Source organism: Quercus suber, unplaced genomic scaffold (assembly GCF_002906115.3).
Source record: "Quercus suber isolate HL8 unplaced genomic scaffold, Cork oak 2.0 scaffold_269, whole genome shotgun sequence".
In the NCBI taxonomy this organism is placed as follows: Eukaryota; Viridiplantae; Streptophyta; class Magnoliopsida; order Fagales; family Fagaceae; genus Quercus; species Quercus suber.
In genome coordinates this window covers 61,685-126,414 of record NW_027069725.1, presented here as the reverse complement: position 1 = coordinate 126,414, position 64,730 = coordinate 61,685, and the positions used below count along the sequence as shown (strand labels likewise).

General features: G+C 32.9%; 5 protein-coding genes and 1 long non-coding RNA gene across 14 annotated transcripts in view; 2 read left to right on the top strand and 4 right to left on the bottom strand.

Annotated features, from left to right (window-relative positions):
- Positions 1-4,820: 4,820 nt before the first annotated feature.
- On the bottom strand, positions 4,821-27,608 carry LOC112024308 (amino acid transporter AVT1I). Of its 6 annotated transcripts, none has more exons than XM_024056947.2 (4): positions 27,201-27,608; positions 25,998-26,125; positions 5,967-6,574; positions 4,821-5,559 (listed from the first exon to the last, which is right to left on the bottom strand). In XM_024056947.2, exons 3-4 carry the CDS (start codon positions 6,468-6,470, stop codon positions 5,044-5,046), a joined length of 1,020 nt encoding a protein of 339 aa, XP_023912715.1. In that variant the 5' UTR covers positions 6,471-6,574; positions 25,998-26,125; positions 27,201-27,608; the 3' UTR covers positions 4,821-5,043. The 6 variants fall into 6 exon arrangements, with proteins under 6 accessions (XP_023912715.1, XP_023912713.2, XP_023912712.2 ...); XM_024056945.2 differs by lacking the exon at positions 25,998-26,125 and adding an exon at positions 12,608-12,792; XM_024056944.2 differs by lacking the exon at positions 25,998-26,125.
- A 17,873-nt stretch (positions 27,609-45,481) lies between these two features.
- On the top strand, positions 45,482-46,261 carry LOC112016756 (uncharacterized). Its single transcript, XM_065781526.1, has one exon. The coding sequence runs from the start codon at positions 45,482-45,484 to the stop codon at positions 46,259-46,261; it is 780 nt and encodes a 259-aa protein (XP_065637598.1).
- Positions 46,262-48,410: 2,149 nt separating this feature from the next.
- LOC112016758 (replication protein A 70 kDa DNA-binding subunit D-like) lies at positions 48,411-49,237 on the top strand. Its single transcript, XM_065781525.1, has 4 exons — positions 48,411-48,520; positions 48,616-48,736; positions 48,812-48,964; positions 49,067-49,237. Exons 1-4 carry the CDS (start codon positions 48,411-48,413, stop codon positions 49,235-49,237), a joined length of 555 nt encoding a protein of 184 aa, XP_065637597.1.
- Positions 49,238-54,658: 5,421 nt separating this feature from the next.
- LOC112003797 (large ribosomal subunit protein bL12c) lies at positions 54,659-55,983 on the bottom strand. Its single transcript, XM_065781523.1, has 2 exons — positions 55,784-55,983; positions 54,659-55,004 (listed from the first exon to the last, which is right to left on the bottom strand). The coding sequence occupies exons 1-2, from the start codon at positions 55,981-55,983 to the stop codon at positions 54,659-54,661; spliced, it is 546 nt and encodes a 181-aa protein (XP_065637595.1).
- Positions 55,984-58,407: 2,424 nt separating this feature from the next.
- On the bottom strand, positions 58,408-60,800 carry LOC111988760 (uncharacterized). Of its 4 annotated transcripts, XR_010632191.1 has the most exons (4): positions 60,480-60,692; positions 59,749-59,835; positions 59,004-59,082; positions 58,408-58,636 (listed from the first exon to the last, which is right to left on the bottom strand). It is a non-coding gene; the product is annotated as an uncharacterized LOC111988760 (long non-coding RNA). The 4 variants fall into 4 exon arrangements; XR_010632190.1 differs by lacking the exon at positions 59,004-59,082 and having other exon boundaries at positions 58,412-58,636; positions 60,480-60,686; XR_010632193.1 differs by lacking the exon at positions 58,408-58,636 and having other exon boundaries at positions 59,006-59,664; positions 60,480-60,687.
- Positions 60,801-63,099: 2,299 nt separating this feature from the next.
- The window catches only part of LOC111988132 (ubiquitin C-terminal hydrolase 12), a 3,307-nt gene continuing 1,676 nt past the window's right edge, over positions 63,100-64,730 (bottom strand). The window contains exons 4-6 of the mRNA XM_024019903.2: positions 63,899-64,187; positions 63,532-63,692; positions 63,100-63,417 (exon numbers count right to left, since the gene is read on the bottom strand). Coding sequence (XP_023875671.1) covers positions 63,269-63,417; positions 63,532-63,692; positions 63,899-64,187 — 599 coding nt within the window. The 3' untranslated portion in view covers positions 63,100-63,268. The remainder of the gene's footprint in view (positions 63,418-63,531; positions 63,693-63,898; positions 64,188-64,730) is intronic.

Sequence of the window (64,730 nt, the reverse complement as noted above, 5' to 3'; positions counted from 1 at the left end):
GGGGGGGGGGGGGGGGGGGGGGGGGGGGGGGGGGGGGGGGTGTTGTGTAGGTGAGTGGATGTTTGGCTTCAAGTTTTAGTTGGCCTAAGGTGAATGGATACCTTAAAGGTGAAAATACTTTTTTATTTTTGAAGTGGTCCATATTCTTCTAACTATTATTATTATACATTCTGATTTCATAATTTCTTTTGATATAACTAAAATTTTTAAGTTTTAGATTTATAATTTAAAATTTTCATTTTCTTAAGGAGATTATCATGATAATCAAAACTTATCGTATATTTACAATTAGGGGTGTTTGTGGTGCGGTATAATTTTGTGCCATTTTTAGCACCGCACTTTGCGATGTAGTTTAGCCAGAACCATAACCGCACCGCACCTCATTTTTGTGGTCACATATGCATTGCAGTGTGGTGTATAGTTTAGCCAAAACTATAACCACACAAAACCTCATTCTTGTGGTCACATTAGTGTGGTGTATAAAAGGCGGTTTGAATAGGTTGAAGCCGGTATATTTTTAAAATTTTGGGCATTTCCTGCTCAGCCCAAAACAGATTTTTCCCTTTGTTTTGGGCTAAGTTTTAAATTACTGAGTTAGTTTTTCTTTATTTTGGCTGGCTTTCCTAATCAACACTTTCTAGGTTGGTTTGGGCTAGCCCAAAGCTTTGTTTTCAAGAACTATAATACACTTGGTATAAAACAAAAATTGAACATATATTACTATCTTAGCCCATAATACATCTACTATATAAATATTCAACATATATCACCATACAATTCAACATATATCAATAATATCACTATCTCAGATTCTCAAGTATACATCAAACATTTAGAGAACATCACATTATTCCATTATAGTGGTTGTTATCATATTTATTTAAAACCCATGGTAAATATTATTTTCAAGAAAATATTGGAGGTCATTATTTAAAAAGCCCCAAAGAAAATATCATTTACAAAGTAATCTTTAGCAAAAATTATGAGAAACTATACAAGTTGTCATTTAAAGCCCATGGAAATTAATATCCAAAATCTATCATAAATATTTATTAAAGCTCATGGATTCATTTTATTTCTACTAACAACTAAAGCCCATGAGGAGTAAAAAACTCATGGCAAAGCATGTCTTTAATGCCCATTTTGTAGGCCCAAGAATCTCATGGAGTAGGGAACAAGCCCAAGTAAAGAAAGGGCCATGTGGCCCAGCTAAAAGTGCTGAAATGGAGCAAAGTTCCAGCCCCAAAAGGTCCTAGAAAGAGGTTTAAAAGTGGGCAACCAGCCCTTGTTTATCCCTAACCAAAGTACAGCTATAAACCCTTATAAGAGAACCAAGTCTTTGAGGATGAACTAGGGGCTGTCCCATCAGTTTTCTGTTACCCTCTACCTGACGTGAACAGTACCCGAGGGCTATCATATTAGCTGAAGTCTAAAGGATGATAGAACTCCATCATCTTCCTTAAGAGTGTACCTCCAGCAAAAGGGGAGCTGAAACCAAATTATCCAAACCTCTACAAATTGATACTATAAATGTTAAAAATGTTCAAGACACGATTCATGTGCCAAGCCCATGATTCCTAAAGGGGAAAAATTGGGAACATGTGGTTTGGAGGGCATAAAAGGATATCCAGTGGAACCCCTTAAAGTAGACTTAGAGCTTGGCACTTGGCTTGGGGTGTTGAATCTTACTTCTTGGGGGTCCAAATCTCAATTGCAGCATTAGGGTTTGTTTTTGATAACACGCCTTAGTCACATTGATTAAGCTCGGCTCCAAAAATCTTGGCATTAAATGCAAAGCACTCTAGAATCCCATCATTACCCAAAGAAGCAAGGTAGCCTCTAAAGTAAATCTCCTAATCTAGCAAAAATCTCAGGAAGATTAGTCTTGATCCATCACCTCTGATTAGTCTTACGTTTTTGGATTCTTGTTAATTAATGCTTCTCTAAAGCCCCATTATAAAAACATAAATACCTCAGCCCACTAGAGGACATCTACCACCCTCTGAGACTCTGGATTCATTTGCCATTTTTGTTGGTGGTTTAGCTCTCCTTAAGCTCACCACCCATCATCTTTAGCCTACACTCATCTAATCCTAGATATTCTTCTCCCCCCTTCACACAATCACAACTCAAAAAATGTCCTCCAATTAGTTACAAACAGCCCATTACTCATAAAAAGCTTCAATCTCAGTATTAATCCTATCCCACTCACTCAAAACAACCCACATTCACTTCGCTCATGCATTATAAACACATACTCACCAAAATCTTAATTTAATACTCGCTGCACTGAGTTGAGATCTCTCTCTCCCTTCACACCATGCAAATTAATCCTTCTTTACTTCTTCCTATGGAACCTTTAATTTTTTCTTTTTATTTTACTATTGAAGGATATGATGTATTTATAACGATCGAACTCTTCCCTCACAATGATGTAATAATGGCTGAAAGTACCATGAATTCCTCTTGATCGAGACATACAAGGACATCTAGGAGTTAACATATTTCTAAACTCATCTAATTATTGATTGCTGGACTGTGTAATTTCACCACTGCCATTGGACAATTTATCTTTTTGAACTTAAATGCAATTTCACCCTTACCGCTGGAGAATTTATTTCCTTTGAACTATCGAAACAGGACCACTAATATACTAACTAAGTATCGTAAAATGGTTTTCTTTGGGCTTCTGTTGCTATTTTGTTAGGTGCAATCTCTATTTTTTGCTTGGATAGGCTTGTCATTACACCGAAAGCCTTTAGGCACCATCTCTAGAGCCCATAGTCGAGTTTCAGTTTAGCTTCCCAACATTTTATTTAGAGGTATCAATTTTCCCCTCAACAGTATCGAATATATCATTTTGTTTTATTAAAAATATATATATATATATATATATCTATATCTAGTTTATTTTAGATTTAGAGTTTTAACTTTAAATGCATGGCTGCAACTTATATTGTTAAAAGCCTAAAACACTTTGGTTGTAACTTGTAAGGTGATAGTGTCATTTTGCTATAGTGCATTAGGCATGAAATTCAGTTTCTCCACCTCTTAGCCAATTATATATATATATATATATATATTGCAACTACATAGTACATACCAAACAATGGAAAAGTTAGAAATTTTTTTCAAGCAGTTCAATATAAAAATGTCAAAAAGAATTTAAAGTCTAAAGAATAGCATATGATTGTAATATCAAAAAGAACTTAATTTCAACACAAAGTGATGGTGCAAACACAATAATAATGGAAACAACACAAAAAGAAACTGAATAATACGCTGAATATTATTAATTTGAAGAGATGAACACAACACTATTTGGATTGAGGCGTGACACTTGCTCTTTTTAAGAAGATTCAAGCCCTTGGTTAGCTAATCTTTGTAATTGGTGCAGACCTTCTCTGACTTGTCTCCCTTAGGATTCAACAGCCCAACAAATGTTGTATGACTAGAATAGCTTCTGCACAAAGTATTCAAACCCAAAGCTTCACCAAAAGAATACCTTTCTTTGGCCTGAAATCTCTCAAGTATTTAGAAATATTATTGAATTCATTCTCTCACACAATACTCTTTGCTTTTAACTATTTCTCTTCATTCACTCTTGATAGGAAATTAGTCCATAGCATAGCCATATATATACTCTTCCAACCCTTCACATAACCTACATGTTATTTATTAATTTAGAAAACTTCTCTTAATTTATTTAATATAACTTACATACAAATAACTCTTTCTTTAACAAATTTTATTATAACTCATATCTTTATTCATCTTCAATTATTTTAAGTTTCAACATATTTAATTTAAAATGTACTAACACAAAGTATGTTTGCAAAATAATTTAACCTATGCTATTTTCTCATAGACCACAACGTATATGCTTTCTTTATTTCAGGATGTAGCAAACACCATCCTTGAAGTGCTCATTTTAGTCGTATTAAAATTTTTAGAAATTAATAATCTACTTTTATTTTGCATATAAACTAATATGATGGGTTTGGCAAAATAAAGGGGTAAAGAGAAAAGTGGTGCATGTTACTAATTAATTCGTATCAGCATTCAGCATATTATGATACAATTTCATAGTCTTGGAGGGAGGGATGGGTTGGAGAGAGAGAGAGAGAGAGAGATTACTCAGCTTTGGGAGACCAAAGAAAGTTCATTTAATACTCGGGTTGTTCTTTTCATATATAATCCAATAAAACACCATGCTTTTCTTTCATTCTTTTTTGTTAGTTTTGTTTGTTGCTTTGGTTTTTGGCATTTGTCAATACATGTCTCATGTGCATCAATGCATGTAAAGTCTTCTCAAAAGGTTTTAAAAATATTTTGAATACAGAATCCCTAAGCATAAGCTGGCGCCCATTAGCAACAGATCAAATGGGTTCATTTATATACTCTCCTTTTCGGTTTTTTTTTTTTTTTTTTAATTATTACTTCTCCCTTATCTAGTTAAAAGATATCCTTTGCTGACCTGCGTTTGATATAGCTTTTTGTTTATGAAATAGTTGTATGTGAAAAAGTAAAGCTTTAAAAAGCTTTTATATTTCTTTCTTATACTCTTGCACCAAAATCTTTGGTAGATATTATTAATCAGGCTGAATTAAAATTTTTATAAAAAGAAAAAAAAAAAATTGTCTTCATTCCATGTATGATATGCTGACCCTGTACCACAATAGAAGTTTTGAAGTGCCAAGGATATTTGCTAATACAAACATAGTGATAGCATTTTTTAATTTAAAAATTGCATTGGCTATACAAACAGATTGAGCATGTTTCCACACTTTATTTCCCATGGGAGAAATAAAGAAACACTATCAATTCAAAAATATTTCATTCACCAACGGAAATCATATTTCCATGCAAAATAGCTACAATTTCTAAAAATTAGTGTACAGGTCCAATTCCTTATATCTATGAACTTTAGTCCAGAACAGATAACGGCAACTTCTTCTAATAAATCACGTATTCCCTTCTCTAAGTACTCAGTAGTTTATTACAATGCCAAAACTCTACTAGCAACAAAGAGAAATCCTCTTCTTACAGATGATGTATTATTTCCAAGAGAGATATGTAAGTACCACTTATTGTGATGGCAACACCCGTTAGTATTATGCCCCATATAATCACCATTTCACAACCAAATCTTTTATAAGTGTCTGAAATTTTCAAGTAGCATAAGCATGGCAGTATAATGGAAGCTGAGACACTTAAAAATGCTCCAACCAATGACATGAGATACGCGAAAAAGGGAACAGCCAAGGCTACAATAACAGTGCTGATTACAAGGCATGTGCTGATTAAGAGGCTAAGCACCCTTTTATTGTATTGATATGGAAACCAACTTCTGGTAGCATTCACAAGAGGTGTAACCATCAATGCATATTTGGCTATAGGATTGACCAAAGTGGTGTATATTGCCACTCTTGAGCTAAGTTTTCCAATGGGAAGGTTTAAAGTTATCTGTGATTGAATATTTGACCCAAACATTAAGTAACCAAAAACTGCCATTGATGCATAACTAATGGTGCATAATATAAAGCACACAAGGAGGACCTGCAACAAATATAGCAAAGTAGAAGTGAGTAACATAAACAGCTAAAGGCATCTTGCTTCTCATATTTTCCATTGCAAAGTAAAAGTGAGCAATATAAACGGCTAAAGCATCTTCTATCATATTTACACCCTTTTCTTAACAAATTTCTTAACTTTTTTCACAAATGTTGTGGTTGAAAATCGTGGTTAGTGTACGGTAAAAGTGATATCAATGAAAGTTCCATGTAAAAGTTATGTTCTACCGATCACAATCTACCACCGTAATAAGTTCTAAAACAAAACTATGAAATTTGTTCTGTTAGCAGTAGTGTTAATTTCAAAAGTTATGTTCCACAATAAATCATATGATGTATGTCAAAATGAAATCTACTTTGCTATGAAAACTCAAAAAAGTTGTTTATACTTACATTGCTAAATTGACGTTTGTTATTCATTGAAGTGTATAACGTCGGGAAGACTGGATGTGCACAATAACAGAAGGCAAATAAGCTAACAGCCGTAGGGATTCCATTCCAATTAAAAACTGTCCCCTTCTGATCAAAGCCAATTCCATCAAATGCACCAGTCCATAAGATTGAGCCAAGGATAATAACAGAAGCTAAAACCCCACTAGCCGAGATATAGGAAAGAAGGCTAAGATTATCCAACCAAACAGAAGGCAAAATTACAACAGCCACAACTATCACAAAGATTTGTTTTCCTCCGATTGCTATCCCGGCAATTTCAACTCCGGTGTTGGGAAACAAGTAGTATAAGTTATCCCCCTCAAGAATCAAGAATCCTGTTGCAACCATATAGAGCTCTACGTACATGAAAACGGATACCAATATTCTTCCAATGTTACCAAATGCACGGTAGCCTATATCAGGATAAGTTATTATATCAGAATCTGTATCCATACATCTTTGCATCAACAAGCCTGAATAAAAGGCTGCACTCGCGATAACAAAGAGAAGTATCAAGCTTAACCATCCTCCGTCTGATAGTGCATACGGAACTGACAATATCCCAACTCCTGAAAAAACCAGATAAAGAAAGAATTAGACATAGAATTCCTTGCTTGAACTAGCAGTGTAAATCTATATAAAGAAAAATGGTTTCAGTGATTCACAAAGAAAAATGGTTTAAGTGATTCACAAAAAAATAAACAAAAGCATTTCATAAACGAGTAACTCCAAGATTTTTGGTTGTTAATTAAGAAATTCATGATATGAGAATTTTAATAAATTCACCATATCTAGCTCAGAACAAAGAAATGTAGCGAAAGGCTTAGAAAATAGGCATATTCTATTTCTGGGGTCTTAACTCTTAACTAGTTGGATTCAAACATGTTATTGAAAAAAATAATAATAATAAAACATAATTGTTTACCGAAGACAAACAATACAAACTTTCTAATTATGGAAACAACAATGAAATTTCGCTGCTATGAAAAAACAAAGGTAGAAAGTAGAACCTGACAAGGCATTGAGTCCATTAAAACACGTTTTGAAGAAAGAAACGCTGGTTGTATTCAAATGATGACAGTTTGATTCCACTTCCTCTAGCTTGGGAGCTAGCCCATTTTGCGTCTCATCATGAATGAGAGGCTCACAGAGCTTGGCATCCATCGGTGGGGAGAGAGAGAGAGAGAGAGAGAGAGAGAGAGAGATCGGAGAGATGTACTTACTGGAATGTTGAATAGTTCAACACTTGGAAAAGCTAAGAAATTAAGAACCCAAGGTACCGAAATTTATGGAACTACAATGTTGCAATACGAGAGGGTATAAATAGGCAAGCCTAGGCTTTAAAACATGTGTCATCCCCAACTCTCAAGAACTCTAAAACACATTCTATATTGTCATCTTCTATCACGTGTCAATTTCGTATACTTAATTTTAATTTTAATTTTTAATTAAAATTTCATATTCTCAATAGGAGAAATAGTGAGACAATCCTTGTTTTTCTTCCTCCACGAGTAGGACATGTGCACAGTTAGCATTGTTTTGTACTAACCATGAGAGGCCCTTGTCTTTTAAGCTTGATATTCATATGTATTTTATTAATGGCATGTTTGGATGTTTAAAAAAGGAGGGGAGTAGAGTAGAGGGAGGGAGAGTAATGCAATTATTTTATTTGGAAGTTTTTTAAAGAATGAGGGGGAGGGATTTGGAGGAGTTCGGAGGGGTTTGGACTCCCTCTAGCCCCCAAATTTTAATTTTTCCAAATTGGAGAGATTTGGAAGGGGAGTAGAGTATATAAACTATTGACCAAGTAAATTATCTAATTTACCCTTATTATATTAACAAAATTACACAAGGGAAATGGCTAATTACTCCCTTCCTCCTTACTAATTTTAAAAACATCCAAATAAGGTAGAGGTAAATCATTCTCCTCTACTCTCCTCCCTACTACTTCCCTTCCCTCTACTCCCCTCTACTCTCCTCCCTCTCTAAACTTCCAAACAAGCTATAAAGAGTAAAAGAAAGAAAGTATGTTTTGTTTTTATTATTTAGAAGGGGAAAAAAAAAGTACTTTCTGACAAGTTCTAATTGAGTTTTTTTTTTTTCTTTTTTTAAATGTTCTTTGTAAACGACGAATTTATATTAATTCATAATAGGAGAATTGGCAGAGTATATGCCAATATTTTTTTTGATAATGCAGAGCATATGCCAATAGCATCAAAATACAACAGCAATTATTATAATTCATCATGTGTGAAAACATTTAATAGCACACACATTGGGTAGAAAATTATTATTTACCATGTGATCATGTGCCTCTGTGTTTAAAAACTCACCGTTTCAGTTTAGGCACATTTGAAAATTCCAGGTTTATCGGGGGAGGGGGGTTTGTACATGAATGGTCGAAGCTCACATGTTCATCAAACATATGGGGGATTTTTTGCCCAAATACCCAACATATTAATGATATTTAAATATTTATACAGTAAATATATAGTTAAAAATTTACAAAAGGTTTACAGTGTGATATCACGTCAAACAATAATAACAAGGGCAAAACTTATCTAAGTTTTTTTTTTTTTTTATTTAAAAATTTAACTAAAAATATAATACTTAGGTACAATACTTAAGTATTATTCTTTAAGTTTTGTACCTAAAATTCAATCATATGACAATATTTAACTAAAAATACATTTTCCTCTCATAATAAAAAAGCCGCCTAGCTAGATTTTAGAAATAAATAAATAAACCTAAAGAATAGTATATCATTACACTAACTAAGTTTTATCCAAATAAAAAATACCCTTTAAAATTGTTGTTTAAAAATTGACCAATCCTGTCATCAATCTCATCCTTTCTTTCGCGGACCAGAAAAAGTGAAAGAGGCTTCCTGTGGGGATATATGTACGTCAAACTCTATCAGGAAATTTTGATGATTAGCTTTTGGACTGTTTTATCTTCTAGTGTGTTGTCTTGGCATAAGTAATGAGTTGTCACAGGCATTACAATGAAAATCAAGATATTGTGAATGCTATGAAGTTGGTTGACATTTCAAAGCAACGTTTACAGGTCATGAGAGATGATGGGTGGAACACTTTGCTAGAGGAGGTTTCTGCATTTTGTGCAAAAAATAATATTGATGTTCCTGATATGGATGATTTATATCAACCTCGGCCACGACGAAAAGCTCAAAACATGAAAAATTCACATCATTATCAAGTGGAGCTTTTTATACTGTTATAGATATGCAACTTCAGGAACTTAATAGTCGTTTTGAAAATTCTGAATTATTAATTTGTGTTGCGTGTTTGAACCCAGATAACTTATTTTCAGCATTCAACAGGAGAAATTGATTCGGCTTGCTCAGTTTTATCCAAGTGATTTTTCAACAGTTCAAGTTTCTTTCTTGGATAACCAACTTGAGACATACATCCATGACATGCGGTCAACTGAAGAGTTTTTAGCACTTAAAGGAATTGGACAGCTTGCTGAAAAGATGGTAGAAATGAAAAAGAATGTTTCATATCCATTGGTTTACTCATTAGTGACTTTGGCATTGATCTTACCAGTTGCAACAACTACTGTTGAAAGAGCTTTTTCAGCAATGAACATAATTAAAATCGATTACGCAATCGAATAGGAGATCAGTGGATGAGTGATTGCCTAGTCACATATATTGAGAAAGATATATTCAAGACTATTGACTGTGAAGAAATCATGCAGCGGTTTCAAAATATGAAAAATCGTCGAGGGCAATTGAGTAAAACAAGCTAGGTGTGAAAAATAAATTAAAGCTTACATTTTATGTTAGATTCTGTATGATAATTACATTATCATATAGTTGTTTACTTATTTTGTTATTAATATTGATTAATTTTTTAGATTAATTTTTACTTCCAATCTTGTCTTTTAATCTTGCCCCCCCTGGCCTAAATTCCTGGCTCCGCCACTGGTCCGAAGGGGTGGTCTGCCATCTAGGGCAACGTTCCAGGAAATTCTATTGATACAGATAAGCATCACAAAAGCGCAGGAATAGAGGGAAGTCCTAAAATATCTAAAGAGCTACNTTGCTCGTCGTTGAGTATCAAGTGGTAAGAATTGCTGGGTACTGAAATCAAGTCTTATAAACTCGATTTCAATTTAAAAGAATCGACTCTACAAGGCTTGATTTTCATGCCTATGTGGACAAATTTCCACATTAGTTGCAGCATGATGCTGAAATCAAGTTTAATGTACTCGATTTAGCGTTCCAAAATCGAGTCTAACAAACTCGAGATGCTAGTTTCCTAAATAGTTTGAAAACAATGCTAACTAAAGAATTGTTGAAAAATGATGTTATTTTGAAAAAAAAAAATCCGTCTTCTCCCAAACAAAAACTACCTACTACAATACCATCAGCTACTATCAAAAAGTCCAAGCCATCACCACCCATCAGCAAACCCAATTGACCAACCAAACCACCACTACCAACATCAGAAAATCCAATCCACCACCCACCATCAGAAAATCCAAGCCACCACCCAAGCCGCCACCACCACCCCATCAGAAAACCCAATCCACCGCCACCACCACCACCAAAAAAACCAAGCCACCACCCACCATCCACCACCATAAATCGAAACCTAGCCACCCACCAGCCACCATTGCAAACCCCAACCCAAAATCAAACTGATAACCACCACAAAATCCCATCTTTCAAACCCAAACCCAAACCAACCAATAACCAAGCACGCAATAGGAAAGAGAGAGATTTTCGGCCATAGCAAAAGAAAATAAAAAAAAAATAAAAAAGAAGAAGAAGAAGAAGAAAGGGAAGAGAGAAACCGCTGCTGCCCATCGCCGATCTAGACCATCGAATCGTCACTGTTGCTAATTTCAATCACCACCATAACTGTTGCCGATTTCAACCCCACCACCACCATTGTTGTTGAGTTTTTGAGTTAGATGAGGGAAAAAAAAAAAAAAAAAAGCGGCTGCAAAATGAAGAAAAAGAGAGAAGAAAAGTTTTTTTTTTTTTTTTTTTTTAAATAAGTTTATAACTACAATAAGCTACCAAAGATGACAGCTTACTATAACTTAGTTGTTATTTTGTTTAAGTATAGCAGCTTTACTGTGGACCTAATTTTACAGTTTTAGATGTTAAAATGATATTATAGCAATTATACCTCTCTTGTTGTGAATGCTTTAGTACTATTTCAAATCGCTATCTTGCATATATATCTACTTCTGAATATGGGAATTTTAGATGACATGGTGTGAAATGCATGGATGTCTTTTTCAATTGAAGTTTGAGAAACGAGTATCTAATGTTTCAAAACTAAAACGTGCATGATGAGCTCAAAAAATAGAAACCCATGATAAATGAGGTAAAATAATGATTAGAAATTCATTCTTTTGGGAGAGGGCTTTTCTGCCACGAATTATAACTGGTTCTCTCATCAGATCGATGAGCCAATTCAAGATGTTGATTCAGATAGAACATCTTTGAACCTTAATATGCCAACCTGCCTTAAAGCTTGAAGCCAGTTGGAAATTTTGAGAAGAAATTACATCATGTGCGTAGTACAAGGCTACCACCTACCAGCACCACACAATATTGGCTGGTCCCAATAACTGTGGGACCAAATTCACGATAATTATGTTTGGGGTGCAAAACCACACTTCGGCTGATTCAATAACTCATAATAGGGACCAGACTAATGTACAGGATAAAGTCAGTTTATAAATCCTCAATCTCACTTCTAATGTACAGAATCGTAGTTTATTACATGCTTTTTTTTTTTTTTTTCCTTTTAAAGTATTCAAAGGCCAAAATGTCCAAAAAAAAAAATATATATATATATATACACATATATTTCAGATACATACATATAAAGCAAGAATATTCAGTTTTACTAGTCTAGATAAAATTTAGTCTTATGTGTAAAACCCATTAAAGTTACTTATAAGTGGCAATGATCAGGGCTATAAATGAACTGACTTGTTTATGAATAGCTCTAATTTTACTAAAAAAAAGTTTTGTTTATATTCATTTATATAGCACACAAAATAAGTTCAAGCTAAGTTTAGGTTCGATTATTAAACAAAGAATACTCATTCACAAATAAACTCTTGAGTATGGGACTTGATTTGAATATATATATATATATATATATAGCAAGCACCCTAATAGTACATTATACGTGTTAACGTAATTATGCTAATACCAATATACTTTTCGAAATGAAGAGCACCCTCCAGCATTTTCAAAAAATGGACATTGCCTTAATATACTCCTAAGCCATTGATAACATGCATGTCCAATTTGGAAAGGGGTCTGTTCTAATTCCATCAAGATTCAAGAGCATGGACTCCATGGGGCACAAATATGTGAGACTCTAGATTCCATAATATTAAATTTAAACCTTGTTGAGTTCCAAGAAACCATTCTTATTCAACAAAATCCAAAACCAGTTATACACTGATAGCCTATAACATGTGGAAACAAATTTACTTACGATAAGCCAAATGAAGGAGGCCAATGGATTAATATATTTTTAAATTCCAGATATAAAAAATAAATAAAAATACCCAAAACAAGAAACAAGAAGAAAAAGAGAAATAACCTGACAATGCATTGATTCCAATGAAACAAGTCCCCACAAAAGACGTGGTGTTGGACTTGGAAGTGTTTTGAACATCAATATTATGCGACTTTACATCTGGTTGCTCATGGTGATTCTCATTATGCATGAGAGGTACAATGAGGGAAGCCCCATTTTGCTGTTTAGCCTCCATTGCCGAGTCAGACCTAAATTGATGGTGATAATTACTAGCTAGCACCTGAGGATGAAAGTTATACGACAGGGAATACTCTTATAGAGGGAACTTTATCACTCCAAGGTGGGGTTTATTTATTTATTATTATTATTAGTATTACTATTCATAGATATGCAAAGTTTTTATTATATGTAGGGTAACTGTTAAATTTTCTAGGTGACTTTGGTTTGTTTAGTTATGAGTTGGAGCTGCTTTCCTCTTTTTCAAAAAGCAAAAACAAATCGAAATAAGATGGAGATTTGCATGAGTTCAACTTCGGGCTAGAAAACTTTGGCTTTAAAGTGTATGTGTCAAAAACATGAATGTATTGACTTTGCAAAATCCCTTTTGAAGAAACCTAACTTAACTTATTGTGACATAATCAACTCATGACTAAATTAATCACTTACGCAATAATATTTAACAAATCTAACAAAATAAATCAAATAATTATATATACATAATGTTCACATTCGAGTGTGTGGTCTAAATTTTGTAAAGGGGAAACAAACTCATAAACGTGTTATTTTATTGAGATTAATCCTATAAACATGTTACATGCCTCTCTCTCATCATTACATTTTCACATTGGCATGATGACAAAACATCATCCTCACCTTGAGCCTTATGCCTTAATGGCATTTTTCCTTCTCTCTCATAGATATGGGTTTGAATTAAACAATCAAATCGATTCCAATTGAAACAAATGACATATTTCATATAAATTATGAAATTGGTACATTAAACCCCATTACTGCACCATGTTAGCTTAAATTATAATGTGCTTCAATCATTTTGGCATATTTGTTTAGTATTTAGATTTTGGGCGGAATATGTGATTAGGGATGGCAATTTAGATCCGACCCGCGGATACCTGGCCCAGCTCGACCCTAATGGGCTGAATTTTACTCGGCCCAATAAAGAATAGGGTCGGGTATGGGTTTTTTTTTTAAAAAAAAAAAAACCCCGAAGCGAGTCTGAGTTAGATCCGAATTTTATAATAAAAAGAAAAAACCCAAAACTCGACTCGGTTATGACCCGATTACCATAAAATTACTAAAACCCCCCTTATATATATATATAGTTGTAAACCCTAATCACTAACCCAGTACCCATCCGCCTCTCCCTAACCTTCAATCTCTCTGTCACTCATGCCCTCACCCTAACCCTCAATCTCTTTGTCACTCACGCAGGCACAGCCACGCACTTAGCACATTTTGGCATATTTGTTTAGTATTAGATTTTGGGCAGATCGTGTGATTAGGGATGGCAATTTAGACCCGACTCGTAGATACCCGGCCCGACCTGACCCTAATGGGCTGAATTTTACCCGACCCAATAAAGAATAGGGTCGGGTATTAGTTTTTTTTAAAAATAAAACATGGAGCGGGTCCGGGTCGGGTCCGGATTATATATATATATATATATAAAACCCAGAAACTCGACTCGGTTATGACCTGGTTACCATGAAATTACTAAAAACCCCCTATATATATATATATGTAGTTGTAAGCCCTAATCACTAACCCAGTACCCATCTGCCTCTCCCTAACCTTCAATCTCTCTATCACTCATGCCTTCACCCTAACCCTCAATCTCTTTGTCACTCACGCAAGTGCAGCCATGCACTCAACAACGCACAAGAGCACGCAGCCACGCCTCAGCCTCACTCTGAGTCACTCCTCAGCCTCACTCTAAGCCATGCCTCAACCTCACTCTAACTGTCACTCACACTCAAGCTCACATAGTCACTCACTCACTCTCAAGCACTTTCCTCTTGAATTGGTTTTAGGTCGTGATTTGCTTGTTACCTAAATACTCTTCCCTCTATCTCTAGATCTAAAACCCAAGGCCAAAGACCTCAAGCTCTCTCTCTGATCTCCAACTCAGGGCTAAGACTCTCTTCTCTCTCCATTTCTATTTTTATCTTCTTCTTTATATTTATTTTTTGTTTGATCTGAAATCTCCTTCGTTGGTTTGGTTATTTATGGGTTTGAGGATTGAAAAATGGGAATTTTTTTTTAATTTTTTTATTTATTTGGGTGTGGCTGTGGAGATTTGAAAAGAAGGGATTTTTGGGATTGGTTGTTTGGCCGTGGGTTTGATGTTGAGTTTGGGGCTTATTTCAAAAAGGCTTCCTTTCTAGTTGGGCTTAATGGGGCCTTCGGGTCCAGGCTCCAGAAAAAAAAAAATCTATTTGGTAAACAGGTTGAGTACGGGCCGGGGGTCAGGTCTGGGTATGCAAAAACTCGGCCTGAACTCGACCCGTTTCCATTCCTATAGGTGATCTCTCTCTCTCTCTCTCTCTCTCTCTCTCTCTCTCTCTCTCTCTCAAATGTTACAAACTTCTCTCATTTCTTCTTTTTTACCCTTCCATCACTTTCTTCTTTTCTTTTCTTCTTATTAATTCTCTATTAAAAACTGGCCATGAAAATTAATCTTTTTTGTTAAAACAAAACCTTATAGTACCTTTTAGAGAACTGAAAAATTGAAAGGTGGATGATTTTGAAGTTAGATCATGGTTAAACCAAAGGTTGGACTGTGATATGCAATAATTAATTAAATATCAACTAAATTGGGCTAACTACAATAACATGACCCAAAAAAAAAAAAAATCACACAATGAACAGTTTTAAGTATATTTAATTAATAATAAATTTAGAAAATTTTGCGCTTATTCTTTATCCCTTAATATATCCAATCCTTTAAAATAATAAATTAATTTAGTATATCAAGAACTGGATGTAGCCTGGAGGTTGGTTGCCACGTCAAAGTTGGGACAATATCTAATAGTATTTTATAAGCTTTCTTTTAACGAGATGAAAAAATTAATAATTTTTATTATTTGATTTTGAATAGATATACCTATTTTTTATTATAATATATATATATATATAAATTGTAAGGGGACGGGCTTTGGTCCTTCTATCCAAATGATGAATGGATTAAGGCCTAAATAGCCCAATACAATAAATTTGTAGACAGTGAGTTAAAAAACTAGGCTTCAACGAAATGACAACGACCTTAATGGGCTAAAGCGGAGAGAACGAGGAAAAATAATAAATAGTCAAATGTAGTGCACAGAAATTCTTCCTCAGCAATGTCCGAGGAGAGTAGTTCTTCAATATATCTCTCTTCGATTTAATTACAGTTGCTGTTCTTAATGCTATGGTGTTTTCTCTCCAGATTTTTGTCCCCTTTCTCCCCGGAGGGTCTCTTACATTATATAGCCTCTTTTAGATGATATTGGCCCTCCATTTGTTGATCGTACAGTACACCACTTGAGTGCTTGTCTTATCAGACACCTTCCCAAACCCCTTGTAAGTTGTAGCGACTAAGGCAGCACTGTTCAGAAGTCTTTTCCACATAAATGCAGCCAGGAGATTTGGTGGGATGCATTAAATATAAGGGCAGCCCCCAACCCTTTAGTCATCTCAGGGCTAGCCACTCTTCGAAACTTTTTCTCAGCAGTAGGACCTCCTTTGGCAATGTGCCACTGATGTGGCCTTACTATCCGAGCGTGTGGCCTCCTCGACCATGGATATGACACAGGGTGTAGGTGCCTTATTTAAATTCTTGTACTCCACAATAGCCCCTCAAAACTTCGAGTGTTTTTTTTTCTCTCTCTCTTATCTGAGGAGAAAAATGGAGTTTTGACTTTGGAATAATAACTCCACACATTTCTTTGATTTCCACTTGTGAAAGTGTCACTTCGCATGTCCCGTAACCATTCTAGTGCTTCGGAGTCCGCAATGTCCCATTAAATGCTCCAGGCGGCATTTTGTTCCCCATATCCTACGATGAGATGGAGATCCTATGGCTGGCATCTCTCCTCAAAATTTAGGCGGGATAACTTCCACCCAATTTCGCCTCTATATAAGGCGCTTGGAGGAATCATTTTCCCCACTTTACAAATCTTCAAGCTCTCCAGACTTACAAACTCGCAAACCTTCAGGACTTCTAATTTTCTGAGTCTTCCAGATTTTTCAAAAAATCCTTTAAACCTTTAAGAAGTTCAGGAAGCAACCCTCATGTTCATTCTCGTAAGTTTTTTTCTCTTTTAGGTTCTTTTCTCCTCGGCCAATCTCCTCGGCCTTTTGTTCTTTGTTTTCTTTCCTTGAAAATTTCTTTCACTTCACCCTAGTCTGCTTAAATGGGTAGGTTCGCTTATCTCATAGACTCCCCCGCCGGTATAGAGGGATTTAGGGCCAAGTATCACATTCCCCAAGGAGTTTTCCTGCGATATTATGCCCCAGACCAGTTGCTTACCCATAGAAACAAAGGGGAGGTTGTCATTCCCACGATCACCTTCATAGAAGGGGGAATGACGCTTCCCATGGGTTAGGGGGACCAAAGATTACCTAATCACCCATAGGTTGTGCCCTTACCAGTATGCGTCCAACCTCTTTAGGATTCTATGTAGTGTAGACGCTCTCAATGAGCAAATGGGGCTAAACCTCACCTGGTACGACGTCATTTGGATGTACGAGTGCCACCAGCTCGCGGACTCAGGGTATTACCTTAAGTCTAGATCCTCAGTAGTCAGACTTATCTCATGCCTCACCAAATCCAACAAGGGCATGAAGGATGACTTTTTAATAGTCTTAGGGGAATAGCACAACAATCTTCCTTGCCCAGTCCAGGAGGGAGAGCCAAGTGGGATACCCTAGATTTAGTTTTTTTTTTTTTTTTTTTTTTTTTTTTTTTTTTTTTTTTTTTTTTTTTTGCATTATATGGCATATTGCTTTGCAATTTCATCACTTTCTTCTTTCTCTTTTAGTATTCTATTTGTTTTTGATGCATGGCTCGTTATCCTGCCGCGGTTTTGCTTCTCAAATGTTTTTGCAGATAAAAAACACATAGCTCCCAACTCAATCTTGTTAACGTCGCGGGCCTTAACAAGATTTGAGGTCGGAAGTGTTTGTGAGCGAAGATAGGTAACTGCGAGCTTTCCACCTCATCCTCGACTTCGAGCCCTTGTCGAACAATTTCCAAAACCTGGGCCACGTGATAATAGCAAGCGATCCTCAACTAGCCCTGATTGACGTCTCAGTGCTTGGTTTTCTAGCCCTAAAAGATCTTCCCACCAGTTGAGCTACCCCTCCACCGATCCCCGCAAGGTAACGGCTCCAAGGGAGAAACAGCCTCCTCACACCTGTCACTTGAGATTGAGATAGACCAATTTCACCTTGAGGAAGAAGGAGAGGCGCGAGGAGAGCCTATGGAGATCTCAGACTTAGAAGGTGAGCTTGGCAGGTCCTCCATCGTTTACTCCCCAGACTCATAGTTACCAGGTGGATAGCAGTTCTGAGGAGGAAGAAAAGATGGCCCTGAACTAGAGGAAAGGCCTAAAAGAGCTCCTTACGAGGAGGAATAATGGTTCGTCATCTAAGGATGCCCCAAGGTCCCAGCCCCTTCCTGCTCTTCCCCCTCCCTCTCCTCCTACACTCAACTTGCTCCCCTGCCCAACTTGAAGAAAAGAGGAAGGAGAAGAATGGAGTCGAAAGAGGGGAGGTGGTCCCCTAAAAGGAGCCCAAGTAGTAAAGGATGGCCAAGACAAAAGGTGGGCCTTCTCAGTGGAGAGTAAGGAGGTTGAGCATTGGGTCGACGTGTGCCATCCGGCCTGGAACCCTCGGTTGGAGTTGGATGGCACAATAGTACCCTGGAGCTCCTCCATCAGGGAATTCCAAGAGGTCACGCCCCTTCCCGCATTGCCATGGACAGCAATGAGTCCAAAAGCCAAGGAACTCTATTGCAAGTCATGAAACAAGCCTAAACGCCCTGTTGAGTTCCTTAAAAGAGCTGATAGAACCTTCCTTAGGTTGTCGAACCATTCTCATCACCATGGGACCTAAACTGGATGGGAACACTTTGCACATCAAGGCCTCATTTTTGGAGTGGATGGTCATTTTTGGTGAAATGGGTGACGTGCTCCACAGGGTCTATTCTACCATTATATATGGTGAACGTTGGCTGAATGAAGCACCGAGGAAGCTTTCTTTTAATTCTACGTGTAAACGGTGATTTAGAGATCTGGTTAAGAGCTCTGCTCATAGCATCATTGCCCAAACCTTTGCAGGGTGGACCTTACTCCTCTGTTTGTAATGACAGTGCTCATCATGCGAAAAAGACTTGTTGGGAGGAGTTTTGGACCTGGGCCTCTAACTACTATCACCTCATCATCAGAAGAAGGGTAGAATCTGAGGGAGTCTCTTCTTTGTCGCTCACAGCATAAATGCAACTAGGAGATTTGGTAGGATGCATTAAATGTGGGGGTAGCCACCACCCCTTCAGTCATGTCAAGGCTAGCCCCTCTCCGAAGCTTTTTCTCAACAGTAGGACCCCCTCTAGCAATGTGCCACTGATGTGGCCTTACTGTCCAAGCATGTGGCCTTCTCGGCCTGGTAATGGACTCTTAAGCCATAGATATGACATATGACGCAAGTACCTTATTTAAATTCTTGTGCCCCACGTCAATAATGATAATTTCAAATGGTATGTTGAAATATGTAATATACTAGTATCTAGTATTGAAATATTTTTTCTATATATAGATAAATTAAAGGGATACCCAGTTGTGAGTTCATTAGTCTCAGATGCAACGTAAACTTAGAGGTCCCATTAGTTCAACGCACCATCAATCCATGAGATTTTTAAAATATCTCCTTAATATGTAAATAAGTACTAAACTACTAATATGGTAAGTATGACCAAAGGATATAACATGCTCAGTAAATATTACTCCATTAAGAGTCAAACACCATGACTTCTTTGCAGGCCTGTAACTTTTGATGGCTCTTGTATCAGGATGGAAAAGTAAACAAACAAAACACCATCTCAATAATTATTGAGAATCCATGACTTTACATTTTTTTTTTTTTGTTCACGTTTTTCTCTTATGAAGTTATGATCAATAACTCGCGTTTTGTTTTGATCATAATTAATTTCGTGCCATTTTAGGAATCGGTCTTATAGGAAAAACCGCAGTCAATTTTTATTTTAGGTAGACAGTTCGGCCCAAAAAGCAAACTTTTTGACCAGAAGGCAGTATTATATGAATGTGGTTAGCGGTGATTGCGGTAATCATGGAACTGTATTTCAATTTTGCAGTTACATGTGTGGTTCAGTATGGCTCAGTGCAATGTTCAAAATGCAGTTTGGTCGGTTTTTATAAAATATATTTTTCAAGATATCATAACTAATTATTAGTTTACTATTAACAACCAAGATAATATGACAGTAAGTTTCAAAAAATATATAACATATGTAGCAATAAAAGTAACACAAATATATACAAGACAAAAAAAAAAAAAAAAAATCAGAACAGATTGATAATGAACTAAAAGTACCACAAATATATATATATATATATATAAATCAATAACAATATAAACCATACATAATTATACATGTGAAACAAATATAACATGTAACATAAAAATGCTTAACAAGTAACAGCCATAAGGTCCATAACAGTGCACCATATACACTTCTAGTTATGTTTATTAGTTTCAAGTTTCAATTATCACAACTAGTGGAAACAAGTCTAAAGCAAGCATGAAATAAATTTCAAACCCTAAACAAGTATTAAATTACAAACCCAATAACAAATTGTTTAAATAAATATGAACGCAACGAAAAAGTCCATCCATCCAAGACTGAGAGCGGGTGAGACTTGAGAGAGATTGAGAATGAATGAGGGTATTGAAGAGAAGAGTAAAAGTGTGAGATAGAAAAGTGAATACGTTTTTAAACTTTTGATCGCGTATGTAATAAAATAAAATAAAAAATTGTTTTTAACGTGAAACTAGAATGCATTAACTCTAGACCGGCCACTTACTTTGTATAATATTAAAGTATTAATATATATTTAATATGAAATAAATATATATAGGTATTGTGTGAAGCGATTTTGTGCTTTTTATTATAAAACTCGCACACAGTAACACATCGTGCAGTGTAGTTCGCTACCACTTGCAGTGTGGTTACTCTATTATATGAGCAGTTTTAGTTGGGTTGGGTGCATTTTGAGCAGCTTAGTGAACGTCCCTAAACGTGACTATCCTAAACAAAAAATTATATATATATATATATATATATATACACACGTGACTATCCTAATCAACGATTCTAAATAATAATAATAATAATAATAATAATATTAATACACTAGAAGTCAAGAAACCCCTCCTTCCGAATTCCCAAAATTTGAGAATTGAAAATAAGGAAATTGGAGGGGGTAAAGTAGCTTGTCAAACCCCATCAAATCCTTTCATCCTCCTTTTTGAAGAAAATTAAAAAAAAGTTCCAAACAACCGTTACCCCATCTAAACACACTGTTAGTGTATCAATCATTAACATACTTCAGCATAAATTGCTTTCAATTATACTCTCTTCTTCTAATTACCTCGTTGATCTCCATGTTTAGTAATAATAATAATAATATATCCATACATATTCACATTTGAAAAGAAAAATAATCTTGGGTAAAATATCATTTTCGTCCCTAAACTATCACAAAAGTTTGTTTTTCGTCCCTAAACTTTCAAAAGTTCTATTTTCGTCCCTAAACTATCACAAAAGTTCATTTTTCGTCCCTAAACTTTCAAAAGTTCTATTTTCGTCCCTAAACTTTCAAAAGTTCTGACGGAGTGCTGACGTGGCTTGACAGAGTGCTGATGTGGGAGGGACGAAAATCAATACGTTTGGAAAAGTTTAGGGACAAAAATAGAACTTTTAAAAGTTTAAGGACGAAAAACGAACTTTTGTGATAGTTTAGGGACGAAAATAGAACTTTTGAAAGTTTAGGGGCCAAAAACGAACTTTTGTGATAGTTTAGGGACGAAAATGATATTTTACCCAATAATCTTCTAAAAAATATAAAAATAAAAAATAAATGTAATCGTTAGAACAGTACATAGTAATGTGGCGTGTTACCCTCACCAGTTACACTAGGTTGCAACTTCATGCATATATATAGGTACACTTAAAGATATACAATAAGATACATAATATAATTCTTATATATATAATTTAAATTCTATTTATAGTCATTTTTATATTTTGTTAACTCTTTAAAAAAATTGTAAGGATATTATTAGGTATAAAATGTAAATTTTCCATGTTATTTTTTTTTTAATTATTGTGAAGCATTTTTTTTATGATTCATTTATTTTAAACTCTTTGGTTTTTGTACTTAATAACTCACTTGGATGAATATTTATGATGTGATCCCATATTTGATTCTAAAATTAAGAAATAAAACTCTTTAAGAATAAATAATTTAGGACACATGGCGCAAAATTGGAACTCTAATTTGGAATTATAATTTGAGTTTTTCTTAACTTTACCTATTATTATATATACACATTACTAGTATTTTCGTTTTTTAAATGTTTTATTTTCTGGTTAATTTTATTAATTTGCCAATTACGCTACAAACTCAGATTAGTACCCTTCCAATTTCCTAGCCAATTAAAAGGCAAATTCAAGGGTTGACACATTGGTTCGTAACTTTTGGCCATCCCATAAATTAAGCTAATTTGAAACTAAAAAGGTATAAACATGATTCTCAAATCATTGCAATTAGGGCCATAAATGAATCAAACTATTTATAAATAGGTTGAGTTTGGTTAGGAAAACAATCCTTGTTTATATTCTTTTGTTTAGCGAATAAGCTAAGTTCAACTTAAGTTTAGGCACACAAGTATTAAACAAGCAAAACTCAAACATAATAATATGTTTGTAAACAAGCTCATGAACATGAACCTCTATTTAACTATATATAATATTTTATTTTTATACATATACTTATTTAAAATTGTACTTAAGTAGAATTAAAATTAGATTTTATAAGTTTGTAAATAAGTTCATATATTATCAAATTATTATTTGTGGTTTATTGATAATATAAAAAGTCAACTTGTAATTAAAATAAACCTAGGCCCTATCAAAAAATTTAAATGTTTATATTTTTATTAGTGTAAGCATATCTATAGGTAATATTGGACCAAATTATTCATGATTCTATTTTATATTATATATATTAGAAAATATATTACAGATTCTAAATTTAGTATAAGTGCTTTTGTATAAAATATAGATCACATATTTCTACGCTTAAAAATTGATTTATTCGCAATATTGGACCAATATGTTGTCAATACATTGTTAAAGAACTTGAATCACCCCATTAATGAAGAGTCACAACTTAGGAAGAGCTATGTCTCTCTTAAGGATTGCAATATAAATATTCCATAATATAAGTTATTTGTCTTAGCTAGCTAGCATAATACCTTAGTCCCAATATTTTGTCTTATGCTTACTTTCATTTGTTATAAAAAGAAAAGGAAAAAAAAAAAGATATGAATATTTGATTAATTGATCACTTGGTTACTCATGCACATCTAGAATGAATTTTAATTCTCTCTCTCTCTCTCTCTCTCAAACGAAAGCAATTGATATGGGTAAAATATCATTTTCGTCCCTAAACTATCACAAAAGTTTGTTTTTCGTCCCTAAACTTTCAAAAGTTCTATTTTCGTCCCTAAACTATCACAAAAGTTCATTTTTCGTCCCTAAACTTTCAAAAGTTCTATTTTCGTCCCTAAACTTTCAAAAGTTCTGACGGAGTGCTGACGTGGCTTGACAGAGTGCTGATGTGGGAGGGACGAAAATCAATACGTTTGGAAAAGTTTAGGGACAAAAATAGAACTTTTAAAAGTTTAAGGACGAAAAACGAACTTTTGTGATAGTTTAGGGACGAAAATAGAACTTTTGAAAGTTTAGGGGCCAAAAACGAACTTTTGTGATAGTTTAGGGACGAAAATGATATTTTACCCAATAATCTTCTAAAAAATATAAAAATAAAAAATAAATGTAATCGTTAGAACAGTACATAGTAATGTGGCGTGTTACCCTCACCAGTTACACTAGGTTGCAACTTCATGCATATATATAGGTACACTTAAAGATATACAATAAGATACATAATATAATTCTTATATATATAATTTAAATTCTATTTATAGTCATTTTTATATTTTGTTAACTCTTTAAAAAAATTGTAAGGATATTATTAGGTATAAAATGTAAATTTTCCATGTTATTTTTTTTTTAATTATTGTGAAGCATTTTTTTTATGATTCATTTATTTTAAACTCTTTGGTTTTTGTACTTAATAACTCACTTGGATGAATATTTATGATGTGATCCCATATTTGATTCTAAAATTAAGAAATAAAACTCTTTAAGAATAAATAATTTAGGACACATGGCGCAAAATTGGAACTCTAATTTGGAATTATAATTTGAGTTTTTCTTAACTTTACCTATTATTATATATACACATTACTAGTATTTTCGTTTTTTAAATGTTTTATTTTCTGGTTAATTTTATTAATTTGCCAATTACGCTACAAACTCAGATTAGTACCCTTCCAATTTCCTAGCCAATTAAAAGGCAAATTCAAGGGTTGACACATTGGTTCGTAACTTTTGGCCATCCCATAAATTAAGCTAATTTGAAACTAAAAAGGTATAAACATGATTCTCAAATCATTGCAATTAGGGCCATAAATGAATCAAACTATTTATAAATAGGTTGAGTTTGGTTAGGAAAACAATCCTTGTTTATATTCTTTTGTTTAGCGAATAAGCTAAGTTCAACTTAAGTTTAGGCACACAAGTATTAAACAAGCAAAACTCAAACATAATAATATGTTTGTAAACAAGCTCATGAACATGAACCTCTATTTAACTATATATAATATTTTATTTTTATACATATACTTATTTAAAATTGTACTTAAGTAGAATTAAAATTAGATTTTATAAGTTTGTAAATAAGTTCATATATTATCAAATTATTATTTGTGGTTTATTGATAATATAAAAAGTCAACTTGTAATTAAAATAAACCTAGGCCCTATCAAAAAATTTAAATGTTTATATTTTTATTAGTGTAAGCATATCTATAGGTAATATTGGACCAAATTATTCATGATTCTATTTTATATTATATATATTAGAAAATATATTACAGATTCTAAATTTAGTATAAGTGCTTTTGTATAAAATATAGATCACATATTTCTACGCTTAAAAATTGATTTATTCGCAATATTGGACCAATATGTTGTCAATACATTGTTAAAGAACTTGAATCACCCCATTAATGAAGAGTCACAACTTAGGAAGAGCTATGTCTCTCTTAAGGATTGCAATATAAATATTCCATAATATAAGTTATTTGTCTTAGCTAGCTAGCATAATACCTTAGTCCCAATATTTTGTCTTATGCTTACTTTCATTTGTTATAAAAAGAAAAGGAAAAAAAAAAAGATATGAATATTTGATTAATTGATCACTTGGTTACTCATGCACATCTAGAATGAATTTTAATTCTCTCTCTCTCTCTCTCTCTCAAACGAAAGCAATTGATAGTTTGATACCTATTTGATCTACATAAAAGATAAAAATGTGATTCTCACTCTCACAGAATTCTTCATATTATATTATAGGATACGTCTCATAATCCGCTCAAAGATGGTGGGTATAATAATATTGACGATCCAGAAAAAAAAAAAAATATATATATATATATATATATGAACAAAAGGATATAATATATTAATATTGACGAATTATTATCTTTAGCTTTCCAAACCAAAGATTGAAAAAAGAAAAAAGAAAAAACAAGTCGTTCAGAGACAAAATATGTCCCACATTTGTATCAAAAACAATGCCATTTGTATTTCTTTTTTCTTTTTTTTTTTTGGTGGTAATCATGCCATTTGCATTTCAATCTCTATCGCGTCAGAGTTTTAATACAGTTTCGTCACGAAAGTTGATGGATATATATTAAAATCGGAGTTAGGTACTAGAAGCCAAACAAATTTATGTCACATTAATGAAGCTAACCAATAACGCGACAAAGACAGTATTTTAAAAAGATAGTATTTTTCTAAAGTTCGACACCATCAATGATCAAACTAGTGACCACTAACCACTAGTCCAAAACGATGAGAACCATTTTCTTTTTTAAAATTATAGAGACGTGCTGGAACCATCTTTGTGACCCTTTCACCTTTTATATATATATATATATATAATTTTTTTTTTTTTTTTTAGTTTAGGTGAGGGTAGACTACTCTATACTAGGGTTGGGGCAAACCACAAACCTCAAAGAGAACTTACATTGGACTTATAGATCACCAATCAAGGAGGATTGTGAGCAGCGAGACTCGAACCTAGACCTTTTGGGCAAAGCCTTTGAATCTTACCAACTAAACCAACCCCCATTAGCACCCTTTCACTTTCATTCGCTGAAAAGAAAGAGCCACAAACCATTGGTACTTCAAATCAATTAAGGAGCAGTAAATTAAAAGCTTGGGAAACTTTTTTTCTTGGTAACGTGTCGAGATGAAATTATCTAATTAATATAACATCATTTTTACATGAATATATCACTGTATTATGCACCAATTACAAAATAAGTAAGGGATCTCTAGTTAATTTCTCACAAACTTAAGTTTGCATTTGTGTTATGGTGGACCAAAGTAAGGTCATTGCATGAGAATGGGAGTAGGCGTGACACATGTATCCCTAGCATGACATATCGTCCTAACTGATAGCCATATATACCAAATTTCATGTATGTAGCTACCATGAAACGCCCGCATCTCGTTTTAAATTCGCAATTTTTAAAATATATTTTTTTTTATTCCTCACCTTTTTTAGGGATAGCCTTTTCAAACAATTCATTTTCAAAATATAGAAAAAAAAAAAATCAATTATATTAAACGAATACCAAGTCATGAGTCTTCCATCTAAGTAGCCGCCACGAAGTGCTAGCTATTTGGCATCTCATTGCAATTTTTTTAAAGCCACTTTTAGTCTTAGCTACAACCTTTTCAAACAATCCATTTTCAAAATATAGAAAAAAAAAAATTATATCAAACAAACACGAAGTCATGAGCCTTAAGCTAGTTCAATAGGGATAACAGATGGTTATAATTTTTTTAGTATGGCCTTTTCCAGAATTTTGAGTGCCGAACATATATGGAGGAAATTAAACAATTAGGATTGGGCTGTGACTGGGTGATCAGTTTAGTAAAATCTACACAGGCTGGGAAAATATTGATACCTTGTCAATTTACAAAATGGAAATCATAGCTAGACTAATTACAACCCTATATAGTGAAGCAACAATATCATTGTATTGCAAATTTAAAGTTCAAGTCTTACCAAACGAAGGAACAAAAAATAAAAGAGAGAGAATTCATAATGTCAAAGTTAATTAAACAAAACAGCACGCTAAAATTCCTAAAAATGATGATAATTTCTTGTAAGGATTTAATTTACTGAGAATATATATATAATAGAAGTAGAGAAACCAACCTGTCAAAGCATTGAGCCCATTGATACAGGTCTTAAAGAAGCCCGTGGTTGTGGTACTAGCTTGATCACCACCTGCCTTTGCGTCTGCTATCTCGTTTTGTTTCTGATTAAGCACCAGAGGTGTGGATAGGGAAGACCCATCATGAGATTCACTATCCATCACTCCCTGCATGTGTGTGCAAGTGTTTGAGAGAGTCTCAGAAAGTTCCCAATTCGTGGGCTTCACAGTTCACACTCGGAAGATAAAAAGCATAAGTAGAGGATTCACCTATTAGATTAGTAGAGTTAAATTAACTTATATTTTTGTTAACTAGTGGGGGGCGAGGGGGGTCAAGTGCCCCCCCGACTCCTCTTTAAAAAGTTTATGAGTACTGACATGTAGAAGTCAGTAGAACTCCATCTTAAATACTTTGCTAGTTTGCCCGTTCTGGTTTAAGAAAAAACAAAGCAGAAAACAGTCTCTAAAATAGCTTTGATGCCGAATAGAAAGGAGAGCAGTTTCACAGCATTGAGAGATTTACGGTACTATTTAACCAACTACATCACTTTTGTTTAAAACATAAACTTTTATCATTTTCATAAAAAAATTATATATATATACATATATATATATACATATATATATATATATATATATTTTTAAAGCCTAACTAATTAATGCCCTTTTACCGTACTCAAATTCAAACATTGGGGCTAGGTTTCTACTCTAAAGTATAAACCCAATTTAAATACTTTGAAGAATCAATATAAAGCAAAAAGATTTCGTAAGATGTTATGTATTGTTTCGCTGCTTAATAAAATGAGAGTATTTCTTATAAAAAAAAAGAAAAAGAAAAAAAAGATAGAATTCTATATATTTTTTTTAAAGCAATCAAGACAATATACGTATATTTTATACAACTTTAAAGGTATTAATACTTTTACATTGATTATTTTTTCAATTTATTACGAGGAACTAAATTAGATATCTAAATTTATGTATTTAGATTAATATATCTTGCTTTGATTGTTACTAACTACTGTATAAATTAGTTATTTTTGTTTTGATATAAAATATATATTTGTAGTTAATTGAAATTATGGAGAATACATAGTATAATAATAAATCTTGCCTCCCCTTAATTGCAATTCTGGCTCCGCCACTGCTTAGGACATAGGTTAAACTGTGGATTTCAGTTAGTTTAACTAATAAAGTCTCTGATGGTTGAATAAAAGATTTATGATTCAATCTTTATTTACACCAAAAATTGATTGGTATCTTGGTTTGATAATAAAGAGATATTATCAAGCGCAGACGCTATAAGTTGAAACTTTCTCAAAAAAAAAAAAAAAAAAACCAAAAATACCTATAGATTGAGCCACTTGTGAAAAACCAAATCCAAAAGAAAGAGCCCACCCTGCCGTGAAAATGTAGATGCTTAGTAGGTATGAGGAGGAACCCATCCGAAGCTAGCTAGAATTCAAGCCTTAAGATCCAAATATTTTGATACAAAACAATATATCATTCACAAGTCTTTTTTTTTTTTTTTAATGTAAATTATAACTCATAATTACGTATTTATTAATCTTAACTTATACATTTAAAGCCCTCTTTAACAAACCCACTAACTTAATCATGTTTCCCTATCGAATTGAGTTTGTAACGTACCTCGCGTGGCCTGAAAATCTGTCACAGCAAGCTTAGTATTTTAACAAAAATAAAATTACGTGTCTAAATAACAGCCACAAAATCGTGCCCTACACTACTTTTTTTTTTTTTTTTTTGGTTGTTGAAAAGCATCGTGCCCTACGCTACATTTTTTCTTTTTGGTTGAAAAATATCATGCCTTACGCTACTACATACATGCATCAGCCACTCTCATTCATTGGAGCTAAGGCAAAAAACATGGGGCAGTACTGTGACAGACTGACATGAGTTGCCCTTTTCCTCGGTCCTACGTCCATTATTACGTACGTTAATTTCCACAAAGGAAATATTGTACAAAATGATTGAGCATTATGATATCCAAGCCTTGCTGGCAGATTTAACATGGTTTTCTATTAGCATTCGCACTTGTCATTGTAAATGCCATATGTAAAAGGTGTTAATATTTTTTTCTCAAAAATTTCTCACATTTGGAATGCTATATATCAAGTATTGTAAAAAAATTTACAACACTACTATAGTGTAATTCTAAAGGTAGAATTGCACTGTAGCAATATTGTAAAAAAAAAAAATAATAATAATATTTTATTCTATTTTTCCCCCGAAATTTCTCTCCCCTCTTTTTCATTATTTATGTTCTCTTCTCTCTCTCCCTTCTTTGTTTCTCCATCGGCGAGTTTTGTGGTTATTTATTTATTTATTTATTTATTTATTTATTTATTTATTTATTATTATTATTATTATTTTTTTTTTTTTTTTTTGCTGTGACTGATGCTTAAAGGAAGGTGTGGGTGTGGGACGAAGGCGTGACCGGTGCTCAAAACCCATTTTCTCAAACCCAAAACCCCGTCTGGTTGTGGCAACGGTGGAGGTAGGCGTGATCTCTTTTTTCTTTTCTTTTTTCTCTCTATCTTCCCTTGAATCAACCCTTCATAGTGGAGATATGGCGTGGGACTTATGGATCGGTGGCTGGTTTCATCATCCCTGATGTGGGTTTCATTTTTGGAGGTATGAGTTTCATGGATCAAAGGATGGGTTTCATTTTTGGTGGTGTGGGTGGCCGGATTTCTTTGTTCCTTGGTTTGGTGGTTGTGTTTTTGGTGGGTTGGTGGTAGGTAATTTGATGGTGGAGTGGGTAGTGGGTTGATGGTGGTGGTTGGATGAGAGTTTTAATTTTGGTTGGGTTGATGGTGGTGGGTGGTGGTGGTGGTGGTGGGTTGGCTTGGGTTTGGCTTGGTGGTGGTGGTAGTGGGCTGTGTGGGTGGCCGAATTTCTTTGTTCCTTGGTTTGGTGGTTGTGGTTTTTGTGGGTTGGTGGTGGGTAATTTGATGGTGGTGTGGGTAGTGGGTTGATGGTGGTGGTTGGATGAGAGTTTTAATTTGGTTAGGTTGATGGTGGTGGTGGTGGTGGTGGTGGTGGGTTGGCTTGGGTTTGGCTTGGTGGTGGCGGCAGCTTGGTGGTGGTGGTAGTGGACTATGTGGGTAATTTATTGCGTAGTATAAATATATTATTTTATTGTGTAGAAATATTATTTTAATGAGTAGAATAGGAAAATAAAAACTGGGATGTTGAGAGTGATGTAAAATGGTATGGTATAAATGACAAAGTAATTTTTGAGATGGTAAAATAGAATAATTTGAAGAAACCTGATGCGAATGCTCTTAGTAGTGTGAAATGGGAAACTAATACTGTGCCTCATTCTTTAGCCCGCCATTCTAGACATACTCATGATGATATTTGTTGATGTCTATTTTTGGCAAAAGAACTCAATGGCAGAAAAAGCCCAACAATATGAAAGAGATGGAGAAAAAAAAACACCAAAGTAAAGACTATTTGGCCAGAATGGCAAGAATAATGGTCTATGGGCCTACAAAATAGTAAAGTGACCTCCCAAAGAAAGCAAATGGGCCCAAAGAATCTCCAAAGAATGAAATAGTAAGCCTATGAGAATCATAAGAAATAGAAAGAAAGCAAAAATGGGCCGGAGGAGCCCAAAGAGAGGAATTAGTAAATGGGATTGGTTCGAAGGTCAATAAACTCAAAGGTAAAGGATGTGGCAATAGGGTTTGAAAAGCCCAAAAGATTTAGCAAAAGCCTATGGAAATGTAAGAAGTAGGAAAGAATGTAATGGACCAAGGATGCCCAAAGAATGAAATGGGCCGAAGATGCCCAAGGAATAAAATGGGCCGAGGAAGCCCAAGAAGTTATATGAACTAGCCCAATAGAAATGCTGGGTAGTAGAAACTAAAGGAAGAAATAACGTGTGAAACTAGCATGGCAGACACTTCAGACCGTAAGCCCAGAAGTAGTAAAGTAAACAAGGGTAGATGATATCATAGCAGGAACAATGCAATAGTGTGGCAGGAGCACCAATTAGCGTACAAGAGGTGAAAGGAAACATGGGATGAGTTAAAGAAGAGAAAGCCCACACCCAAGCAATGCTTAGCCCAAAGATGAAATGAGATGCAAAGAATGAAGACCCAAGAACTCATCCACGCCACAAGAGTTAAACAAACACCAGAGTGTGTAGCAAAGTTAGACAAACCTATAGGCAATGGCAAACACATGAACACCAAAAAAGCAATGGACTCATATGGAAATGGAGCACGCACACAAGGCTCAGGTACCACCTACATGTACCCAGCCAATACAAGGGAGGTAGGCCACGGGTCAAAGGTAAGAGAAGGTATGGTTTAGTAATGCGGAGAAGGGGAAGCCTATTTTGGAGTTCTCACTCAAGCTCTTTTGGGGGAAATGTCTTGCTGGAATGACATCCCACCCAAAAGAGGCAAATATGAGCTAGAATCACTAAGTGCATGCTATAGGGGTTGGTAAGAGAGAAGCCCTGCCTTTATCAGAATGAGAATGCCAAAGGAAGTAGAAAACAAAACAAAAACTACTTTTGTCTGAGAATGAGGCATGGCATGGCCAACACAATGTAGTGGTGGTGGCTAGGCAACCGGCAAACTAGTAGGCAGTCTAGGGAGGACACCCACAACATGCCAAAAATAGTTGAGGGGTAAAAATGGTAAATCGTGTCACGGCAGGTAGTATAAAAGGCTATAGACGTGCACAGTAAACAACAACTAGAGAACACAAGGAAACAGAAAGGAAAATGAAAGAAAACAAAGAAAACAAGGAAACCGAGACTAAGCAAGAAATATAGGAGTGATAGGAGTAAAAAAAAAAAATGCACCAATAGGCTACCCACTTCTTTTTCTCTCAATAGCCCACTCTCTAGTAAGTCAAGAATTTGAGATCAAACCATTTAGGTCTATTTTCCCAAGTGAGTAACTTCTACAGTAGGATTCCCCTCTAAGGTTACCCACATTGAAGATTAGTTCCCTTCTTGGACTTGAATCTGCCAAGGAGTCAAGCCTATTCCTTTAGTAGACTAATCTTCCTTTCTTTTGTCCTAGTTGATTAAGGACTAACGTAACTTTCTTGCTGTTAATCTATTCCTGTTGTAATCACATTATCATATTTCACCTTTATGGAATTGCTCAAGCATTATCGTTGCCTGTAGAAAATATTTTAGCTAAAGTATTTTAGTTATCCTGTTGTATTATGTTTTTCCTGTTATAATGTTTTTTAACAGTATTTCCTGCCATGGGCACGTGACACATTCAAGATTTCTGTCAGGGCTCTAACTTGCACACAAGCTAGCCTAAGATGTGTTTCTATTTGGCCAATCCCAACTCTCTTACCTCAGAATCACTGGGCCATAGTATGGCAAAAGCAACCCACCCCAAGACGCAAAAAAAGCCTACCACAATGTTTTCTAGATTGAGGACTCTCCTCCCCCCGCTTTGGAGGCTTTATATTTTGATTTTACTCATATTCATTAATGAAATTCTGGTTTCCTTTTCAAAAAAAAAAAAAAAGACATGTGAGAAGTGAGATACTCCAAATTCCTTAATTTCTAGTAATATTAGATATATAATATTCCCTTTTTTGTTGTTGCTAATATAACTTATTATGATTAGAGTAATATCGCTCTTATCTGAGTGATCAATGGAAAAGTCAGGATTTTAGTTTAGGGGGGGAAGATTGAAAAATAATACTAAAAACAAAATTAATCTAAAAATATTAATCGATAATAATAACACAATAAATAGACAATTGTAACCACAAGTATATATTTCATATTATTAAAACAAAGAAACAAAAACAATCAATCATAGTTACTAACAATCAAAGTGAGAAATTAATTTAAATACATAAAATTTAGACATAATTTGATTGCTTAAAAAATTTAAAAAAAAAAAAATTATCAATCTACAAAAGTTAACTATGGAACCTACTAATTGAATTGTCATACAAAGACAACTTTTTTACAATAAATTTTACAATTGTTAAAATAGTGGATTGTGAGTTGTGAATGAAATAAAGTGATAGGTTCATCAATGTAAGTTGTTCACCCTTCACAGTTAACCATTTTCACAATTGTGAAATTTATTATGAAAAAAAATTATATTTATTGCATTATAATTATAATAAGAAAAGAAAAGAAAAATTAGAATAGGAAAGAAAATTACTGTAAATAGTATAATGGATGGGACAAGATCAAAACTACTTGGAATAAATACTATTTAAGAATATAAAGTGTGGTTGTGTGAGGGAATTGAAAAGCTTTTTTTCCATTCTTTCTTCCTGGTGTCAGGGCTGTTTCATAACAGGGGGAGTGCTTTCTCTATTTTTTCCACGAGGCAAACTACCTAAATACATATCACATAGCAGGTACCAAGGCATTTTTTCGAGGAGACAGGGCAATTGCCCCCTCTCGCCTCCTTGGCTCCGCACTTGTCTGAGTCTATTATTAACACTATTTTTATTCTGCTTCAATCACAACAAATCATATCAATAATAATTTTCAACAAAAAAAAAATATATATGCAAAATATTGTCCCTAAACTTATTATTTTTTAATATAAACTCACATTTTAATATATAAAAAAATAGTCAAGTCACAACATATAAAAACAAAAACGAGTAATCATTACGCCCTAACCTTTCAAACAATTTCAATTGAAAATGAAGACTAGCATAAAGTTTAAGAGTGTTAAAAAAGAAAATGATTTCCACTAACACCATTTTTATTCTGCTTCAATCATAACAAATCATGTCAATAATAATTTTAAACAAAAAAAAAAATTATGCAAAATATTGTCCCTCAACTTATTATTTTTTAATATAAACTCACATTTTAATATATATAAAAAAGTCAAGTCACAACATATAAAAACAAAAACGAGTAATCATTACGCCCTAACCCTTCAAACAATTTCAATTGAAAATGAAGACTAGCATAAAGTGTAAGGGTGTTAAAAAAGATAATGGTTTCCACTAAATTAGTACAATCCAAATTACACGTGTTAAACAAATTGACATTGATTGTTACTTTGTATGTCATTATCCGTTAAATGGTATCCTGTAGTTACATTTCATTTCTTCTCTTTGTATGTCATTATCTATAAGGTTTGGTTTGCTTATTTATCTAAAATTGAAAACTTTTTGTTAAAAATCTAATAAAAAAAAATTAAAAAAACTCATAAATAATATCAAAAGGGGTAATGAACTCATAAATAGTACAAAAAAAAAAAAAAAGTTAAAAACTCAAATAAGCTGAAGCAAATAAACACATTCCAAACGGGCTCTAAGTCTCATTTCTCAAAACACTGTTTCGTGATCTTGTATTCAATCTCAAGCTAATCTCTCAAAACCGAATATGAGTTTGAGGCCTTAAAGGGCTGTTACAATACAGACCTTAGGGCCCAACGCTCAGACCATGTAGGTTCAGTTTGAGGGACTCTTAGAATTAGGCCCAAAGGCCCAATTTCTAGACCATATCATAACCTTGACATGCGCAAAACCAACAAGCTACAAAGGCAATATTGATAAAAATGATAGGTGCAAGCCAATTTGTTCAAAACGTAAATTGAAATTTGAAAGTCACACGCTTCTAACTCTTGGAAGGCGCTAAACAGAGATTTACAATGTTTGATTATTATTACGAAAATTATATAATAAGTTGATTGAGTACATGTACCAACATCATAATAGAGTAGCTTGAGTTTTGAAATTAGTAGGTTTCAGTTAGTTTAACCAGTAATGTTTTTTGTTGTTCTATAAGAAATCTAAGATTTGAATTCTGCTTACACTAAAAATCAATTAATGCATTAAGTCTGATGATAAAGACTAAATAATAATCATCATGTAATAGCTGCTATAAGTTAAAATTCTATCGTATCTATAACTAAAACAACTAGAGGAAGCTGCTAATAATTCTAGAAGAGCTCAAATCTTCATATTGGAATAATTTTTTTTTTTTTTTGGGGGGGGGTGTTGTGTGGCTGGTTGGGGGTCTGAAGCTTCAAGCTTGGAATAATATGGCACCGTATATCTCCAGGCCTTCTAGCCTAATGAACACACTGCCTCCAATTGTGGCTAGGGCTTCAATATCTAATCCTGAATAGTTCTTCCTTTTTTCGTCAGAAGCCCAATATGGATGAGGGAGCTTATTTTTGTAATTGGGTTCAGATCTTCCACAACGAACCAACAAGTTGAGGCCCAAAATGTGTGGAGTTTGGAGTGGATGGCTAAGAGGCCCACGTTCGCAAACTTTCTTCTTCTTTTTTTAGGTTAAATTAACTTTTTTTTTTTTTTTTTTTTAGAGAGTTTCAACCTATGGCGTCCGCTTCTGATAATAGCTCTTTCTCATCAGACCAAGACACCAATCAGTTTTTGGTGTAGGCGGAGATTGAACCCCAGATCTCTTATACAACCATCAGAGACTTTACCAGTTGAGCTAACTGGAACCCACAGGTTAAATTAACTATTTCATTCTTTGTGTGTCAATTTGGTCTCCCACCCCATAATAATAATAAAAATAAATAAATAATAAATAAATAAATAAATAAATAATTGGTCTCTAATCTTACAAATGCATCAAGTTGGTTATCAAAATGGTCTATATTGTTAATTGATAGATAGAAATGTTAACGTGGCCCAAATAAAATATTATTTCCCTTAAAAAACTTATTACTTAGTAATTTAGTAACTCGTGCTTGCATCGTGATGGGACATTTGGGATCAAAATCTTTGAAATTCTCCTAATCCTTCAACACAGCTCCTCCAAAAAAGCAAAAATTCCTAACTCAGTAACCCACAAAAAAAAAAAAAAAAGCAAAGCAATATACAAAAATCTAAATAGAGGGAACCCAAAATCCCAACTCCATATCTTTTTCTTTTCCCATGCACACCTGTGGTGGTTGGTGGTGCTGCCCCAAACCGAGAGTTGCAACTCAGTCAATACTTCTAGTTCTAGAGATCAGTAACTGCATCAATGGTCTGGCGCAAAACTTCATAGACTGTCCAATAATGGCGCTGAATCAGCTTAACATAAATCCCTGCCAGAGTGACGTGACTATTCCAAATAAATAGATCTGCATGTTGGTCCTGGAATATTCCTCAAAGAGAAAAAAAAAAAAAAAAAAAAAAAAAAAAAAGAAAAAAAAAAAAAAAAAAAAAAAAAAAAAAAAAAAAAAAAAAAAAAAAAAAAAAAAAAAAAGAAAGAAAGAAAGAAAGAAGATTGAAGCATTTTCAGGATTAAATATAGAACTTTGGCTAAAATGCAAAACACATCTTCTATGTTTCATCAAAATTAATTCATTTTATTTTTTTAACTTTACTTTTGTTCATTCAGACTTCTAACTTTTAACTTTATTCAATTAAGGCTTTTCGATTAACTTTTGTTATATGTTGTTGTTAACAAAAGTTAACGGAAAAGCCTTAATTGATTAAATTAGAAACTTAGAGAATTGAAATGAATTCTGAAGAATCTTAGAGAGTAAATTTTGCATTTTAACCAAGAACTTTATATGTTCTTAAAAGATTGTAGATATTTAAACCCCGGCCACAATTGAAGGCAGTGTGCTATTAGGCAAGAAGGCCTTTGGAGATATACAGTGTCATATTATATTCCTACTTCCAAGCTTCAAACCCCACCCAGCCCCCCCCCCCCCCCCCAACAACAAAAAAAAAAGTTAATACAAAATGAAAATTTGAGCTTTTATGTGAAATAGACTGCATGATGTATTAATTGTTTCTTTTCAATCAAATATCTTATTTACAAAAAAAAATTAAAAAAAAAAAATAGACGTAGAATATTAATACAAAATTTTGTGAGCTACTTTTTTTTTTTTTTTTGGGAGAAAATTTTGTCAACTACTTTTGTGATGAGGATTTATGACTAGGATTTATGGTACAAATTTACAATATATATACAAATATAATGTGTTACACTTGACGTAACTTTTTAATTGGATGTGAATTTTAACAAATTTACCCGTTGGATTATATTATCTTCGTATATTCTCTATACTTGCAAAATTTCAAAATGAGATGAAATCAATAACTATGTCATCAAGAGAATAAAAAGAATTGCAAAATTTCTTCTTCTTATTTATATTCAATTAGGAGAACTTAATGTTTTAAAGTTCCATCCACTGACTTCATAAATGAAGTAATTAACCAATTACACAACTAAACAACATTTGCAAAACAAAAGGACCTGTGTTGCAACACTCTGAACATAAGCACAAACACAAAGAAANTTTTGGAAATAAAGTAGGGACATAATAGGACTATTAGTAAATTAATGACTTTTAATTTTAGAAACTAGACAATATTTTGAGATATCCCAAAATAAAATAAAGGACAAACAAACTGGGACAAAGGGAATATATATATATATATATATACAATAAAATCATCACATGTGCTTTGCGCGTGTAATAATGCTCTTTTTTATGTATTTGTTTTTTTGGTTTAGTATTCTAATATTTAAAAGTGATATATAAATAACCTTTTGTATATATATATATATATTTTGAAAGAGATAAGGTAACTTGGAATAATGTTTAAATGTGAGATATAGATAGTGTCCTAAGTTTTAGGCTGAATGAAGAAGATAAAGGAAAAAATCTATAACTTAAGAACAATAAATTACTCTTTTAACCGGTTTGTGTTTTTTAATTTAAAATTATTTAACTAAAAGATAAGGGTATTTTAGATAGTTTAAGAATTTGTGTGAGGGTATATTAGTACGCAAAATGTTGAAAACCAAACAAGAAATCTTGTTATTAATAATGTGTGTGTGTATATATATATATATGTGACTTTTTTTAATTTCCCAACTACTCTTTCAAAAGATTTTTTTTTTTTTTTTTTTTTTTAATATGAGATAGAAATTCAACTCTAACCTTATGTAAGTGTATATGTGTGTGAATCTCCGTCCTGAAGACTTAAACCTAACCATTGCCCCTCACACCCTATAAGTACTTATACTTGTGGGATAACCATTATATCAAGGGTATGCAGTAGTACTCTTTCAAAAGATTTAAGTATTAAAACAACGATGATTTCTTGAACCCTTCGAGCTAGCATGATATTGAAGTGGGCATAACGAATGAAAAGAATACGATCATATTATTAAGACGAGGATTGTAGTTTTTTTGTGGTGTATTTTTCTTTCTTTTTATTTTTTTTTTTTTTTTTTATTTAGAGAATGTATTTATCTTAGTCTTCCAATCCTGTTATAGATTATTACTTATTACCAATTGGGAAATTAGTGGAGGGCTTATCTCAACCATCTAAAACCATAAACATTTGGCAAATATACAAAGTACATCTTTTAACTCTGTTGAGATGTCATTTTTGTTACATAACTTTTTTTTTTTGGAGAGAGAGAGAGAGAATTCACCTCATAAGTTTTTTTTTTTTTGTAATTTTCATCTCTAAATTTCACATTTGTTGCTAATGTTAATTGTTCTATCCTCAATTAAAAGTTGTGCCAGCTAATTGAGTTACAATAGTTACTTTAGTTTATTTGATTGGAATATATGTGTTTTGGCAGATCTGTGTACTGCCTTGTGCCATCAGGAAAGAATTTCGTAATAATTTTTTCTTTGATTGAGATAATTTTGTAATAATTTTATGTCTTTCTTCCTTTTCTGGTTGGATTTATTTAGAATTTATTGGTATTGTTCAATTTGGTTGATGAGAAAACGAAAGAAAAAGGGATTGATTTTATCATATTTTACTATATTTATTTTGTGCATTTCTGTCCTGGTAGATTTTCCAAAGCTTGATTTAATTTATTTTAATTGTGTGTGTGTGTGTGTGTTTTAATTTTATTTTATAATTAAAATAAATTTTAATAGCTTTTGGAAATAAAAATCATTTTTAATGGGCAACGGTGGTTTGTGACAAAAAGACCAAGGGTGACAAAAAATTTGAACAGCATATACTAAAATGAAAAATAGGCTTTCTCAAAAATAAATAAAAAATTAAGGGGAAATAATGAAAATTCACAAACCTTAAAGAGTATATATATTTTTTTTTAAATAACGTTTTTTTACACTAGTTTTTGGTGGGTTTTATAGTGTATTTTTGTGTTAGAACCTCATTTCATCTTCGCTGTGTGTGTATTTGTTTTTTTAAAAAAAGGTAATTGTTTCGTATTACTTAAGAGAGTGTGTTTTATGTGGTATAAATTGTCTCACCCTCCTTAAAAATTATACAAAGACGTTATTATGTCCCTACTTTATTTCCAAAATCATTTGAAAAGAAAACCAACAAATATTTAAAAAATCAAACTAATTGGGCACCTTTTTAGTTGATTAATTAAGAATAACTCTTTTTTTTATAAAAAAAACTGATCTAAAACTCAATCTTACACGCCATTCTCTCTCTCTCTCTCTCTTGATGGGCTCTTACGCTCCATTCTCTCCAAGTTAATGAAACCCCAGGAAAAAATAAAATAAAATAAAATAAAATCTGAACAATCCACTCATCTTACTTTGTTTGGAAAGACAATAATTGAAGAGAGGAATACTCAAGATCTATTTATGTATGAGAATTTTATAGGTAATGAAATATTGCATAAAAATTTCACTTAGGAGTAATTCTTTTTTGCCACCACCATTAAAAAAAATTTCAGGTTTGAATTGGCGCCAATAAATTTTTTGACTTGGAGCAGATTGAATTTGCATTTTAGAAGTGGGTTTTTAAATTTTGATTAAAAAGATAAACTAGAATTTGTATTTGAAGTAATCCAAAATTGCTTGGAGCCAATAGCCAATAGTTTTTGTAGTGTGGTAGTTGTAGATTTTTCAAATTTGATTAAGAGGATAAGTTACAATTTGTGTTATGCAATTCAAAAAATGCTAATACTAGTAAGGAGTAGATTCTATGCTTCTAATTTCAGATTTAATATTCTAATTTTTTAATAAATTTATTTAAGGGTAATTTTAAAAACTTATACATTTTTTGTAAGACAAATAAGACAATAAATGATGTTCCTTTAAAAAGTTTGATTTTTGAAATAGAACAAACAAATTGGAACGGAAGGATATATATATATATATATATGCCATCAAAGAGTTCCAACTTAAAGTTTAGGCAAAAAGAAATCACAATAATGTTGTGCTTTTATAAATATTGAAATGAAATAAATAAGAAAGGAAACAATAGGAGGAAAACATACCGAGTGCCTTGTTTAGGTTGCTAACAGGAGCTCGATCTCAACGCATTTTCAAAACATGTGGCACCATTGCACACCCTTGATACAATGATCACTTCACAAGTATAAGTGTTTATGAGGTGTGGGGGGTAAGGCTCGGGATTCAAGTCTTCAAAAGGAAATTTCACACACACATACACTTCGATTATATTAGAGTATAATTTCTATCATGTATAATAATAAAAAAAAAAAAACATGTGGCTGTGTTTATTCTTTTTGAAAGTAACGTGTGGTTGTGGTAAAAGTTAAACTAAGGCATTGAATTCTACTCAGAATTCACGCGAGTTTGGTGGGGTCTTGGACGGTTTGACCCTTTTACAATTGTTCCAAATTTTTTATTTGTATTTTTTGATATAATGATTAAATAATTTAGACTTATATGTAATGGATTGGGCCATTGTAGAAGGATAAAACTAATGATGAATTGGGCTAAATATACTTAAAACATAGGATTTAAACTGCTATGGAATATATATATATATATATGCATATATAGCGGTAATTCCGAAACGGTATATCAATATTAGTTGATATCAAAATATATTGTTCCATTGACTAACCCGAAATGGCTTTCGGTACGAAATTGACTCCCTTGGTTTGTCCTCCCTCCCTGTAAGAAATGATTTTTATTGACTTAAAAAAAAAAATATCTTCTTACCTTTGAAGGGAATCTATTTGATTTTTTTTAAAGAAAACCTAAATGTTATGGGTCTTCTATATAAAATAAAAATACTAAAAAGTGAAAAGTAATATACCAATGGTTTTTCAATTTTTATTCTATTTCAAAACTCTTTCCATAATAATGCATTTTTTTATGGTTTAGGTGCTTTATTTGTTTTTATTTTTTTATTTTTTTATTTTTTTATTTCTTGTTGCTATATTTGGCACAATAATACCACTTATCATAATGATTTTTACGGGCCCGCTGGGAAATCTTCTTAAGCTCAAGCAGTTACTTTTATGGTTAGAGACCAAGGCCTTAGGGCTAACATGGTATCCGCTCGATGACCTACAAGTTTAGGTAAATAGCTAATACATTTGCCCAATGGAGAAGTAATTGTTAGGGGAGAAACTATGTGTCCTGAAGGGTCCCAATGGGTTGGAAAAATGCTCCAAAGAATATATTTTTTACTACTTTCCCACGTTTTCTCACCACCCAAATAGTTATTAATGAACAAAAATCTTACTTTTCAACTCATAAAATCCGAAAAAAAAAAGATGGAGACAGAGACATTGAGATCGGTGGTTGTGGGCGATAGATATTGGACAACATAGACGTGGTTTTGGGTGATTGATGGTCACGTAATGGATGGAGAGAGACAGAGATTGGTGGTTGTAGGTGATCAGTGGTTGCAAAATTGCAACGAAGATTGTAAGTGTTGGAGGCTGCGAAACTTAGATTGATATAGCTAGGACAAAGCAATAAAGATGGTGACAAGGACAAGGTAGCAAAGACGAGGATGAGGTGTGGAGTTTAGGGTGGGGGCGGTGTTTAGGTGGTCAATGATAGTGGCTAGGAGGGTTACGATGGTCTAAGCAATCCATGTGTGGGTCATGGTGATTAATTGGGTCAGGTGGTGGGTATGGCGGGTGATTGGGTGCAGTGGTTATGTTGATCAAATGTGAACACACATTTTCAGGTATAAAACGTTACAACTAAAAGTAGAGACACAAAATATTTACCCCAAACAATCTTTATTTTACCATCAATCTGAAATTATTTTCAAGTTGACTAGCAATTTCAGTCACCTAAAGAATTTGCAAATGCAAAAAATATAATAATGGCTAAAATATTATTTTCATCTGTAAAATTTACTTTAAAATTTTGCAAAAAGTTTGTTTTTTGTCTCTAAACTTTATAAAACATTTTTCATCCCTAAAATTTTGAAAATATTTTAGTTTATATCCTTCAGTTAACTTTCATTAAATTTTATATTGGGTATCCTAACAAAATGCTAAGATGCTATATATTTAATGTGCAATTGTGTAATGGTCCAAAAATAAAATACGGAAAATATAATAATGGCTAAAACACGTGATAAGTCACTCAAAAAGTAATGTGTCAAACCGCTAACACAAACCATCTCACCTTCTCCTTAATCGTACCCAAACAATCCCATAGGCACAACGGGGTTAGGCCCAATTTACTTTACATGTCCTGCATACATATAACTTATGCTTTTAAGGTTGTTAGGTTCTAAATATTTAGATATAAATGTTTAAGTTCTAAATGAGTTGTTTGTTGGCAAACCGTGTACATAAACATTACGCATGATTTGTTGAAAGAAAAGAATAAAGAAGGTATCCATATGCAAGATAGAAGAAGAATCAATGTCTATTTTGATTGGAGAGAGGCAAGAATCAAAGACAGGTATCTTCATTCGTGATTCACAAAAAAAATCATGGTAAGAAAATGTTGGTGAAAATAGTCAAATACCACGTTTTAAGGAACTTTGTGGCAATCTATCACTGTTTCGAAAATATTTAGCAACCTACCATTTTTTCAGTACTCAAAAGCTTCCTAAAATTGAGTTTTGAACAGTACTCAAGTTCTCTGAACTTGAGTTCCTACTGAGCTTGCCAACGTGGCAGTGACTCAGCTAGAATTTTGCACATTAAAAATGCCACCTGGAACTCCATGTCCTTAAGCTCAAGTTCTTTGTTGATTAAACTCGAGTTTCTAGGACTCAAGTACTGTGTTATTTTACATAAACAGTACCCAAGCTCTGTAAATTCGAGTCTGGCTTGGGTACCATGCTATTTTAGTCCACCATACCCGAGTTCTATGAACTCGAGTACTATGAACTTGAGACAGACTAAGTCACTTGCGTTTCAGGTGAGATCGAGGAAGAGACTAAGGGTGAGTTTGGTTCAGCTTTTTGAAACTGGGCTTTTTGAAAAAGTGGAGTTTTTAAAAAGTGCAGTATGAAAAAGTAATTTTTAAAAAAGCTGAGTGTTTGGTAAAGGCTAAAAAGTGATTTTTGAAAATACTAAGTGTTTGGCTAGCACTTATAAAAGTGGCAGTTTGAGCGATAAATTACCAAAAAGGACAATGTATATATAAGGGAGTTTATTTCATACTTAAATCAATATTGTAAAAAAAAATTTCTCACAAATATTAGCTAATAATAACCTTCCCTTAAGATTTATTGTGAAAATATTGTGATAATTTATACTGATTTTAATTTGAACGTACTATTACAATTATTTTTTTCTCTTTCTAAACAAATTATTTTTTTCTCATTAATATTAACTAATAATAACCTACCACTTATGATTTATTGTGAAAATATTGTGACAGTATTTCTCAATTTTAATTTCTTATACTTTATTTTATGTTTCCCTTATTTTATTTTATTTTATTTTTATCCATATTTCCTTCTTTTTTGTATCCATATTTCCTTCTTTTTTTCCTTCTTTTTTTTCCCCTCTGTTTTTCTCCTTCACACACATATCCTTACTTTTTATTCTTTATTTCCTTCTTTCCTCTTTTTCCCTGCCACTTCCTCCACACACGTGCCCTTACTTTTTTTCTTTTTTTTTCCTTCTTTCGTCTTTTTCCCTACCACTTCACACTCCAAAACTTTCAACATAGTCTCCGCCCCTCTCTCATCCCTCAAAGTCTCTGCATCTCTCTTTTTTTTTTTCTTTTTTTCTTTTTTTGACAGTTCGAAAGCTACAAGGAAGAGAGAAGATGATGATGATGATGATGATGAAGAAGATGAAGATGATTGAAACATAAGGAAATTCCTCATCTCTCTCCTTAATTCTTAGATCCCTTAAGTCTCTACCACCATTGGGTTTATATTTGATTTTGATTTTGGGTTTGGGTTATGGGTTTTCAGTTAATGGTTTAATTTTGAGTTGATTTTCTGTGGATTTTGGATTTGATTTTGAGTTGGGCTTCGGATGGGTTTTCCAATGGGGTTTGAGTTGATTTTAAGTTGTTTTGTGTTGATTTTGAGTTATTTTTGGTTTGATTTTGTTGATTTTGTGTTTGAATTATCAAATGTTGAAATGGGTTGTGGTGGTAGACCGGTGATAGTTGGGTGGTGCTGTGTTTGTATTTGGTTGATACTTTCTTGACCGGTGTTGGTCTATAACAGAGGAGCAAGAATATGAGGGAGAAAAGAAAAGGGCAAAGTTGGAGTTTTAAGTAAAAGTGAGGGCAATTTTGTAACTGAACCAATAACCCAACGGACAGTAGATTCAACGCGCACGGACTTTTTCCAAAATGGACCTTTAAGCTCCTTTTATGGCTTGCGCATTCTCTTCACAAACCCAAAACGCAACTTTTTCCAAAAAGTTGCGTTTTATACTAACCAAATGGGCTTTGAACATTTGCTTTTTTCAAAACGGGCTTTTTGGGCTGGAAAAATTGAAACAAACTGGCACTAAGCTGCAAAAGATTACATTAAGAAAGTACTCAAGTTCCCAAAAATTGAGTATTGTAACAAGATACTAATTGTACTCGAGTTCTATGAACTCGAGTATGATGAGTAAAGTAACCAAGCCGGACTCGAGTTCTATGAACATGAGTATGGTAGACTAATGTACCTCAGCCAAACTCGAGTTTACGGAGCTCAAGTACTATGTATGTAAAATAACACAGTACTTGAGTTCTATAAACTCGAGTTTAATCAACAAAGAACTCAAGCTTATTACCATTGAGTTCCATGTGGCATTTTTAATGTGCAAAATTCTAGCTCAGTCACTGCCGTGTTGGCAAACTTAGTAGGAATTCGAGTACTATTCAAAACTCGATTTCAAGAAGCTTGAGTATTGAAACAGTAGTAAATTGCTAAATATTTTTGAAACAGTGGTAGTTTGCCACAAAGTTTCTAAAAAAGTGGTATTTAGCTATTTTCACAAGAAAATGTCTCATTGAAGTTTATCGAACTTCAACATTACAAGCACTTTATGCATCGTGTGATTTGTTGAAAGAAAAATCAAAGAAAGGTATAATCTTTTGGGGTTTGCAAAAAAAAAAAAAAAAAAAAAAATTATGATAACACGAAATACATCAACGAATTCATATGCTTTCTTCTTATCATGCTATTCATACCCTCTGACCTATTAATTGATGTTGGAGATGATCCAATACAAAGCATTGTGACTGCAACATATCCAAATCTTCACAGCAACTATGCAGATGGAAAATACTTGGAAGAGCGATCTATTCTAGCTCCAACAAATGATGTAGTCAATGAAATAAATGACTATATCATAGACTTGCTTGCTTCAAATGAGGAGACATATCTCAGTGCAGATTCAATTTGCAAGGCTTCAAGATACATTCAGAATGAAGATGTACTTTACCCAGTTGAATTCTTAAACTCCTTGAAATTTCCCGGCATACCAAATCACAGACTATGTCTTAAAGTTGGTCTTCCAGTAATGTTGCTCCGAAATATTAATCAATCAGCTGGCCTATGCAATGGGACTCAATTAGTAGTTACTCAATTATCCAAATGGGTGATCAAAGCTAAAGTTATAACTGGATCACATGTGGGAAACAAAGTCTTCATCCCAAGAATAGTACTCTCTCCATCAGACACAAAATGGCCATTTGTTTTAAAGAGAAGACAATTCCCAATTTCTATTTGCTTTGTCATGACTATAAACAAGAGCCAAAGGCAATCACTAAAACATGTTGGACTTTTCCTGCCTAAACCAGTTTTCAGTCATGGGCAATTATATGTTGTTGTTTCTAGAGTTACTACTAGGAATGGTCTTAAACTCTTGATAATTGGTGATGATGGCAAAACCTCTTCAACGACTAAAAATATAGTCTATAAAGAGGTCTTTAGAAATATACATATAAATATGTGAAACTTCATTGAAGAAATTCATCATTCATTGCTAAGTTTCTAACTGCATTTAATTATTACTTTATACTTTTTGTAAAACAAAAATATCATTTTCCAAGCTTCTTTAAAAAACAAACATTTAAATTTGATAATGCAAAACGTAGTCAATTCTGCATTTTACCAAAATAAATTATTTCATTGATGATTATTATAATTTTCCTTACTTATATATATATTTTTTATGACAACTTCTCTATTCAACTATGGAAATAGCTGCAAAACTACTGATAATAAGTCAAAATGGCAATGTGTTGGACTCCTTTGAGCAAGATTTCAACGGATAGAGACAATTGGACAATCAAGGTCAGAGTACTTCATATGTGGGATGCAATCAACACAAAGAACAATGAGTTCATAAGCCTTGATATGATTTTTATTGATGAAGAGGTAAGTATAGAACTCATATTTATGTTGTGCTGATTCAATTTATTATGCAGATTCAATTCTTTTAAAAATAATTATTTTACCAACTCATCAATATTTATATTGTGCTTATTCAATTTATTATGCAAATTCAATTCTTTTAAAAATAATTATTTTATCAACTCATCATATTATTCAACATCCATTGCTATTATACATATTCACAAGAAGAATAATGGAAGATACTGATATTTCTCATTATTCTAGGGCTCAACAATACATGCAATTGTTCGAAAAAATCAAGCACGAACTTTTAGACCACAATTGCTTGAAGGCCGTGTTTATACCATCAAGAATTTTAGGGTGGAGAGTACTAAAGGCGAGTTTCGACCCGTGCACAATGATATCAGAATTTGGTTCATGACCATTACTACAATCATGGAGTCCAACAAAGATATGAACTCAATCCAAAAATACTGCTTTGAGTTTGCTGACTATGACCAAATACAGAACCAATGTTACAACTACACATATTTAATAGGTAAATACAAATCTGCAACTATTTCACAATTCGTCTAATATAGTTGTATCCTAAATTAATGATTCAAAATAACCTAACTAGATAATTGCATATAAATAGATGTTGTTGGAAAGTTGGTAGCAATTGGAAATGTTGAAGAGCCTCAAGTTAATGGCGCACCAAGAAAATTGCGCAATCTGCAATTGCTTTTGAAAGAGTAAGACAAATTTTTTGATGTGATATTGATGTCATTATATGTTTATATACAATAATCAATTATAAATAATAAAAAATTACTAATAACAAAAAAACCCTCAATGATTTTAACTATACCAGGGGAAAAGAAATTGGGCTTTCACTATGGGGAACAAGTGTCTGGCAAATCGATGAAGATGTATATAAGAACAATCCAGGACCTTTTGTCTTAATTGCAACTTCGACTATTATTGTCAAATCATTTGGAGGTAAGTATAACTAAATAACGTTACCAACTATCAATTTTAATATGCTTAGTACTACTATCAAGTTAATAAGTATATTGGTTACTAATCTTAGGCCATAAATTTTACAATGAGAAATGTAATCACTAATTATAAATTTTTTATACTCCAACTTATTCATTTTCAAAACAATCTAATGATACTTTTAGAGAATTTCATTCCCATTAAAACACGTCTTCCTTTATCTCAATTTCAATTCAATACGATTTTGTTTATTATAATGTATTATGCAATTTTTGTAGGCAAATTCTCTTTGTCATCAACCAGTGCAACAAAAGTATATCTAAATCTTGAGATTCCCGAGGTTGCTAAAATAATTGACAGGTGCATATTTTAAAAATTATTGATAACAAAAAAAAAAAATGATAAATAGCATTTTTTATCTCACAAAATACCATTTACATTCTTTTTTCCTTTTTAAAAATTCAATGATACGAATGGTAACAAACATGATTTTATACAAGAAATACCAAAAATACATGCAAAACAGTTTTCAGAAAAGGCTTTTTCTTCAAACAATATGAAGACAATATCAGAGCTCAAATGCATTGAATGGGATCCTACGAAACAAGTTTGTTAATCATTTCAAAGTAGACTCATCATTTACACGAAAATATAATAATACATCATTTACTTAAAAAAATAAAATAAAAACATATTAACTTCAAAATTCATTGCAGGATGTTAACTGCTATTGTGTTGCAACAATAAACAACATTGATACAACAATGGGTTGGTATTATATTTCATGCGTGTTATGTGGAAAGAAGGTCAAACCACAATCAAAATCGCTTTGGTGCGCAAAATGTGAAACAAAAACAAATCTGCCCATCCCAAGGTTAGAGGCACACACATTAACTACAAAGTTTGAAAATTCTTTTTATAAACACATTCATCTTACTATAATTACTATACAATTGCAAAATACTTCAGATACAGGATTCAAATTGAAGTTTTTGATTCAACTGACAAGACAACTTTTGTCATATTTGATCAAGATGCTGAGAAAATCCTAAATAAATCTGCAAAAGATCTTGCTAAAAAACAAACCGAGGTACAACTTATTTAAATTAATAAATTTATTGTAAAACTATAGATTATAATATAAATTAAATTTCTTAATATGCAGATTGATATTGAAGAAGAAATCTCACGTGATCTTAAGAAAATTTTAGGAAGACAATACATTTTTCTACTTCGCTTGAATGAATTCAATCTGAAGGATGGTTTTGAAAATTACACAGTTGCTAAGATTTTTGATGCACCTTCAAATGAGAAAAAGGTGTGGAACAAAAAAAATAAAAATAATGCCTGTATGCTATATTATTTCTTTCTCTATGCTATACTGATGTAAATAACGTGCTTAAATTTAATATAAATGCAGATACCTATGCAAAATCTTAGCGACAACAAACCTGCTAGCACAAACTTCATAAGATCTACCCAAGAATCTTCCAGTGCCATTTCATCAATGATCAACACAAATGATGCAACAAAAGGAACAAATGATGGAACAAAAGGAGAAAATGATAAAACTCAGAAATTGAACAAATAAGGATAGACCAAGCTTCAAACATTGAAGATGAAGAAACAAATGATGATAACATACCCCTCAACATGCTTTACAAGTGTCGACATACTTCAAAAAACAAAGCATTCAAGAAAAAAGAAAAACAAAATTTCGCAATGAAGCTCTTTATTACATCACAAAATAAATATCAATAATATGGAATGTTACCATGCTTTTATCAACTTTTATTATACAATATTACTCTAAAGTTGATTCTTTTTTGCTGATTATTTCAACAAAATAATTATAATGAATATGTGTTTGCAATTTATAATTGTTACTTCTTATGATTAACTCAGTACTAACAAAGTTTTATAACAAATATGTTATAATATATGTACAATATTCTTCATAAAAAATTGCATTAACTATTATAATATTATACGTGTATCGCACGGGCAACTTACTAGTAATTTAATAAAAATTTAGCCCTGTAATCATGAGAAGTGGGCCTTTTCTCCTCAGAAGAATTTTTTTTTTTTTTTTTTTGGGTGAGGACACAGACTTAGGCCTTGGGCCGGCCCAGTTTTTAATACAAATGGATTATTTATATTGTCAATGAATTACAAATAATAATTCGATATCATGGTTTACTATTATCTGGCTTGTCAAGGCAACCATTTTTCCTCTCTTTCATTATCTCAAATAATTATTCCAAGACTAGCATCATCAATTCCACGAAAGAGGACCCCGTTAAATTGGAGCATTTAAATCTTTGTTTTAGATGCCACTTTACACAAAAGAATATTGGAATCATTTGAAAATTCCTACCGACATTAAGAGTTCCTTTGGCTGGATTTCAAAAGTCATGAGCAGAGCGTTGGATTCCATATGAAATGAAAGCAAGAGTCATGAGCAGAGCCCCACCCAATGAATAAAGCAAAACCAATTATGCAGTCAATCTTGGCGTGCTTCGTTTTGTATCATTTCAAAAGTATATTGGAATCGTTTGAAAATTCCTACCGACATTAAATTTGAGTTCCTTTGGCTGGATTTCAAAAGTCATGAGCAGAGCGTTGGATTCCATATGAAATGGAAGCAAAAGTCATGAGCAGAGCCCCACCCAATGAATAAAGCAAAACCAATTATGTAGTCAATCTTGGCATGCTTCGTTTTGTATCTTTCACACTTTGTATCATTTCTTCCTACTAGCTTTTTGAACCTGACTTTTGAAACCACGTGAAGTAAAATTGATTTAGATCGTGCAAATCTTAAGGATTGTTTGGTTTAGATTTAAAAAAAAAATGCTATATTTTGTTTTCATTATTAGTTTTTAGCGAGATTCAGCACTAAAAAAACTAGTTCATTTGGTAGCATTATTAGTTTATTTTTATATTACTACTACGCGTCGAATTTATTGTTAGATGCTACTGGATATTATCAATTGTGTGTCCCAATCAAGCAGAAGCATCTGAGGGTTTAGTTTTCTTATTCGTAATGGACTTGGGTGCATTGTGCTAATGTTTATTTAATTTTTATATTGGAGTTTATTTAGTTCTTGCTTAGGCTGCTTTTGTTTCGGCAGTAAAAGAAATCTGGAAAATATTTTACACCACGGGGCGTGTTTGGGAAAGGCCGGAAAATTTAGTCAAACGGAAAATGATTTCCGTTGACTGTAAAATATCAAGCATTTTGATGTAAAATCAATTCCACTTCTATTCTACCTTCAAACTAATTACACCCATTTTCAGCCTACCTGAACCGAGAGAGAGAGAGAGAGAGAGAGAGAGAGAGAGAGAGAGAGAGAGAGAGAGAGAGAGAGAGCCACACCCTAGCATTGGCACTGACGAGATCCACCTGAAGCACATCCTCGCCGAACTCACACCCATAGAAAGAAGACCCATCCCACTCCGCTGACCCATTCCTTATCGTCATCGACCCAGTGAACGACCCACCCCTAAGCCAATCGGACCGCCATGAGCAACCCACCCCTGAGCCAATTTGTCCACCGTGTGAGCAACCCACTCCTAGATCGGACCACCTAGTGAGTGACCCACTCCTAGATCGAGCCGCCACCTTTAGATCGACCCACCGTGTGAGCAACCCACGGACCGATCTCTCTCTCTCTCTCACTGAAGTCCCTCTCTCACGATTGGTCTTGGGATATTGATTTTTTTTGTTTTGATTTTTGTTTCTTTGATTGTTTGTATATTTTGATTCTTTGTAATAATATTTGTTTGGATCTAAGAGTATTTTCAGGAACACAACCAAGCATTAGAAAATATTTTCCAAAGCATTTTTTGAAATGCAACCAAACACTTGAAAATATTTTTATTTCCCGAAAATATTTTTCTTTGCATTTATTTTACACTCGGAATTCAATTTACATTGAATCAAACACAGCCTTAGTCTCTAAGAAATTCAATAAGACAACCTAAAATCTTATCATTTCGATCTGTATTTTCTTGGCAATCAAACATGTCCTGAATTTGGCCCTTGGACTTTTACTTTTTTGGTAAAAGGGTTCTTGTTTAGTCTCACTAATTTAATATTTCAGCAAAAATTTATTTAAACTTAACCAAAACAAGCGTGCATCAGTTTTACAAAATTAACTAAAGTTTTTAAAGATGATAGATTCATCTCTACATGTAATGAGTCTCTATCCTTACTACATTAAATTTCAATGTTAATAAAGTATTAAGCTTGATATATGTGTATGAATATAACAAATAACTAAACTAGCAAAAATAAAGTTTTTTGTATTAGTATAGCTAAATATTTAAGTAGACTATAACGTGAATGCTCTTATTTATATGATTTCTTTCTATCAATAAAGCCGTAGAGCTTGGCACTCTTCATTCTTTGTGTAACTTTATTCTTAATATCATCTTTGCAACCGCGAAGAATACACAGCCAGACCACCATTTGAGAAAGCAAAAGAAGAAATCAAAACAATAAGAAACACTTAACTAGAGTTCTTGAACTTTCACATAACAACTAATTGCATACTTGTTGTCCACTATCTAGCTAGTGGCGATAATTGAGGTATGAAACTTTATATTTCTAGCTTTTGAAATTATCTGGAGCGTTCTTAGGACAGTGAAAGGTCTATGATGCTAGAATATTTTAGAATATTTTGCAAAAAAAATAAATTTTAGAAATCGACCTACTTTTGTTAGGCTATTATTTCATTGGATGTATTGGGATCCAAATAGGCCTACTTTGCTCTTTGATTTTATTGAGAACTTGGCTATGTAATTTGTCTAAATAAAAGAGAGATGCTACGTCTACAATAATTTTACAATATTTTTACAACAAATCATAGGTGGTTAGTTGTTATTAGTTTAAATTTAAAACTAACACTAAGACTACTTTTTTGCCCCCAACAATAACAACTAGTAACAACCTGCCACTTAAGATTTATTGTAGAAATGTTGTAAAAATGTTGTAGACATATCATTTCTCTATTATATATAAATAATAATAATAACAGATCTGACATGGCCGCAGTTTTCTTTTCCCTTTAACTTCGGAAAAACCTTACAAGCATAATATTTGGTAGATTATAACTTTTGTTTACTTCATAAATTTTCATTTTTTTTTCTTCAATAATTTGATAGTTATATTGAGGAGGTGAAATTTGAACCTCTTATGAAAAGTTTAAATGAATTGTAGGGTTTAAGTGGATTGAAAACACTTTTAAATGAACTTAAAGTAGTTTCAATTGACAAAGAAGTGGTTTAAATTATTAAAAAAAATGACATAAAATTAGATTTAGGAAAGTTTTGATACCACTTTTATTGAAAATGAAAAAAGTTGTCAAAATATTAATTACTTTTTTTTCATTTCTCATAAAAACTTTCTTTAAATGGATTATTAACTAGTACCCTAAGGGCACTTGTTAGCATTTCCCTTTTTTAAAAGAATCAATGAAGATATATTATTACTCAAACCATGGATAAATCAAGAAGCCATAATAAACTCTACTAGAGCAGGTAATGAAGCATTCCATGTTTTCATCCCCTCTATAAATCTTTAGCTAATCTTACCAGTACATATGCCGTGCTATTATCTCTTCTTTTAATGTATATCAAGTTGTATATATAGCCTTAACATCAACTTGTGCCTCGAGTCGAGTTAAGTCGAATATTTGAAGTTCAAATTTTTTTCATTATTTAATTTTATTTGAAACATAATCCAAGCTAGTACTTTATCACTAAACAAGACTATATATTCAAGTTTGGTTCACTTGCTTATTGAACAAGCTTGAACTTCACGACTTATTTAATTGACTTATTATTTTTTAATATATAATAAAACCATGATTAAAAATTATTTAATTATTCACAAATTTATAAATTTTTACTACGAATAGATTGCTTATATTATTAATAAATTACAAATAATAATTTGATATCATGGTCTTGACAAGCTTGTCAAGGCAACCATTTTTTCTTCCTTTTATTAGAGCATCCACATCCCAATCCTATATCTCATCTTATTTTACCATCTCAAAAATCTACTTTTTCAATTATACCATACTATTTACAATATCCCCAACATCCCAAAACTCTATTTTCCTATTCTACTTATTAAAATAATATATCTACGTAATAAAATATATATTTTCTTTTTTTTCTTTTTTCCAAGTCATGGGTGTCCATGACTCCATGAGGCTCCAATCTGAGTTCCATTTTCCCACAAAAGTATTTCCTAGAAGCATGATACCCTCTCTCTCTCTCTCTCTCTCTCTCTCTCTCTCTCTCTCTCTCTCTCTCTCTCTCTCTCTCTCTCTCTCTCTCTCTCTCTCTCTCTCTCTCCGTATAGAAATGCTGCAGTTTTCATATATGAATTATATTGGAAAAGGCATATTCAACTATTTTCTTACATATAAAAATGAGATTGCACTTTTTTAGATTTTCTTCATTGTCCAATTCAATGAACACTACTAAAGCACACATAAAAAACTACCAATCTAGAAATGCAGCCCATTCCACAAACCTCATCTGTTCAACATCCTCCTCTGTTGCAATAAAACAAACAAAACAGGTGCAACTAAAAACAACTAAAACAAGTAACAAGAAGCATTACCCTTCAAAATAGGGACAACCAAGTCAGGAAATTCACTCATGAAATCCCTCCAAGTCCCAACTCAACTAATCGCAAATTGCTATCTTTTTCAAGTCTTATCCAATTCAATGAACACTACCATAAGTAAGTGTAAAACCACAACACAAGTCTATAAAATGCACTATCATTGCACAAGCTCCTCTTTGTCTATCACATTCTTTGTGGCATTACAACAAACACAAGGAGTGCAACCAAAAAAAAAAAAAACCACTAAATTTGCGAAATTCATTCATGAACATCAATCACATTTCACTGTACCACCAAAACCCAACTACAAACTAAACCCAAAAACACAAATTAACCAGTAGAAACCCCAAAATCAAAATCAAATTCAAATTACACAATAGCAATCTTAGCTCCAGCTTCCTCGAGCTGCTTCTTGGCCTCCTCAGCCTCATCTTTAGAAACCCCTTCCTTAAACTTCTTTGGCAACCCTTCAATCAACTCCTTAGCCTCCTTCAAGGCCAAGCTCGTCAACGCCCTCACCGCCTTAATCACCGAAATCCTCGAACTGCTGGGGACATCCTCGATAACCACGTCGAACTCGGTCTTCTCTTCAACAGCGACGGGTCCCGCGTCAGCTCCAGCGACGGCTACTGGGGCGAAGGAGGCGGCGGAGACGGAAACCCACGACCTCCACGCCTCCACCGTAGCTTTTCTGATCAAGCCTCCACACCGGTGCCTCCATTCCGTTGAAGAAGAGAGAGCAGGAAGAAGAGAAAGCAGACAGAAAGAGAGAGAAGGAAGAGAGAGAAAAGAAAGAGAAAAAAATGAGAGAGGAGTGAGAAATTGCCGGTTAAAATAAGAGTGGAGAGAGAAATGAGAGGATTAAAAAATTATTTTTTTATACCATTTAGCTACAGTATCATCTTACATTTGAGATGGTACTGTAGCTAAATCTCAAACAAAATTTGGGATATGCCATATGGCCTTCCCATTGCTGATTGATTTGTGGCTTCTAATGCTAAATAACCCTTGCATTTGGCATTTCCACTTCCGGATGTTGATGCTCTTATCTCGGATAATTATGCCAAGACTAGCCTCATCAGTTCCACGAAAGAGGACCCATTAAATTGGAGCATTTGAATAATTGAATCTTTATTTTTGGGGTAATTCTACTGTACCCCCTCTAAAAAAGGGGGGGTACCGTACCCACTAATAGGTAACCTGCTATACCAGGTTACTTTTTTCTCACATTTGACGGTTTCATCTTCACATTGTACAGTTCCAACATCACATGTGACAGTTCTTTTGTCACATTTGGTAGTTCCCTTACTTTTTTCTCACATTTGATGGTTCTATCCTCACATTGTGCAATTCCAACTTCACATGTGACAGTTCTTTTGTCACATTCGACGGTTCCCTTATTTTTTTTCTCACATTTGATAGTTCCATCGTCACATTGTCTAGTTCCAACATCACATGTGACAATTCTTTTGTCATATTTAGTGGTTTTCTTACTTTTTTTTCTCACATTTGATTGTTCCATCTTCACGTTGTGCAGTTTCAGCATCACATGTGACAGTTCTTTTCTCACATTTGTTGGTCCCCTTACTTTTTTTCTCACATTTGACGGTTTCATCATCACATTGTACAGCTCCAACATCACATGTGACAGTTCTTTTGTCACATTCTGCGGTTCCCTTATTTTTTTTTATCATATTTGACGGTTTCATCATCACATTGTGCAATTCCAACATCACATGTGACAGTTCTTTTGTCACATTTAGTGATTCTCTTACTTTTTTCTTACATTTGACGATTCTATCTTCACATTGTGCAGTTCCAACATCACATGTGACAATTCTTTTCTTACATTTGGTAGTTCCCTTACTTTTTTTTTTTTCACATTTGACGATTCTATCTTCACATTGTGCAAGTTCCAACATTACATTTGACAATTCTTTTGTCCTATTCGATGGTTCCTTTATTTTTTTTTCTCACATTTGATGATTCTATTATCACATTGTGTAGTTCTAACATCACATTTGAAAGTTCTTTTGTCACATATAATGGTTTTTTTTCTCAAATTTGATGGTTCTATTGTCATATTAAGCAATACCAACATCACATCTACTCTATTTTTGTCATATGTGACAGTTCTTTTGTCACATGTGATAGTTCTTTTGTCACATTAGGTTATTCCCTTACTTTTTTTCTCACAGTTGACAGTTTCATCTTCACATTGTGTAGTTTCAACATCACATGTGACAGTTCTTTTGTCACATTCGGTGGTTTCCTTATTTTTTTCTCACATTTGACAGTTCCATTCTTACATTGTGCAGTTCCAACATTACATATGATAGTTTTTTTCTCACATTTGGTGATTCCCTTATTTTTTTTTCTCACATTTGATGGTTCTATCATTGTGCAGTTCCAACATCACATTTGACAATTCTTTTGTCACATTTGATGGTTCCCTTATTTTTTTTCTCACATTTGACGGTTCCATAATCACATTGTGTAATACCAACATCACATTTGATTGTACATTTCTCACATTCAGTGGTACTTTAATTTTTTCCTCACATTTGACAGTTCCATTAGCACATTGGGCAATACTAACATCACGTTTGGTTTTACTTTAATTTTTTTCTCACATTTGACGGTGCTGTTCTTACATTGTGCAGTATCAACATCACATGTGATTGTACATTTGTCACATTTGGTGGTCCCCTTATTTCTTTCTCACAATTGATGGTTCCATAGTCACATTAGGCAGACCAACATCACATTAGACTGTACATTTCTCACATTCGGTGGTACTTTTATTACATTCAATAGTTCTTTTTCTTTTTTTTCTCTCCAATTACCATAATACCTCTAAAACCAAAAAAATTACCGAAATACTCTTAGAAACTAAAAAAAAAGAAAAAATCACCCTAGAACTTAAAAAAATTACTATAAAACTCAAAAAATGACTAAAATAACAAGAACATATAAAATGACCAAAATAGCCTTAGGACAAAAAAAATTACCACATGACATTGAAACTTAAAAAATGACCGAAATGATCATAAAACCTAAAAAATGACTAAAATAACCACGAAACCTAAAATATGACCAAAATTCCTCCTAAAACCTCTATGTGCAAGACCAAAATGAAAATAAAAATTTTATACAACCACTCTTTTTGCTTGATTTGAAACCCATTGATTTTGAAATTAATGGATTTAAAAAGCCTTGATTTGAAATCCATTGATATTTAAATTCCTTGTTTAGGTCTTTTTATACAATGAAGGATTTGAAATTTCATTGTCTAGATACCTAAATTTGAATTTGGATTTGGATTTAAGATCAATAAAATATTTTTTCCAATTATTATTTTTCTTAAACCTTCTTCATTTTAATTTTAGTAACATTTTTTAATAAATACATGAAGTAATGAAAAAGCCATTGATAATCCAATTGACAAGATGATGACTAAAAATCTATATATCATCATAGCCTACTATTTTTTTTTTTCCCCCAACCATTGACAACTAAAATGTTCTATATTAGCATAAAGAGAGAATCTAAATGCATGAGTTTTTTCTCAACATTTAAAATCTCAAACTAAAAAATTGTTTCAAAGTTCTTAACAACTAGAAAGTCCTATTTCAAGAGAGACAATAAAGTATCCAAAATATGTGTTTTATACACAAAATTCGAAACAAAGAAGCCATTGATAGACCAATCAACAAGATAATGAATAAATATCTTCCATCATAGCCAACTAAAAAAAAAAGTCTTGCCAACTCTTGCCAACTAAAATATTTTAGAGAAAGAGAGAGAGTACCCAAAATACATGGGTTTTTTTAACAACATTCAAAATCTCCAACTAAAAAATTGTTTCAAAGTGGATCTTTTCTACTCTTTTTTCTTTGTCAAGGGTCAATTGCATAACTTATTGATACCAAATGTTGATGTGTTGTTGTGCAATAGGAGAATTCATCACTTTTCTCCTTCTTTAGTCATAACTTCAATTGCATCGTCCATATATTTTGCACCAACTCCAATAGCTCTGTCCATCCCATACAAGATCTCAATGTCCTCCAATTGTTAAAAAAAAAAAAAAAGAAGAAGAAGAAAGCAATGAGTTAACTTAAATAAAATAAATTGGACAACAAAACAAAGGAAAGGGGAAAAAATAAAATAAAAGCAGGACATTATGTGATGATTGTATTAGTGATAGACTTATGTAGAAATGAAAGGCATTATGTATCTACAGAATTTTCTCAAGGCAATCTTTAAACACATGGACAAAACTTGTTATTCCTTGAAAACTGCAATACCATGAAGTAGTCAGCATACAGCCATATAGTTGAGTTAGCCCTGGGAAGTCATTCAATTTGGGCAGATCATAGCGGATACAAAGTCTATAGTTTTTTATTCCAAAATTTTCCATAAGATTATGAGTTACCAAAGATGAAAGATGGCTATTTTTTGTAAAATTAGATCACAATCCATGAAAATATAGTCATAAAGGAAAGAATTGGAGTGTCATTCTTTTATCTGACCATTTAAGACTTTTACTTTAAACCGATAGAGAGAGGGAGAGAGCAAGTAATTGTGGCTGTCAACTAAAGCAAATAGGGAAAGCTTGGGTAGGGAGTTGATCATTGGTTTGTTTTAAAGAAGTTCTCTTTTCTAATGTCATAGGAGTTGAGTGTATTTGCTGTTAATAGAAGTGGGGTCTTACCCTGTCACTGATATTTGTGTGTTTCCAGGGAGCTTTATGTTATTCCTTTGGTTATTGTAAATCTAGTCTCTATAGAGTGCTGTACAGAGAGTGCAGGGTTATTAAAGATCTATGTGGTTTTGTATTTTGTTTTTGTTAATAATATATATCTTACCCATAAAGAAAAAAAGAAAAAGAAAAAGAAAAAAGATGAAGTAAAGAATACTAATGCACTAACAAAACATGTAAATCTGCTTTTACATTACAATGTTTGAAAACTCAACAATACAAATTTAAATAGAAGGAATGTGCAAAGCTAATAATCAACATGTCTACTTGCAAGTTAGCAAAATTAATAGTATTGTTACATGAATGACTCAATGAAATAATCAAGCAGTTTCTGAGCAGAACACAAAGCCAAATGTAAATTTTGTAAGAAAGTGAAAGAGAAGCACTAACTAGTTAAGAACTACTCTTAATTTTCCTGTTAATTTTCTTTCACTCTTAGTTATCTTGCCTAATTAAAATTTAAACACAAATAATCCATTTGAATGCTTAGACCTTAGAATTGTATCTTTCAATTTCTGTAATTTATGTGTGTTTCAACTCTCTGGACTAAGCACTAGACATAACTAGTTGCATTACAAATGTTCTCAACAGCATTTGCCCAGGGTCTTGCTCTCTTTGTTTCATATGAACAAATTTCCAAGAAATAAAAAAAGCATATAATGATATGAAGAAATGAATATGAAAAAACTCGATTTACCTTGTGAAATTCACAAAAAAACCATGTCATTGAGTAAGCTAAGCACCACCATCACAAAAAGCAGTTCACTTTCCCTTATTTAGCCATCTAGAAATGCCACTAATAGATTCAACATTGTCAATATGAAAATTACGGGATGTATCAAAACATTTTGTTATTTTGATATGCAATCTCTTTAATCTCTTTTTTTTTTTTTTTTTTTTTTTTTTTTTTACCGGCTATTTTCTTTTTCAACATACTCAAGGAATCAACCAAACCGACCGACTCTCTACATCTATAAATAATAGTGTTGAGTAATTAAAATGATGTAAACCAAAGAAAAGATATGAAATAGAAACAAAGCAATAGCAACTCCTCCTTAGGAGTTAAGACATACTAGAAAAAAATTTATATTTTTTATAAAAAGCCTTCCACCTTAAATACAAAGGTGTGTGACCTTCTCCTCTGCTAACCAAAAAAAAAAAAAAAAAACAAACAAATTTTAGCACCACACTAACAAAAACCCAAACCCCCTGATCATCGAACACAAAGCCACAACAAGTTTAGAAAAAGCGAATCCCTATGAAGAATTTCAACAAGCACTTTCTGTGCCACTTGAAAAGAAATAACCAAATTAGTAGCTCTTCAGCATAGAAGTATTGCCAATGTTGTGGTACAGTGAAATTTAAGAGAGAAATTCCAAAAAATTCTCAAAAACCAACCAAGAAATTAGGGTTTTATTCTATCCTTACCTTAAAAATCAAAATATTTGATCCTTTAAGAAACCTCCAGCGGTTGGTAAATGGGGATGTCGACGAGATGACAGTGAAATTGATGGACATAAGGAACCCATTTGAGAAGAAGGAATCTGGGTTTTTTAAGAGAATGCCAGAGAGGGAGGACGGGAGAGAGGATGGGGAAGAGGACCAACTGTTTTTCTTTTTTCTTTTTGGCTTTTATATGTTTACTTGGTCTACCGGTAATAGGTTTCCACTAAACTTAAATTAATGGTTAAGATTAAAACAACACAGTTTTAATGGTTGAGATTTGTGTGGGTACCGTACCCACTAAAAATATTGGGGGTACTGAAGAATGACCCCTACTACAGAACTCCTTGACTAAGAGAGATGCTATGTCTACAATATTTTTACAATAAATCACAGGTGGTTAGTTATTATTGGTTCAAATTTGAAACTAACACTAAGATTATTTTTTTGCCCTAACAATAACAACCACTAACAACCTACCACTTAGAATTTGTTGTAAAAATGTTGTAGACATATCATTTCTCCTTGAGTAATTGTGTTTCTAAATGAAAACTGAACGAAATGGGTAATTAGCCATAATTTCCCAATTAGTTAGTAGTTCTAGTTTCCAAAGTATATTATTTATTAGCATCTCGAGTCTTTTAGACTTGATTTTGGCTTATAAATCGAGCATCAAAGACTCGATTTCTATGCTCTAATTACTTCCGACATGGCATACCCAGAGGAAAAAAAGGAAGAACCCAGAGAAAAAAAACAAAAAAACAAAAAAAACCAGAAACAGAAAGAGAGAGAAGATCGAGATGTGGGTGGCTTCAGATCGACTTCAGACCACCGTGCGCGACCCAGGCAGACCTAGGCCGCGCTGCGACCCAGCTCTTTCTCTCCCTCTGATTTGAGTCTTTCTCTCCCTCTGAGCTCTCTCTCCCTCTGATTTGAGTCTTTAGGATTGAGATTGATGTGTTTAGGATTTCTTAAATTTGTTTTTAGGTATGTCGGCCTGTACATGAGACTTAAAATTTTTTTGGGTTAGAAATCGAGTCTTAGAGACTCGATTTCCAGGTAGACTCTACGTGGAAAAAAAACCACATCGGATATGATTAATCCATGAAAATCGAGACCCAAAAACTCGATTTATAAACCCTAAATCGAGTCTTTTAGACTCGAGATGCTAATAAAAAATATAGTTTTGAAAGCTTCATTACTAACTATATAGTTCAAAAGTTATGGTTAGTTAACTATTTTCACCATGGAAACCTTTTAGTCTCGGTAAGTATTTTCCATAAGGACAAAACTTAAGTATCGTAATTTAGGTGCTATTCTTTAGGTTTCTCTCTTAAAATTCTGTCATGTGGCTACTTAACAAAAAAATATATTTATTTCTTATGAGAAAAAAATCTCCATGGCAGAATTTTAAGAGGAGAACCTAAAAAGTAACATCTAAGTACTGTACCTAAGTCTTACATTTTCCATAATCGTTTGGTAAATTAGGGAAGATAATCCCTTTGAATTTGGTCATATGTGTAAGGAAATAAAATTAGCTTTGATTGGTGGGTTAACTGCATGTTTCCTAATTCAAGTTTAATACAGATTTTAGTGTATTAAACTTGGGTCATTAATGCCAAGAGATTTCTTTTTAAGGTGTAAATTCAAATTTGAATTGAAACCAATAAAAAAAAAAATTGAAAAAATTATATGGAAAGCATAAAAGATGTTTGGGTCTTAAATTAATTATGAGATTTGGTCAAGGTGTAGAATTGAAAAACGAAATAAGAGGGAAATCTATAATATGATTTTTTTTTTTTTAATAAAAGGATAATATCATGTTCCTTGTTTATAATTTCCAGCTCGAATATAACAAAATAATTTTAGTGAGATATATACCATGAATAAGAGCAGTCAAGTCACAAGTGCAATCAGTCTTCATCGGGATAATCTTTTTTGATTACTTCAGTAGATTGCAGCAACCTCATTGAGGAGTTCACAACATAAAATTCGTTTACATTGCCGTACAGTACTTGGTATGACTTTAGCCCCCCTTTATTTTTTATTTATTTTTTTAACATATTCATAAAAATTCAAAATAAAATTTTTATAAAAAAATAGAAGAAAAAATTAAATTAAATTCCAGGTTGGGCGGGTTGGGTGAGATTTGAAACCAACCCAAAAGGCAAGAGCTTTGAACCCGAACCCGAACCCGAACCCAACCCGAGCATTCTATGTTAATAATTATAGAATACATCGACTTATTATAAAAATAAATAAATATGGTTTTTTTTTTCTTTTGAAGTAATCCGTAAAAGAAAAATATAGGGCATGGACAATTGGACATATCCTTGAAATTTTTATTTTTTCAAACCTTTATTTATGAATAGATTTAAGCCCCACCCAAAACAATATATATATATATATATATAGAAAAAATAAAACTAGGCATAAAGTAAACCCAACGATATATTCCAAAAGTGAGTACAATGGAATATTGGGTTTAAAAATTTATTAAATAGTGTGATATTGTAAAAGAATTATAGGAGAGACCAATTGAATTCTAACCTATACATTCACACATAGGGACTATAATGATAATGCCTTTTTTTTTTCCCCTTAATACTGTAGATAGAGTTTATTAAATTGATCATTCATAATATATAAATACAGTATGCGCTTCAAAAATAACCACGGTAAATTTGTAGTGTCTTAACATTGACATCTTTACAACTGCGACAATCATACTTCTCTAGTCTTCCCAAGTGCAATTCCGAGATAAATATCGAGAACTACTTTGCGGTAGACATAACCATAATTTCTGCTTCTACAATCAAGGTATCTTCAACAAGAAACCCCTTGCATGCATCTTCAAGATCTTTTCGAAGCAAAAGTTGCGAAAACCCCCAGTCGCTAAATGCGGCAGAGAACCAGTATTTAGCTGTAAGAAATTTGTTAAAAAAAAGTTTAAACTAGAGGAAAGCAAATAAAAGAGAACAAAAGGCATATCAAGAGAAAGAAGAAGAAGATAAAAATGTAAAAATAATTCATTTACTTTTTTCTTCTGCATGTTTATTGTTGATTTGGTCCCTTATCCGCAGCTTGAATTCTGCAAAAATTTTGAGGTCTGGAGTAACACAATCAACTGAGTAGAGGAAGACGGAAATGGCTTTGTTTGCTCCCTCATGAATTCCCTTGGGATAAACCAGTAATTTCCTAGATTCAATCAAAAGAGTTAGAAATAATATTTAATAAATTTAGCAACGCTAGCTTTCATTTTTATGACAATAAAAGTGTAGTAAGTTTTTAGGCAGTTCAACTGGTAAAGTCTCATATCGTCGAATAATAGATTAGGAGTTCAAACCCGCGTACACCAAATTAGTGTCTTGGTCTATAAAAAAATAAAAATAAATGAACAATACCATTTTAAATCTCCAACAACGTATATGCGAGAACAAATGGGTGCTTTATCTTCTTGTGTCGAAAAGTTTTCAATCTTCCAAGTCATAATTCGGTTAGAAGGTTCTTTTATCATGGACAGATAGTCTCGTTTGGCACTACATTCATGAACAAAAACCTCAGCACCAAATACACAACAATCATTGACAAGGTATCCATTAGGAAGAAAATTGAAATAATCAAGAGGGAGAAATTTGTCAAAGCCCCATTCCATCTTAATGTCATGGAATCTTCTAATCATCCCTTTAGCATCTACAAGATATATAACAAACCATAAGTCTATTAATAAGTATAACAAATTTTCCAACATTTTTTCCAATTGTTGTGGTGTCATTTTGTGATTCATGTACAATAAATGTGATGTCAATGGTGGTACATGTGTAAGTAATGTTACACTAACCACAATTTATCACTTCAACAAATTATGAAGGAAAATGTTAACGAATACCCTAAGGACATTGGTTTAGGAATTATTTTTAAAATCATTTTGTGGCAAAATGATGAAGCAATTAATTTTTCTAACAACTTTTTATATTTCCCATTAAAGTTGTGTTAAAAAACTTTCCTAATATGATTTATTAACAATTATCCTAAAAACACCTGTTAACATGAACCAATTATGAAAATGGTTATAAAATTTATTATAACAATAGAATTGTTTATAGGCTTTTGTTAACGGGTGTATTTGCACATAGGTTAAGGAGAGAATTAATAGGCCCCATTGCATTGGAAAGCAACAAAATCAAATATACAAATACTTCTCTAACTAACTAATGCGTGTGACTGCCCAAAAAC

Bases quoted from the DNA above. Each gene is read 5' to 3' on its own strand.
- LOC112024308 (XM_024056945.2), bottom strand. From the start codon at position 12,779: ATGGAGGCTAAACAGCAAAATGGGGCTTCCCTCATTGTACCTCTCATG. The intron at 6,575-12,607 runs GTTATTTCTCTT...TGGTTTTTTCAG, and splicing joins TGGAATCAATGCATTGTCAG to GAGTTGGGATATTGTCAGTT. The intron at 5,560-5,966 runs GTAAGTATAAAC...TATTTGTTGCAG, and splicing joins ACAAACGTCAATTTAGCAAT to GTCCTCCTTGTGTGCTTTAT.
- LOC112016756 (XM_065781526.1), top strand. From the start codon at position 45,482: ATGCTATTCATACCCTCTGACCTATTAATTGATGTTGGAGATGATCCA.
- LOC112016758 (XM_065781525.1), top strand. From the start codon at position 48,411: ATGGGTTGGTATTATATTTCATGCGTGTTATGTGGAAAGAAGGTCAAA. The intron at 48,521-48,615 runs GTTAGAGGCACA...AAAATACTTCAG, and splicing joins ACAAATCTGCCCATCCCAAG to ATACAGGATTCAAATTGAAG. The intron at 48,965-49,066 runs GTGTGGAACAAA...ATATAAATGCAG, and splicing joins CACCTTCAAATGAGAAAAAG to ATACCTATGCAAAATCTTAG.
- LOC112003797 (XM_065781523.1), bottom strand. From the start codon at position 55,983: ATGATAAAAAAAAATAAGGGAACCGCAGAATGTGACAAAAGAACTGTC. The intron at 55,005-55,783 runs GTAAGAAAACCA...AACGGAATGGAG, and splicing joins ATCAAATGTGAGAAAAAAAA to GCACCGGTGTGGAGGCTTGA.